Consider the following 72,089-nt stretch of genomic DNA (forward strand, 5'->3'; position numbering starts at 1 on the left):
TCAAAGCAGCTACAAGAGCTCTTGGAAAAGGGCTTCATTCGTCCAAGCTCTTCGCCATGGGGAGCTCCAGTGTTATTTGTGAAAAAGAAAGACGGTACCTTCAGGATGTGTATAGACTACAGGGAACTCAACAAGGTGACGGTGAAGAACCGTTATCCTCTTCCACGCATAGATGATCTATTCGACCAGTTGCAAGGGTCGTGCTACTACTCCAAGATAGACTTGAGGTCTGGTTACCATCAGCTGAGAGTCCGGGATGAGGACGTCTCCAAAACAACATTCAGAACTCGTTACGGCCACTACGAGTTTCTTGTCATGCCGTTCGGGTTAACGAACGCACCTGCCGTATTTATGGACCTTATGAACAGGGTGTGCAAACCCTATCTTGACAAGTTCGTCATTGTCTTCATCGACGACATCCTGATCTACTCCAAGAGTCAGGAGGAGCACGAACAGCACCTACGCCTTATTTTGGAACTCCTACGAAAGGAACAGCTGTACGCTAAGTTTTCGAAATGCGACTTCTGGCTTTGTGAAGTCCACTTTCTAGGCCACGTAGTGAACAAGGATGGGATACATGTCGATCCATCCAAGGTAGATTCGATCAGAAACTGGCCTGCACCACGTACACCAACGGAAATACGCCAATTCTTGGGTTTGGCGGGGTACTACAGACGGTTTATTAAAGACTTTTCAAAGATTGCTCAGCCGCTTACACTACTGACACAGAAGGGTGTCACCTATCGCTGGGGAGAGCCCCAGGAGACTGCTTTTCAGCACTTAAAGGATAGACTTTGCAGTGCACCTATCCTCTCTTTGCCAGAGGGCACAGACGACTTCGTGGTTTACTGTGATGCATCCATTCAGGGTCTTGGATGTGTGTTAATGCAGCGCGACAAGGTTATTGCTTATGCCTCGCGCCAACTTAAGATTCACGAACGGAACTACACGACGCACGATTTAGAGCTGGGAGCTGTTGTTTTCGCACTTAAGATATGGCGACACTACCTGTACGGTACCAAGTGCACAATTTACACCGATCACAGGAGTCTCGAGCATATTCTTAAGCAGAAGGATTTGAATATGCGTCAACGGCGATGGGTTGAGTTACTGAACGATTACGAATGCGCCATCAAGTACCATCCAGGCAAAGCCAATGTTGTGGCTGACGCCCTCAGTCGGAAAGACACTTTACCTCGGCGCGTGCGAGCGCTGCAGCTTACGATTCAGTCTAGCCTTCCTACACAGATACGAGATGCTCAGGCAGAAGCATTGAAACCAGAAAACGTAAGGGCAGAAGCCCTACGCGGCTCAAGGCAACGATTAGAACAGAAGGCAGACGGCGCCTACTATGTAACGGGGCGTATTTGGGTTCCACTTTACGGCGGTCTACGCGAACTAGTAATGGATGAAGCTCACAAGTCTCGCTACTCGGTACACCCAGGGTCGGATAAAATGTACCACGACATCAAAACTACTTATTGGTGGCCTAGCATGAAGGCCCACATCGCTACGTACGTTGGAAAATGCTTGACCTGTGCGAGAGTCAAGGTTGAATATCAGAAACCAGCTGGCCTACTTCAGCAGCCCAAGATACCTCAATGGAAATGGGAAGAAATTTCCATGGATTTCGTTACAGGCCTACCTAGATCCCAACGGGGGAATGATACCATATGGGTGATCGTGGATCGACTCACCAAGTCTGCACACTTCCTGGCTATAAAGGAAATGGATAAGTTCTCCACTCTCGCAGACGTCTATCTTAAAGAAGTTGTTTCGAGGCACGGGGTGCCCACCTCCATCATTTCGGATCGCGATGCACGATTCACGTCAGAATTATGGCAAGCGATGCATAAATCTTTCGGCTCACGGTTAGACATGAGCACAGCATATCATCCTCAGACGGATGGGCAGACTGAGCGAACGATCCAAACTCTTGAAGACATGCTTCGGGCATGCGTTATTGATTTCGGCAACGGCTGGGAAAAGCACCTCCCTTTGGTGGAGTTCTCGTATAATAATAGTTATCACACCAGCATTCAAGCCGCTCCATTCGAGGCATTGTACGGGCGTAAATGCCGGTCACCTCTCTGTTGGGCAGAGGTGGGGGATAGTCAGATTACGGGTCCAGAGATTGTAGTGGACGCCACAGAAAAGATAGCACAGATACGACAACGCATGGCGGCAGCACGCGACCGTCAGAAAGCCTACGCGGATAAGCGCCGTTGGAATTTCAGGTCGGGGACCGGGTTTTACTTAAAGTCTCACCCTGGAAGGGTGTGGTACGTTTTGGCAAACGGGGCAAACTGAATCCGCGATACGTCGGACCATTCGAAATCATAGAAAAGATTGGCAAGGTAGCCTACAGATTGAACCTACCAGCTGAACTCGGGGTAGTTCACAATGTCTTTCATGTGTCGAACCTAAAGAAGTGCCTATCAGACGAAACCCTCATCATTCCTTTTAAGGAACTCACTATCGACGAGCGGTTGCAGTTCGTCGAGGAACCAGTTGAAATCACGGACCGGGATGTGAAGGTCCTCAAAAACAAGAGAATCCCTCTTGTTCAAGTTCGTTGGAACTCCAAACGTGGTCCAGAGTACACCTGGGAACGCAAAGACAGGATGACAGAAAAGTACCCCCAGTTATTCGGAACCAATGCAACCACTGCTGAGGCTGAAGCTACTACTTCGGAATTTCGGGACAAAATTCCAGATCAACGGGGGGAGGATGTGACACCCCAGGAAAACCAGTGAACGATTGAACTTACCTAGCTTCCTCAGTGAGTGCGTACCAAATTTCGGGACGAAATTTCTTTTTAGTTGGGGATAATGTGACAACTCGAACTTTAGACTTATCTTGTAACGTTACGTGCTTATGTGAAAGTTTACTATTTAATGATTTTATGAAATGTTATGTGCTTTATGTGTTACGTGTATGTATGTTAAGCACGCAATCCGAACCGCAAAACATGTATCACTCGCACAAGCCCATTCGGGCCTTATGCTTCGCACACGGAACATTGGGCAGCCCAAGAGAGGGTTCGGCCCACTCTTTTCTTTGGATCGCATAACACATAGTGAGGATGTTTTACTCCTCATTTGTTACCAAAACCTTCACACACACAAGTTCACAAAAACCCTAGTTTCCTCTCTCTCTCCCTCACGAACTCGCGGCAGCCGGATCTTGTATCCCGAAGACTTTCTCGTTCGTTGGTTGGAGCACCAAATTCTAATCGGTTAGTGTTTTATAGTGATGTTGTGTTGAATGATGCTATATGTGCTTATGATTGATTGATTATGTATGTGTTGAATCGGATAGTATGAAAATAATCATGAGCCTAATAGATGTTAATCGGCCACCATGTTCTATATTGGGATTGTTTTGAATTGATGTTAACCGAATGTTTTGTTAACCGGCTATAGATTTACATGAATCGGATGATATGGTAGATATAAAACCGAGTAGATGCTAACCCGGATATCATGTTCTATTGGATGGATTGTTGTGTGATAATTAAATCTTAGATGCTTATGATCGAGAATTTCGGGTTGTTATTCATATGATTCTTAGTGAGTTAGGGTTCATACGATTTGGATGGTAGAATTCCCTGTTTGATCGATTTGGTGTTAACTGATTGTTGGAATTGTGTTAATTGATAAGATGTAATTATGGAAATTACTAAATGCTTGTAACCGAATAGCTTGATTCTTGGAATGATTGAACTAATCACACAAGGGGGCTTAATCGCACAACGAGCCCATTCGCACAAGCTGACCCGATCACACAAGACATCCGGCCGCACAAGATGTCTTGATCACTCAAGGTTATTGGGTTAGTTTAACTGTTGGGCCGATGGACATGTTGGGTTGGGCTGGTCTGATCGCACAACCCACATAAATCGCACAAGTTGAGCTGTTATGCTGTTTGGGCCGGACAAGCCCAAAGGCTAGTCGCACAACCCAGTCCACTCGCACAAAAGGTCCCCAGTCGCACAAGGACCTCTGAATCGCACAAGGGGTTATTCGTTTATAGCTTTTGGGCCGGACAGCCCAAGGCCCACTCGCACAAGACTTAGCAGTCGCACAAGCCGTTTGATGTCTATTTGTTTTGGGCCGAGTATGTTAGTGGATTGCTTATGTGTATGGGCCGGGGTATTGGATCGCACAACATGTTGTGGATCGCACAACATGTTGGGCCAAATATCATTGGGTTTCTTGATATTACTTGACTGCTAAGATGTTGCCATGATCAATACGTGTTAGTAACGTGTTAACTTGTATGTTTTATACGTGCATTACGTGAGGTCAAAACCTGACTTGTGTGGTAACCCTGTTAGGACGTGGTTGACCACTGTTAGTTCAAGAACCCTCTCTTTATTGTGTATCTGCCGAGCAAACCAAGGTGAGTTCACACAGCCAAGGCATGGGATTCCCGGGTTGGGAATTGGGTTGGAATGTTTGATATGGAATGATTACTCGTACTTACGCAATCACTAGACTATAGACCATCGTCCTCAGGATAGTCAGGACACTTACGTAAAACCTACGTAAACTAGTATCTACCATTGTCTCCCGGGTCGGGAGGACACTTACGTAAATCCTACGTAAACTAATACCTACTACTGTCTTCCGGGTCGGAAGGACACTTACGTAAATCCTGCGTAAACCCCACGCGTACCACTGTCCTCGGGGAAGGGCACTCACGTAAATCCCGCGTGACCTAGTACGTATTCCTGTTCTCGGATTAAGAAGAACACATGGTTGCAAATAGTCTAGTAGGTACCATAATGGGAATCCCCCATTATAGAGAATAAATGTGAGAATCCCTCACCAGTAGTATATACTTGCATGGGAAGCCCCCCCCCCCCCACTAGATGAACTTACGCATTACTGTTATGAACTTACCTTCTGTGAACTCGCTCAACTAGTTGTTGACTATCTGTTGCATGCCTTGCAGGACCTTAGGTACTTAAGGAGCTTGCACAAGGAGGAGCGGGTCGTTGTGGACAAGGATTCGTGAATGCTTACTAAACACCTATGATATTTCATACGTTAACACTTATGTTTGGGTTTTTCTTTAATGCTTCCGCTACTCTTAATTACATTGGTTTGATAAACACCTTTCGTATTGATGGATTATTATTACTATTTATTACATGTTCTATATGATTGGTGGCTTGGTCCTGGTCATGTCACGCTCCCAAGCGGTGGTACTCCGCACGTGGATTTTGGGGGTGTGACATGACATATTTTTGATGATTATATAAATTTAGTTCGATGTTCTTTTGTTTTACATGACCCGACCCGATACGAACCGATTTTTTACTTATATACCTTGGGGCCTAAAATTTTTAAAAATGATCCGCACCCCCTATGGAAAAATTCATGGTCCGCCACTGACTATTATAGTCTTGTTTGGTTGAAGGAGCTTTAAGCTTTTAGGTTAGGAGCTTGAAGCTTTTGGTTGAACGCTACTACTAGTAGCGTTTAGAAGGAGCTACAAGCTTTTAGGGAAAAATGACTATTTTAACCTCTCAAAATAAGAAACTTTTTAATGCACCAACTTTCTAAATTTTTAGTTATGTCTATTTTGGTAATTTTATACATTTTATTAAAAGCTTCAACTACTCTACCAAACACCAAATATATCTAAAAAGCTACAGCTACTAGCTACCAGATACAGCTACCAGCTTCCAGCCACCAGCTACCAGCTTCCAGCTTTCAGCTACCAGCTACCAGCTACTTTTGCCAAACATACCCTATGTATATACAAGGGATATATGCCTAATTCCGTTGCAGGAAAAAAAAATCATGACATATCTCATACAATGTATTGAATAGGCTAATAATTGTCCACAGAAATGGAGAAGACGGAACGTAAGCCCTAACTTGGTTACCATAAAATGTCATTCGCTCTGCACCTCTCTTTCCCAATTTTCAAATCTGATAGCCTCCCCCCCAAACTTACCAGGGTTCCATTTCTATGCAACTCGTCTTCCAATTCCAACCAATCTTATCCTTCCAAACAAGAATCCCAAGATGATTCTCAAAGGTATTCACTGCACTTTTATCTCTTTCATTCTCATTCATTATGATGCCATTTAGCTGTCCTCTTGTGTTACTACTGTAGCTTAAATATCTTCTATATACTCATTTTGTTGGTCTAAAAAAGTTTCATACATTTGTCACTGATTCAAATTAAAAGAAATCAACATCTTGTCCAAATTAAATAATAAATATTCCATTAACATGATGAAGTGAACTTCAAATTGTGTATTTGGTCACTAAGTTAGAGTTGAAGCCAGGGTTGTAAGAATCGCTAGGCGCTAGTCGGCGGTGGGGTACTGATTAGCGATTAATCGGGATTAACATGGATTAATCAGAAATCGGATTGAGATTTTTATATGTAATTTTTAGTCACACATATACACACACTTTTATATGTAGTTTTTTTTTAAGTAGACATGTTTTAACCGCTCATTGACCAATTTTTTAAAGTATTTGGAAGGAATTTATAAGGTTTGGTCGAAATTTGGCCGGCGTTTGGCCAAAATTTGGCTATAATAGGACCGCCATTGACCGCCTAACGATTAATCGGCCACTAATCGGTGAACCTCCGATTAGCGATTAATCGGCGTCTAATCGGAGACTAGTCGGGATTTTTACAACCATGGTTGAAGCTGTTTCATTAGTGTGGCAAAATTAAGAATGGTGTTGCTTTTGATTTGATAGTTGATGCTTCCATCTTTGTGGGCCAGTTCCAAATCCTATATGTATTTGTGTTCTCTTCATATGTATTGAATTTTTGTTGTTTTTGGCTCTAGCCAGCATCATCAAGTTCTTTTGGTGGAAAGATACATGAACGGAACTGCAAAGAGGTACACTTTCATTCGCACTTCGTGTCGTAAAAGTTGTATGCCCACCAGCTCTTTTGTTGGGTTGTCCTAAATTAAAGGCAAAACTTCCCATATTTTGTACATTTTAAAGCCAAATTACCTTTTACTCTTTAACTATAACCATGGAAATACAAAATTGACATCATTTGTTGTGGTTGTTAAGATTCCCTTATTTTTTCATTTTGAGGGATCATTTTAGATGCTTGACTAGATTGGCAAATATTTTTACATTTAGGTTAAATCGCACACTGCTTTTGCCCTATAATGGTGGTGGGTTGGATGTAGAAGGGATTCATACATAAACATTAATATGTGTAGTGAATCATAGTTATTAAAGGCGTTAGGCGCACTCAAGGCGCGTAGGCCTTGCCTGGGGCCCAGGCGGAAAGCACAAAAAAGCGAGGGCTTGAGAAAAAAAAGCGCACCATGATAAAAAATAAAATATATATTATGTATTACAAAAATAATGCTATTCTTTAAATAATATAAAACAAAAGCTATTATAAAGCATTTAATTTCATCTATTTAGTACCAAAAATTCTAAAATATTAGCGTATTAGTGTATAAAAGTAGTTTTCCTTCGATAAAATTAGAAATATGGGTGGAAATTTGACCGGAAACTCTCCGGAATCTAGGAATCTCGCCGGAATGTGTGCATGGACCATCACTTGGAGAATTAAAGCGCAATTGCCTTGACTTAAAGCGCAATTGCCTCGCCTCGCCTAGAAAATGGGCCTAGGCGCAAGAGGCGATGGCTTTTAACGACTATGGTAGTGATTTATTTTTTTCTTCCCATGTAATGTTTTGCATATGAACCTGAGCCTTTGTGTTTAGGATTGAATTAGGATATTATTAGTTACGATGTTGGTAAAAGTTCTTCAAAATTTCCTGAAAATTATATTGCTGTAAGTCAGGTATATACTGGATGATGAATTTCAACTAACAACCTTTCTTGAGGATGAATCCAAATCTAATGGATTTTCTTCAAAGGAACTGCCATGGCTTCCTGATTTAGTCAAAGATTTTGTTCTGCCTGCTGGTTACCCAGGTAACAACCGTTCTTTCTTAACACTTCCTCTACTTTTTAAATTATTTTTCATTTGTAATTTTTGTGTGTTTTTTTTTTTGTTTTTGTTATATCTACTGAAACAGAATGGTTTCAAGTTCTTCCAATAATTGACTTTATTCCTTTGCATTTGCACCTCTTTCCCCAGTTTTGCACTTCATCGTCTCACACTATTGATCAGCCAGTTCTCCGCTGGACCTAAATTTGATGTTTTTTCATAAACGTTGAGCATGGCATCTAAGCAATTGCTCATCGTTCGATGACCAACCAAATAATGCTTTAATAAGCTTTATATGGCTCAAATGTGGTTGACATATATATATATATATATATATATATATAGGGAAAGGATAATAAGAAAACCTTATTGAGTTGAGAAAACTTTGAAAACTCAATCTCCACCATTCATCAAAAAAACCTATGGTTGAGATTCAATGTTACATAAAGTAACTTTTCTGGACATGTAACAGACTGACCAAAAGTACACGTAACAGCTTTTGCTTTTTCAGATTCTAACTGACACACTGACATGTAACAGGTTTGTCTGTTACACTAAGGTGCTGTTTGTTTTTTGGCCAGAAGTACTTCTGGCCACTTATGTCTGCGCGACGCAGACGCGCGCAGACGTTTGATGTCTGCAGCTTGTTTGTTTTCTCGCAGACCTTTCATTAAAAAAGGTCTGCAAGACCTCTTCTTGGAGCAGACATGGATCCAAGTCTTCTCCTCGCAGACGTTTACCTCTTCTTGGCACCACCTCCACCTCCGACACCACTGCTCCGCCACCACCTCCACTCCGCCACCAACTCCACCTCTGACACCCCTGCTCCGACACCATCATCATCATCTGTTATCATCATCATCAAAACCCCCAAATCGAACCCCTGCTCCGACCCCAAATCGAACCCCCAAATCATCAATTCGAACCCCAAATCATCATCATCAAAACCCCCAAATCATCATCATCAAAACCCCCAAATCGAACCCCTGCTCCGACCCTAAATCGAACCAAAACCCTAAATCGAACAAATCCCCAAATCGATGAGAGAGAGAGATACCGTAGAGACTAGAGAGAGAGAGAGAGGGGGGAGCAGCAGGAGACCATCATCATCATCATCGGAGAACGGTGGTGACGGTGGTGATGAAGGCAGAGAGAGAGATCGAGGGAGGAGAGTGTGACGGGGGTGGGTGGTTGCGACGGGGGAGGTTTGTGGTGACGGTGGTGGCGGTGGTGGCGGTGGTGACGGTGGTGCTTGGTGGTGGTGATGAAGGCAGAGAGGAGAGAGATCGAGGGAGGTGTGTGTGTGTGAAAGTGTGTTTGTGTGTGTTTGAGAAGAGAAGATGTTTTTATAAAATAAAAAAAACAAACCCTCTTTTCCTTGCAGACTGCAGACATTTGGTCCACCTCTTCTCCTGCAGATGCCTGCAGATGTGGTCCGCAGACTGCAGACCTTTTCCCACAGAAAAAACAAACAACACCTAATTTTACATGTAACATGGTGTAAAATGTGATGTTACATCTACATAAACGGGCGAAAGAGTTGTAACATATCAACTTTCTCTCTCCTGACAATGCTGTTACATGTCAGAATCTGAAAAAGTGATGTAACACGTGACAACTTGTGGTCCATTTATTGAGTTTTCTCAACTCAAAGGGGTTTTTCCTCTATACTTCCCCTATATAGGGAGGGATATTTAGGGATATATATATAGGATCAAGATCAAGGGAAAACCCTTCCGAGTTGTGTGAACTTAGAGAACTCGGTCTTCTCGTGCGAGTTTTGCCCCCAATTTTTTCACACCCCTAGATTAAAATGTTAGAAAAGACTGCCGTAATAAAATAATTTTTTTTTTCGAAGTTGTGTTTTTCGGCCCCTTACAGCAGCTGTAAAAAGCTGATGACATAAGCATGAAATCACTTTTTACAGCGTTTACGGCTGCCATAAATGAAAAAAAAATTAGTTTTTTTTTTGAAAAAGATGATTTTTTAGGATTTTTGGTAAAATTTTTTTAGAAAAAACCTTTCGTAAGGCCGAGTTCTCTAATTCTCACTACTCGTATAAGTTTTCATTTTACCCTAACCCTATATATATATATATATATATATATATATAGAGAGAGAGAGAGAGAGAGAGAGAGAGAAAGTGTACTGTACAATGTCCCTTAACGTACGATGCGTACGATATGAGAATGTTGCACGTTATAAACATTCAAAACGAAATACCGCATGTTGTGAAAACTAAGTCGCATGATATGGTTTTGATAATTCGCATGTTATGGGTTTGGAAACCGCATGTTATTAGTTTTGACTGTGAAAACTAAGTCGCATGTTATGGGTTTGGAAAACCGCATGACCCAAATCCACATGTTGTAACTGCATCTCCTACACATCGTACGTTAAGGCAAATTGTACGTTAACCAACCCCTATATATACATATAAAAGAAACTTGTGTGACTTTATGTGGCTATCCTTGAAAGCTGCAAGGTGTGACTTTTTGTACAATTATTTGTTGTGCAATAAAACAAGACTAAGTACAACATGTGCTAGTTTTACCAGAAATTATAAGTTTTTTCTATCTCTATCTCTAATTCTTTTTCATTTGAATTGCAGGGTCTGTTTCAGATGATTACCTGGAATATATGCTGTTTCAGTTTCCAACCAATGTCACTGGATGGATCTGTCACACTTTGGTCACTTCAAGCCTTCTAAAGGCAGGTCAGTTTCTTATTTGTCATTTTGTTAATATCATGATATGTTTTTGCTATAATTTTACTACTTACAGTTGCAGCTAGGTTTTTTTTTTTTTTTTTTTAATATATATGGATATAGATTATACAATATACAGAGAGAAAACAAAGCTGAATATGATAAAGTTATTTGGCCATGGGTCGTAATGTTTTCCATTTTACACCTTTTATAAACCTATGAATCAATGTACAGGCTGTTGGTTTAGACTATTCTTCTGCAACTACCGCCGCCGCTTCTGCTGCTGCCATCAGGTGATTTTCTTTCAACTCCCTCCCTCCATACTAACATAATTGCAACAATTTACTTATAAAATTGTGCCAAAATATTTGTGACATTTTCTCTGTTTGGCATTAATCCAAATTTGACATTACCTGTCAGTAATCATTACCGTTACAGTTGCTTTTGGTTCACAAGATTACTCTTTTTGTGTTTCTTTTCTTGGTGAATTTTAGATAATTAACTTATTTTGATGGGTTTGACATATTTACAAAAACACGCAGATGGGTGTCGAAAGATGGAATTGGTGCCGTTGGGCGTTTTTTCATTGGTACATTTCATCAAATTCTCACAAATGATGACACTTTAGCACCAGATCTTTGCATGAATTAATTGTGATCGCCTTCATCAGGTGGGCGATTTGGAAATCTTTTTGATGATGATCCAAAACAATGGCGAATGTATGCCGACTTCATAGGAAGTGCTGGAAGGTGACCAATAATACATTATAAGCATTTCATGGCTGCAATATAATTCTGTTTACCACTTGAAACCATTACATTTTCTTTCCACTTTACTTGTTTGTTTTTTTTTTTTTTTTTTTGCTTTGAATGTGATGTAGCATCTTCGATCTCTGTACACCTCTCTACCCTGCATATTTCCTTCCACTAGCATCTCTAGGGAATCTTACTAAGGTATTCACGGATTCTGTGGTGATTAATATAAGTATATGCTCGATCATACATTAATACCTTACTAAATGCTTATTTCATATTTGTACATCTTAAAAGTTGGTGTGATTGACTACTTGATCAGGCTGTAGCAAGAGGGCTAAAGGATCCATCATTTCGGGTGATTCAAAGTCATTTTGCTGTTTCTGGAAATCTTGGAGATGTGGCAGCAAAGGTATGCTATTACCTTTTGATATGTGTTACCGGTAGCTCTTTTTTTTTTTTTTAATATATAGGCAAAAGATCAAATACAAATAATCTTAACATACTAAACATACAAATTGAAGGAAAACTCAAAAAGACAAGGTGGCATTTTTGTAATTACCACCAACTATCAAAGTTACTATACAAATGTGAACTCAACCAAAAATACCTAAAAACACAATTTTTTTTAATATTTTTTATAAAAAAAATCGCTACATTTTGTTAGCAAAAAAAAAAAATTTTTTTTTTGCTGCTACTAAAAGTAGCGGTTTTTTAATAAAAAATGTTAAAAAAATAAAATAAAATAATTTTGTGTGTTTTTTTTTTTTTTTTTTTTTTTTTAGATTTTTTTAGGTTTTTTGGGGGTTTAGTTTTTAGCATTTTAGCTTGGGTGGGGGGGTTTAGGTTTTTTTTTGGGGGGGGGGGGTTAGGTTTTTTTTTAGGTTTTTTAGGTATATTTGTAGAGTAACTTTGATAGTTATTGATAATTACAAAAATGCCACCTTGTCTTTTTGAGTTTTCCTTCAATTTGTATGTTTAGTATGTTAAGATTATTTGTACAAGAACTTTCCCCTTAATATATAACCTGTCAAATGGAACCAAAACCATGTCTGATCAAACACACATCTTAAAGCACTGGTCATCTGCAAACAGTAAACATATCTATGAATGAAACCATCTCAGGATAAACACAACCTTAAATGAGAATCAGAGTTAATTTAAACAGACTGAAACACTCAAAACACCAATTCGGTTCAAGCACTAACTCACACGGGAACAGCGCAAACAGGCACATGCATAAATCAATTCACAAGCTATGATGCAGTGGGGCGGGTACGGGAACGGGGTACGGGGACGGGAATGGGAAACGGCAAAACTAAAAAATTCAAGAAGCGGGGACGGGAGGGGTACGGGAATAAAAACGTATAAAAAATAAATATATATTAAAGATAATGTAACACAAAACCCCGAAATAGTTATATATTGATGTAAAGTTCAAAAATCACATATCTTCATAATTAAAATTAAACTAAATATACAAAAAATACTATGTTTCAAGTAATGTGGCGTTCAAAATAACCCATCATCCTAGGCCCAATTCTCTTTTTAAGTTATTAATGGCCCATAATAACAAGTTACCCTACTAAAAACAAAACAGCCGCCTCCCTTTCATCTTCGTTTTGGAGATCAGAAATTCAGAAGTGAACATGTTAACAATCCTCTTATCATTTCTACCTACTCCCCTAATTAGTTTTTTCTCTCATTTAACGATCTAAATTGAAGCTGTTGGTGTTGCCCCTTGCAAATCGATGTTTGGATTTTGATTAACGGTTCATTGATGGGTGTTCAGATGTATTCAAAGTCTGGATGTGAGTTTCGCCGGTCCGGCTATGAAAACACTGTTAAAAACCAAAAAAAATAAACGGAAACTTGACAGAAACGTTTCTTGCACGTCCCCAAACCCCGTCCCCTTCTGCAGCCCGTTTCCAGGCCGTACCCAACATGCCGGGGACGTTTCCCGGCCGTACCCAACATGCCGGGGACGTTTCCCGGCCGTCCCCGTGCCGGGGACGTTTCCCGGCCGTCCCCGTGCCGTTTCCGTCCCTAGCAGTCCCCGGGACGGGAGACGGCACCTCAGTGGCGTTTCCGTGCTTCCGAGTTCACAAGCATATTGGAAACAAATTGGGAAAACACAAACAAGCATTTGATACCTATAACAGACACAAATCATATATGGCAGAAGTAGAGATCTATGGGGTCGAAGATGGTGGTTTCACAAATGGATGATGAAAGTGGTGATTGAGGTTTTGTTTTGGGTTTTAATTTGTTATAAATGCATATAGGGGAAATAGTTTAATTGTTTATATTAACTTTCTTAAGTCTTTAAAATAAAATAAAAAACTAAATAAAACCAAAAAATGATCTATAATTAAAAAACATTCACGTCATTGACCCCCGGCGTCACCTTCGGAAATTAATTAATCGGTTAGTAACATTAAATGTAGGATTAAGAAAGTTTGATACATAAAAAAGATAAGTTTTAAAATACATATGATGGGTAAGGATAGTGTAAAAAGGGCCTAAAGTGTGAGAATTGTGAGAAGTGTATTATAACACTATATATAACACCCTATAAACACCGTATAACAATATGTAACACCATATAATACCATATAACACTATGTAACACTATATATCATTATATAACAAATATAACACTATACATCTATCATAGGCATGCTATCAGACAACCTATAGTGTTATATAATGATATATAGTGTTACAAAATGTTATATGGTATTATATGGTGTTACATATTGTTATACTGTGTTTATAGGGTGTTATATAGTATTATATATAGTGTTATAATACACTTCTCACACTTTGAGCACTTTTTACAGGATCCTCTACCTACATATGATAACAGTAAATTGTAAAGTTGGATTCATTTTGGTGCACTTTTCCCTTAAGAACTCCATAAAGAACAAACAAGATATGTGAGTGAATCTGGAATACCTATTCGCTATAAGAGGAAGCCAACATCATATTAATATCAAGTTGTTAAGCGCATATGTCAATTTTGACAGAATTCATTTTTCAGGAGGAAGTTTGGGACGTATCTGCACAGCTCATTGGCCTTGGTCTGGGCATATTGGTCCTGGTATAACATGCTGCTTATTCAACCCATTTAGTTATGAATGGGTCAATTTAGATTGTGCTGACCGGGACGATGACTAGGACAGTGACTAGGACGATGACTAGGACGGTGACTAGGACGGTGACTAGGACGGTGACTAGGACGGTGACTAGGACGATGACTGGGACGATGACTAGGACGATGACTGGGACGATAACTAGGACGGTGACAAGGACTAGGACGGTGACGAGGACGATGACTAGGACGGTGACGAGGACGAAGGCGGTGACTGGGACGATGACGAGGACGGTGACTAGGACGATGACTGGGACGAGGACGAGGACGATGACGAGGACAGTGATGAGGACGAGAACGATGACGGGGACAATGAGTGGGACGATGACTGGGACGGTGACGAGGCGGTGACGGTGACGAGGACGATGACGAGGACAATGACGAGGACGATGACGAGGACGGTGACGAAGATGATGATGAGGACGATGACTAGGACAGTGACTAGGATGATGATTAGGACGGTGACTAGGACGATACCGTCCTCGTCACAGTCCTTGTCACCGTCCTCTTCATCGTCCCAGTCATCGTTCCAGTCATTGTCCCAGTCACCGTCCCAGTCATCATTCCAGTCATTGTCCCAGTCACCGTCCTCGTCATCGTCCCAGTCACTGTCTGAGTCACCGTCCTTGTCCTCGTCACCGTCCTCGTCATTGTCCCCGTCATCGTTCTCGTCACCGTCCTAGTCATCGTCCTAGTCATCGTCACCGTCCTCGTCACTGTCCTCGTCATCGTCCTCGTCACCGTCCTCGTCACCGTCCTTGTCATCGTCCTAGTCACCGTCACCGTCCTCATCACTGTCCTAGTCATCGTCCTTTTTTTTAGCTAAAAAGACAACGGGCCAAATGAGCACATTACATATTAATAAAAGAAATTAAAAAATGGACAAGTGTTATTGACGTCACTTGACCCATACTAAAATTGACCGGTTACCGAATTCGCCCATTTTGCAACATCTCTTGCTTATCAGCATCATTCTTTAAAAGTAATGTAGTTAAATAACCTAATCTTATTGCAGTCAACACCTGGTCTTGTTAATTCATATCCAGTTTTAGCATCGACATGGATGACCATGCGGCTTCTGCACCTTTGGCTACGTTATCAATCTCTTTCAGTTCTTCAGTTCAATACGGTGAGATAATGATGCATATTAAATTCTTTTTGTAACTCCTAGTTTAGGAGGATTTGTTTATCAAAATTTATTCATGATCATAAGTTTAGTTTGGACTTAGGGTTCATTCTTTACACAACAAATTTAACTTTATAAACCCTCACTTTCCAAGCCTTCTGTTTTTCAGGTAAATCTAAAGCGGGCCCGGATTTTGGTGAACATGCATGTCTCAAGCTCAACAGTTTTGGGTAAGCTTTGTGCCTTTTAATCTGTATAAATTACCATAATTAAGCACATACTTTATAGATTCCTAATTCATTTTTTTTATAAATTTAGGATGTGAGGAATGCAATAAAATGGAAAATATATTATCATGGGAGATATTTTCGGTACCTCGAATAGTTTTTGGTGTGTCTCTGTCTGACATGCTTGATGGTGACACATCAGGCCTCAAGGTAACGCCTTTATGAATTTTTTACTGAAGATATTTTCTGTTTCATTTTCACGCATAAATTTGTTATGTAAACATGGTTTATGTTTCACAACAATACTGAAACACGTTTGATAAGAATTTTCATTTTTCTAAAAGATAAGTTGAAGGTTTAAAAGATAAGAATTTGATACAAATTATGTTTTAATGAATTTGAAAGCTCAGTCTTATTATAATCAAATCGTCGATGTGTGTTTTGTTTTTAGTTTTTTTTTTTTTTTTGTGAAAGTTGTGTTAATTTAAAAATTAAAATTTAGCAAAAATTGTTTTTGTTTATAGAGGTAGTCGTTTGTTTTTTATTGAAGGGTACCATAGTCATTTGATTGACAGTATTCTTATAACAGATTCTTAATGTTGTTGATTTTTGATAGGTGAAGAAGCTTCTAGAACTTTATTCTAAGGAGAAATATATCCTTGTCCTCAACCAGCAGCCTTTCAAAGATTTTGAAGTCCTTGTCTCCTTTAAGGCATGCATCTTACACTATACTTTCTCTTTTGTTCTTCCATATAATTTTTGGCTAATAAATATATCAATGAAACCGCTTTTTCTACTCCATATATCTCTATATCCAGACCATTTTCAGCCGGTTTTGACGAAAGTTCTGGGCTGAACCACTACGATTTCGTGTAACAAACCAAATCAGCTGGGTTGGGTGGTTTGGCAGGAACCGCTGGTTTGAACCAATTTTGAAATTGTTTCTCAAAATCATTAGTTTGTATACAAAGTTTTAATATGATAAACGTGGTTCATGATATAACCACATATTTTAACAACGAAAAAAATGTAACTGTTAAATCAAACTATGAACCGAATTGTTTAGATCTCAAACCAGAAGACTTGCCTCGGTTTTGGCGGTTCAGTCAGTTTCATCGGTTTTTGAACAACCCTAGGGGGTTACCACATGTATTTCATTAGGAGCGAGTTCAAGTGAGAACCATTGAATTGGCCTTTGATTATGGAGTGGACAAAAGGGCGAAAGGTGAGCATCATCAATTGGAATATGACCCACGACTAAAAAGTAAAAAATGGTCATTTGTTTCCTGTTTATTTTAATTGTTGTCGTTTTCTTCTATTTGTTCTCCAAACCTGACACATTTTCTTCTCGTATACCCAAAAATCCATAGGATGGAGCTACAAGCCTCTCGATGCTGCGAAGTGTTTGGCAGACGTATTGGCTCTATAAGAATCAAAGCAGACAAGAAAACATGTTTGATCAACTTCAAGAAAGCCTGAAAGAACTTGATCATCAATTTGACATGTTTTTGCAGCAGCTAAGAGACGTCGGATGGGACATCGATAGCATAAATTTGAAAGTTCGTAAAGACGTTTTTATCCAAGATTTTTCCATGTATTGATGTTATATTATAGTTGCATTTTTATACATTGATCATTAACATGATGTTTTAATAATATTTTTGTCATATGAGATTTTTTTGTTTTGTTTTTGTAATAATGAGGGTTCTTTTTTTTGGTATATGGATATAACAAAATGTAACTTGTAAGCTATACTAGAGTTTTGACTTGTGCCGCGCGTTGCAACGGCAAAGTCGCGTTTGTAACTTTGTTGCACGCATAACGATGATGAGATTAACATGTGGTGAACGCACATGGCATTACGGGTTTTTTTTTACTTTGTTACACACGTTACGTTCGTGAAATTAACGTCATAAGACATAGATAAAAAATAGTATGTCTGAGACGTTGCGGTGTAAAGTTGTAGAGGTAATTTAGACAATAGTGTAACATCGTAAAAGTAATTTAGACATAAACGTGGTCAGACATAGATAAAGAAAGTATAATAATGTGTTGCACGTTACGGTGTAAAGTCGTAATTGTTATTTAAACAAAAGGTGTCAAGTTATTAGGTGGAAAAGGTTGGGGGGTCAAAGTTGTCAATTACCAGAAGTTATAAGTGAAGCGGGTCGTAAAAGTAATTTAAACAAAAGAAAGTGTTAAGTTATTAAATAGAAAAGGTAGGAGAGCCAAAATTGACAATTACTAAAAGTTAAAAGTAAATGTGTAATTTACTTAGTTAATGTCGTTTCATGTCAGAAATTTAAGAATTAATTTACTTAATAGTGAAGCGGGTGTCCGGAGTGGGCTCGGCAAAGGGTTCGGTAAACCCCATTGCCGCGCGGCAAACACCTTTGCAAACCCTTTGCCGAAGCGGTTTGTTTGGTCACGCGGAGAGGGCTCGCCGATTCGGGGAAGAGTGTATGCGAGAGAGAGGGTAGTGTGGGTGGGGTCCATTCCAATCTCAAACAATCACACATTTTTCTTTTTTTTTTTTTTAAATAGTTTACCACTTCACCAAGTGTTTAAACCATTGCCAATACTTTTGAGCATAGTTTACCACTTTGACATGAGACACTCTCATTGATTGATTTTTTTTACCATTCTCAAGTGTTTAACCACTCTTTACACCCTAAAAATTTTAAGGTTAAGAGAGAAAAGTAATAACCTACGTTTCATGTAAAAAATTACTTTTGTTTCAATTACACAATTATTGTTCTCGCTCTGTCTACACTCCTAATTGGGAATGTTTATGTCAAATACAAAATCGAAAAAGGCCCACAAAAGAATGTTATTCTTTTTAATGTATTGTATAATATAATTGGTCAAAGTAACCATTCTCTAGGCATTTTTTTTTTCGTTTTTGGGTATAGGGTGTAGTTGAGAGAGTTGCTTGAGCACTTTTGTTCCACCGACAAACCTTCAGTTTCTTCAAGTATATCATAAGCACACATCAGACTCATGCTTCAAGCCCGCTTCGTTGACAAATTATAGTAACACTCTTGGTACCGTCTAACGCCCTTTGGATAGGATAGGTAAACGTATTCTATGGCTTCGTTTGTTTTTATGATAAATTACCACCTGCTTCTCGCCCGTTTGTTGCCATCATTGAAGGATCATGCAGTATAAAAGGCATATATTTAGCTCAACGGAAATATTGTTTGGATGAGTTAAGACATTCCGGGATTATTGAAGCAAAGAGTTGGGTGATGCTCTGATGTTTCGTAGAAAGCAAATGAAGAAGACTTGTTGAAGATCCAGAGAAGTCAAGAAGAATCGTTGGAAGGCTAAACTATCTCACCATTACTCGCTCTGGTATGACTCTTTTGATAAGTGTAGTATGTCATCCCAAAAACCTGACATTGAGATGCCATTTGTCACATTCTTTGATATATCAAGGGTAATCCATGTGATGACATCCTATATCAAATCAATGGCTACCACATCATACAAGGATTTACACATAGTGATTATGATGAAAACCCCACAAGCAAGCAATCCACTACCAGGTATTGTGTTCTCGTTGGTGTGTAATCTTGTGTCATGGAAGAGCAAGAAACAAAGTGTTGCATCTTTTTCGAGTTCAGAATCGTAGTACTTGTTTAGCTTCAAAACCTACTTGCCGAAATTAGGGTTGGACAAACTAAACCGAAGAGTTTATGGTGAGATAACGATTCACATTTCAAATAACTCCTATTTAGTGCAAGAACTAGAGACAGAAACTCTTACAAACCTTGAAGATGTGACGACTAAACCACCCTGTAAAAAAAAAGGGTAATGCACGATACCCCTGACCGCGGAGGGGATAACCCCTCCCAGGCCGCCAACCGACAAGCCCTGTACTAAAACTAGAAACCAACGTTTTTATTAAAGCCTTGCCTAGAAGCCGAGTTTGCCATACCTGTAACATCTTCTATATATACTATCGTATATACATGTGAAATACACATAAAATATATATTTTGATTTGTTTTCTGATTTCACTAACAAAGTACACTTTACAATTTTTTTTGTAGGACCTTCACAAAGTTTTAGAGCTAACCTATGAATAAACCAATTCGATTCGATTCATGATTCAAGTCCAAAATCTGAACATCTACTATAGCAAATCAACTCCGTTTAAATCTTGATCTCACCAATAATCTCCACACGAGCATTTCCCATCTTTGAAATAGTGAAATCTTCTAACATCCCTTACAATTATCTCCCTCTCAACAACCTTGGAAATGAACTTGGTTGCAGAATGGCAGTCATTGCACACTCTAAGATTCTTCGCTACACGAATTGGAACGCCAGGTGGCAGGTTGAGCAACCCGAAAGCAATCGCCAGACGCTCACTGTGCCCACATAGCAAAGTCTCTTTTTCCTCCTCGTTTACATTGTGTAGAACACATGACGTATCGGGAACATAACCTTCCTGTTTCAGTCTTTCTGATAATGTTTCAAGAAACCTGTGAAGTTGCTCGCTTTGCGGGTGCGAAAAATCCCCAGAAACGAATTTGTGAACTTCATCATCAAACTCAATCCAACTGCAACCCGGTTCTTTCTTTACGCCGTTTCTGATCATAGTTTTTCTAACTTCTGTTGCTTTCTCCCATAATCCAGCAGATGAGTAGATGTTTGAAAGAAGAACATAGTGGCTAGCAACGTTCGGCTCTAATTCGAGCAACCGACGAGCCGCAATCTCACCGAGTTCAACGTTTTGGTGAATCCAGCAAGCTCCAAGTAAGCTACTCCAAGCACCTACTTTATCGAACGGCGAAGGCATGCTATCGATAAGCTCATGGGCTTCGGCTAATTGACCCGCTCTACCGAGCAAGTCAACCACACAGCCATAGTGATCTTCTGTTGGGTCAACGCCAAATTCATCTTTCATTCTACAGAACAGGTTCTGTCCTTCAGTTACCATTCCCGAATGACTGCACGCTGCAAAAAGTGAAATGAATGTGACCTCATTCGGCTTGACTTCAGCCACCATGTTTTCGAAAAGTGATAACGCGATATCTCCTCTCCCGTGCATACCGTAAGCCATGAACATGACATTCCATGTGATCACGTTTCTTATAGGCATCTTGTCGAACACGTTTCGGGCTAACGTTAAACAGCCACATTTAGCATACATGTCAGCCAGTGCGCTTCCTACGGCAACATCCGATGCCAACAGATTTCTAATAGCGTAAGCATGGATTTCTTTCCCCTTTGCTAGAGCTGATAACGCTGCACATCCTGGAAGAACCGTCATTAATGTTATTACATTCGGTTTACGCTCGTTTTTAACGTTTGGTTCATCTCTTTGTGTCATCTTATGAAGTAGATCCAACGCGTGTTCATGACATCCGCAAACCACATATCCAGTGATCATCGTATTCCAAGAAACCGTATCTTTAACCTCCATGCTATCAAATATGTTTCTTGAAACATCAACCTTTCCAATTCTAGAGTACAAATCCATCAGCGCGTTTTGCACATACCCGTCTTCCGAAAACCCCATTTTCGCGACATAACCATGCACGCCTTCTTTATCACGAAAACGTTCACAGTGCGTAGAAGCTGGCAATACACTCGCCATCGTTGTGGGATTAGGAACAAGCCCTGAAAACTCGATCATTTCAAGAAAAACAATCAATGCTTCATCGTAAAACCCGTTCTGCGTATAACCAGCAAGCATAGCATTCCAATTAGCAAGACTTCTGTGCACAAGGCCATCAAAAACCCTAAAACCATTTGTAACCTCTCTGCAATTGCAATACATATCAACTAACGCGCTACACACGTATGAATTCTCTATCAAATTAGTGTGCCTTAACGCGTAAGCATGAATCTCCTTCCCATGTTCTAGCAACTCCAAATGCGAGCAAGCAGGAAGAACACTCGAAAGTGTAACTCCATCGGGCTTCACCCCTTCTAGAATCATAACCCGAAACACCGCCATCGCATCCTCAAAATTATCTTTCTGCGACAACGAGCTTATCATCGTGTTCCAAGAAACCATGTTTTTACTAGCAAAAAGCTCAAATATCGAAACCGAATCATTAATCCTTCCAAGTTTCGCATACATAGACATCAAAGAATTGTATACAAAACTCATACTTTCCCCAATTCTTAACGCGTAAGCATGAACTTGCTTCCCAAGCATGACACCCCGTCGAGTTTCTAAATTCGAACAAGCAACCGACATGCTCACCAAAGTAAACGAATTCGGCTCAACCTGTTCAAACTGCATTCGCCGAAACATATCCAACGCAAGCTCCCACTCCTCCAGCCTACACAAGGAACCAATCAACGTATTCCATGACACTTTATCTCTCTCAGTAATTTTATCAAACACCTTGAGTACATCATCTAACCCCCCACATTTCCCATAGAAATTCAGCACCGTATTTGCAACCGTTACCGAAGACGCATCATACCCATGTTTAATAACAGCTCCATGAATCTGTTCACCCAAATTGAAGTCTTGAATTTCAGTAACTGCTTTTAAAAGTGCAGGAAAAGCAAAGTTATCCGGATGGTGACCGGCTGTCGTCATGTCGATGTAGACCGAAATAGCTTCGTGGAAGTTGTTTGAACGAGTGTGAGAACGAAGCTGCTCGATCCATGAGGAGTATGAGGTGGGTTTTTGATTTGATGAAGGGGGTTTTGAGGAAAAGCCTAAATTGTGGGGTTTGTGTTGGTGGTGGTGAATTTGTAAAGGGGGAGTGATTCTTAGTGTGGACATTGGTTGGTGAATTCAAAGGTTGTTGTTTTCACAGGATGAATTGAAGAAGATGGAGGGAAATTTGATCTCATCCACGACCAAACTCGTAATGGCCTCACACCCACACTCGTGATGGATATGGATTGGAAATGATTTGCATTTGGGAAATTAACAAAGGTTACTAAGCAATCATATGTACTATCTCATATATATCTTATTCCTCTACTTTTGAAATTATTTTTTTGAAAACCCGGATCGTTATTCTTCAAAATGGTAAAACCTATAGTCCGTAAAACTCAATTCAAAATGGTAAAACCCATATTGTAAAACACAATTTGAAAACCCAGGTCATAAAACGCAATTCTCAATGGTAAACCCCGTAAAACTCAATTCAAAATGATAAAACCCATATTGTAAAACACAATTTGAAATCCTAGGTCATAAAACGCAATTCCCAATGGTATACCCATATCGTAAAACGCAATTCAAAATGGTATAACCCAGAACGTAAAACGCAATTCACAATGATAAAACTCAGATCGTAAAACGCAAAGGTAAAAACCCAGGTCGTAAAACACAATTCATAATGGTAAAATCCAGATCGTAAAACACAATTCGAAAACCTAGGTCGTAAAACGCAATTCGAAAACCCAGGTCGTAAAGCGTATTTCGAAAACCCATGTCGTAAAACACAATTAAAAAACCCAGATCGTAAAACATAATGATTGATGAAATTCTTCAGATTTCTTACACAGACTGAAGTCGAATTCTTCAACGATTAACGAAAATTGAATGTTAGAAACATTAACGAACGAATCGATTGATTCGCTTAAAAAACGAGAAAATTGTGTATAATTAAACTGGGTTTCTTCAAAAAAAGTTGAAGAACACATTTATTGAGTGTTTGAATCATTGATTGATTAAGAAAATCACAATATAATGTAGTGATTATAGAGAGAGAAAGTGAAGAAAATGTTGAGGTTGATGGGTTTTGAAGTTGCAGTGAAAAATAAAGTAAGAAGATGAGATGGGATTAACTAAAATAGATTGATTAAAATGTCATTCCCATTTGTTGAGGTTGATGGGTTTTGAAGCTCCATGAGTAACTAACGTCCTGCAAGGCATGTAACAAAGAGTCAACAACAAGGTTGTCACACCCCTATTTTCCACGTATCACCGGTGGGGCCGGTGGGGAGTATCGTGACGTAGTTGATATCATCATAGTCAAACAACACAAATTTAAAATGCACAGCGAAAGCAAAAAGATAGATTTATTTCAACCGAATAAATATTGTAATATTTAAGTATCACAATGTAGATGAAACAGATCCACAGGCGGATCAAAATAAAGAGGAAACATAGTTCAACATAATATGGCATCCAAGCTTGCGAGACTCTAAGTGATGTTAAGGAGAGGCCAGCCTATTACGCGTAGTACCTGCACTTAATCTTATTGGAAAAATACGTCAGTTTACACTGGTAAATACAATTTAACTTACTCATTTTGAAAAGGTTTAAAATTTGATTTAAATGCACATGGCATAAAAAGATTTTTATAACTTGGGATAATTATTTGAATATAAACTTGTAAAAGATTTACATGTTTCTTATGCGTCCAGTAGCCTGGGTCTACACCGGGTTAAAGATCAATAGACACACCACATGGTATAGTCTCGCAGCAGTTTCCCCCGAAACTGGCGGTTATACCTTAATATTTATGCACAACGGGTGTACGCCTACACCCGTATGCTTAGGTCGTAGCCATTTCGTAAAATGATGCCAAGGATATCCGGGATATGGTCATTAACCCCCCCAAAGGCTTTAAGCAAACAAAACAATTTTAAGGGGTCATTTCAATGATTTAACCTACATTTGATTAAAGATTCAATGCCCGACCAAGCGGTATTTTATATACCGTACCCCAAGCCCGTATAGGGAAAATAAGTTAAAAGTATTTACCTGAGCAAGTATTGTCACAATTAGCAAGTGCAAATATCTTTTACTGGATATCCTATTCTGGAACGAAGGTTTATAATAACCTATTAGAATCCTAACGGGTCTTTAATTTAGCCTAAGCTTAGACCGGTTAGTTTTAAAGAAAGAATACGGTTCAATCGCATGGAAGGCGAAGACCGGTTTAGAATGTGGTTTTGACCCGACAAGCTTGCATGCTTGTTTAATATGGGTAATATAATCACATTCTGGATTTTGAGACAATAAGGATATGGTTTGACCCGTTTCGGCTAAAATGTGTAAACTAGTTACATAAGCCGATCGGAACGCGAAGATGCGTAACAAGTAACCATATGAATCATATACAAGTTCCCTGAGTTAATATGCACTAAATATGTTGTGATATCAGTAAGATATCTTCTATTATGCCCAAAATGATTTTAATTGCAAACCATGCCTCATAAGGGCATTTTGGTCAATTTAAAGGGTATAAAAGAGTTTAATTAGTAACCTGAGTTACAGGTCTGATTTATTTAGTAAATATATTTAATTTAATAAGTTATAACAGTAGGGTATCATGTATATGTGAAATTTATTAATTATAACCATATTATGCACCGAAGGGGCATTTTGGTAATTTCACATAAGCCTAAAAGGTTAAAACTGGAAATCTGAGTTTAAAACCTTTGTTTACTGTTATTATATAAAAATTTACTAAATACATCAGTAGGTATCAAACCTTATATATATAAACTAGTTTTGATACATACTATGTCGTAAAAATGCTTAAAAAGGCGATTTGGAGCCATTTCCGGGTTTTGTATAAAAAGCTGATATTTTTAATATTCCAGAAGGCTCAAAATAATTATTTAACATAACCAATCAGTAGAAAAAGGTTTGAGGTCAAAAGGATTTATAAAACTCATTTTATAGCCCGAAAGGGCAAAACCGGCAATAACCGAAATAAGCTTAAAACTCTAAGTTATGCTCAGCCTAAAAATAAATAAAAATCTCCAAAAATCCCAAAATATTATTTTATATCAGTGGGTAGAAAGTTTGATATTAAAATTTGGGTTTAGATAGGCTATCGGCTAATTACGCCAATTAATTACTAAGAGTGCTTCTAATTACGCTAATGAGCATAACTCTAAATCTAGACCTCCAACTGATATCAAATTTTGGGTACAAGTTTATAAATCAGTAACTAAGGTGTCAACTCTTTTATATTTTCAAAAATTATAGTTTAAGGTCCTTTGGGCATAATGGTCAACATATAAGCGATTAACGGAAACATGCATAAGAATTAGATGTCTAATGAACCAAGTTGTATAATCACCGAGGGTTATACTAACATGAAAGTAGGTCCAAAAGAAGCTCTAAGGCAATCCTAAACTTGGCTTAAATGGGTCAGAACTGAAAGTCAAAGCATAAGTCAAACTATGCGACTTTCGGTTCCAAATCGAGCCTAAACTGAAAATTGTCGAGTTGAACATGTTTAGGCATGTTCTTATATTAATTACCAAGTTATATTAAGGATAAAATAGGTTGCATGAATCCTACATTGCTAATTATGCATTAATTTGACAATAAGCATTCTGTTGACTTTTTAAAGTAAGCTTTGACCCGACAATTGACATAGTTAGAGTGGGAATCTGAGAATACCCTTTTAAGGGTTTATTACCCACATAATTACCTACTTATAGGTATTTTTAATTCGAGATTTGACCGAATAATTATAGCTTAATTTCGAAGTCAAACCTTAATTACGACGGTTTGACTTTTAGCTAATTAACTAAGTTAAACTTAATTAAGAATGATTAGGAACACTTACAATGGTCCTAATTATGATTAGGGACTTAAGAGATGCTTGATTGCTGTCCAGAGAAGCTCCAGAGATGCTTGAAGTTGAGTTTGAATAAGCAAGTCTCAAAGTTCACAACTTCTTCTTCTTATATAGTGCACCAAATGTCACAAGATCTTGCCAAGTAACTCTACCAATGTTGTGAGATGATCCTAGGTGCCCCTATGTGGCTAAATACCACCTATCCAGCCCCTGATTTCGAAAACCATACAAATAAGGCGGTGGAACTGGCTGAACAGGCAGCTGTTAAAAACCTGCTGCCAGCGACAGGCTTACGGACCGTAAGCAAAATCCCTTGCGCTCCGTATCCATCGCTTACAGACCGTAAGCTTAGGTGGTTGCAGTCCGTAACCGACCCTGGTCTGATGCGCCCAGACATGATTCTTACGGACCGTATGCTTAACTGGTTGCGGTCCGTAACCGATCCTTGCGGACCGTAAGCTTTATGCCATACGGTCCGTAACCGATGGTCTGAGGACAAAAACTTTGTAAACTTTAAGCTTTGACCATGCACTTCTCTCCAATCCGAATCTCATGCAATGCTTTTCAGTTGTGGGACCAAATACTCAGACCTTGCATACTTTGCATGCACTTACACCCCTTTGGCACCTTGTGGCAAGTCTTGTAGTGACGGAAATCTCTAGAATATTTGTTTGGACATGCATCAATTTAAATTCAATTCTCTTAACCAAGAATCTAATTTCCTGATTGTAGTAGTGACATTTTAAGAATCCAATTTCCATATAAAAATGGAAATTTTATTTATTTAGAAACAACCGGCTAAGTATATGTTTGATGTTTATCATAATGATTTAAGGTCTTGGGATTTATCACTTGGGTCACTCAGAGGTATTTTAATAACATGTCGCCCTTGGGTCGTTCAGAGGTATTTTAAATAACATGACGCCCTTTTTAAATCCTACCATACATCCTTATTTGATCCGGGTTCCTGACACGTTTACCTTACATGACATGTGTCTTTATTTTATTGGATATGATTTTACGAGGTGTTACATCCTCACCCCCTTAAAAGAAATCTCGACCTCGAGATTTACAAAAACAATTGAGGGTATTTTTCTTTCATCATGGACTCTAACTCCCACGTATATTTGGGACCTCTACGGGCATCCCATTTCACCTTGACAATAGGCACATGCTTCCTTCGAAGCTTCTTTACCTGTCGATCCTCAATCGACAAAGGTTTTTCCACAAATTTCAAGCTCTCATCTATGTGCACATCTGTGTGCGGTATGACTAGCGATTCATCAGCTAGACATTTTTTTAGATTGCAGACGTGGAACACGTTGTGAATACCACTGAGCTCTTCAGGTAAGTTTAACTTATAAGCCACTGTTCCTACATATTCGATGATTTCAAAGGGTCCTATATATCTCGGGCTTAACTTACCTTTCTTACCAAATCGCATCACCCCTTTCCAGGGTGATACCTTAAGCAGAACTTTATCACCAACCTCGAACTTCAGAGGTTTTCGCCTTTTATCCGCATAGCTTTTCTGCCTATCCCTGGCAGCTTTCAGGCGGTCACGAATCTGGACAATCTTGTCCGTCGTTTCAAAGACTAGGTCAGGACCTGACAACTGAGCTTCTCCTACTTCTGCCCAACAAATAGGCGTTCTGCATTTTCTACCATATAATGCCTCAAAAGGCGCATCCTGAATGCTGGTATGGTAGCTATTATTATAGGAGAACTCAACCAAGGGTAGATGCTTATCCCAACTACCACCTAAATCAATTACACATGCACGAAGCATGTCTTCCAGGGTTTGAATGGTACGCTCGCTCTGCCCATCCGTCTGAGGATGGTAAGCCGTACTGAAATTTAAGCGCGTGCCCAAAGACTGTTGGAAACTTTTCCAAAAGTGTGACGTGTATCTGGTATCTCTATCAGAGATAATGGTCACAGGTACTCCATGCAGAGATACAATCTTATCAACATACAATTGGGCCAACATGTCAGAACTGTAAGTTTCCTTAATGGGTAGGAAATGGGCTGACTTAGTCAGTCTATCTACTATCACCCATATAGTATCATTTCCCTTCTTTGTCTTTGGCAGCTTGGTGATGAAATCCATCGTCACCATTTCCCATTTCCAAGTGGGAATTTCAGGCTGTTGTAGCAAGCCTGATGGCTTTTGATGTTCAGCTTTGACTTGCGCACACCTCAAACATTTAGCTACATAGGCAGCTATAGACTTCTTCAAGCCTATCCACCAATAGTTTGCTTTCAAATCCTAGTACATCTTATCAGCTCCAGGATGAATGGAATATTTGGAACTGTGGGCTTCCTGAAGGATGACATCCCGAAGTCCCCCATAAACAGGAACCCATATTCTTCCATTTAATCTTAGGATTCCATCCTTGCCATAGGATAACTGTTCTTCAGTTACTCCTAGCTTTTCATCAGGATAGTTAGCTTCCAACACAGCTTCCTTTTGTGCAGCTAACAATCTTTCATTCAAACTGTTCTTTATCTCAATGCTCTTGGCATTAATTCTTATTGGCTTCACTCTTTCTTTTCTACTCAAGGCATCTGCGACTACATTGGCCTTGCCTGGACGATATCTTATTTCACAGTCATAATCGTTCAAGGTTTCCATCCAACGTCCCTGCCTCATATTTAAATCCTTCTGATTGAACAGATGCTGAAGGCTTTTGTGATCAGAATAGATCACACACTTAGTTCCATACAGATAATGCCTCCACAGTTTTAGTGCAAATACAACGGCACCCAACTCCAAGTCATGGGTGGTGTAATTCTTCTCATGCACCTTTAACTGGCGTGAAGCATAGGCAATGACCTTGCCTTTTTGCATAAGCACACACCCCATCCCGGTGTGTGATGCATCACAATACACAACAAATTCTTCAATCCCTTCAGGCAATGTCAGCACTGGAGCGTTGCTCAGCTTCTGCTTCAAAATATCAAAGGATTCTTGCTGCTTAGGCCCCCAATTGAACTTGCTATTCTTGTGAGTGAGAAGAGTCAGGGGTGCTGCAATTCTTGAGAAGTTTTCAATAAAGCGTCTGCAGTATCCTGCCAATCCTAGGAAACTGCGAATCTCCGTAGGCGTCTTTGGCTCTTGCCAGTTCATGATAGCTTCAATCTTAGCGGGATCTACTTGGATACCATGCTCACTAACAACATGTCCAAGGAATTGGACTTCACGAAGCCAGAATTCACACTTAGAAAATTTGGCATAGAGTTTTTCTTGATGAAGCAGTTTCAGAATGCAACGGAGATGCTTCTCGTGGTCAGCTTGGTTCTTCGAGTAGATGAGAATGTCATCGATGAAGACAATGACGAATTTATCCAAATAAGGCTTGTAGACGCGAGTCATGAGATCCATGAATGCGGCAGGTGCATTAGTGAGCCCAAAAAGCATCACTAGGAACTTGTAATGACCGTATCGAGTTCTAAATGCAGTCTTGTGCACATCTTCATCTTTGGCCTTCAATTGGTGATAGCCTGACCTCAGATCAATCTTGGAAAAGTAGCTTGCTCCTTGTAACTGATCAAACAGATCGTCGATCCTGGGCAAAGGATACCTATTCTTGATAGTGACCTTATTAAGCTCACGGTAATCGATACATAAACGCATCGACCCATCTTTCTTTTTGACAAACAAGATTGCTGCTCCCCATGGAGACGAGCTAGGTCTAATGAAAACTTTGGCTAGTATATCATCTAACTGCGTCCTTAATTCCTTCATCTCTGTTGGTGCCAACCTATAAGGTGCTCTTGCAATTGGCGCTGTTCCTGGGATGATGTCGATTCTGAACTCCACTTGCCTATCTGGTGGCAAACCAGGTAGTTCTTCCGGGAAAACTTCGGGGTATTCAGAGATGACTGGAATATCTTCAATCTTGGGTTTCTGCTCGTCAACAGTCACTTGTGCTATATAAATGACACAACCCTTCTTCAGACATTTAGATGCTTTGAGCATAGACACCTGCTCGGGTAACCCGTACTGGGTGTCTCCTTGGATGGTAAGTGGCTCACCAGACGGAGTCTTGATCACCACTTGCTTCTTGTTGCATACAATTTGGGCTTGGTTGAGCGATAACCAATCCATGCCTATCACTATATCGAAACCGGCTAGCTTAAACGGAAGCAAGGACAAAGGAAAAGAGTGGTTCCTAATGGATATGAAACATCCATCTAAAACGGTTGATGCGGTTTCTATGGTTCCATCAACTAATTCCACTTCATATTTCACACTTAAGGCTTTAACAGGCATTTTCAACAACTCACAAAACTTATTATCTACAAATGATTTATCTGCTCCAGAATCAAACAATACTCTTGCGTAGATATCATTAATAAGAAAAGTACCTGTTATGACATTATCATTCTGGATCGCCTCCTGAGCGTTCATTTGGAAGACCCTGGCATTGGTCTTCTTCCCTTCATCAGCTTTCTTCGCGGCCTTTGGGCAATTTGTCTTGATATGCCCTTTTTCATTGCAACTGTATCAAGTTGCATCCTTCAGTTTCTTGCATTCTAGGGTCTTATGCTCAGAAGATTTGCAAATCCCACATGGCCTCGGCTGAGACTGGGATTTTGAGTCGTATCTGCACTTTCCAAAGTGGTGCTTCTTGCAAACCTTACACTTGGGCTTATCTCCAGACTGATGCCCATCCTTCTTAGATTCAGACCCCTTCTTGTGGTCACTGTTTCCCTTGTGCTTTTTGTTTGACCGACGTAAACTGTCATCATCACGCTTTCTTTTCTCTGTATCCGTGTTCCTCAGCGATCTCTGCCGGACTGCGTCCAATGTGAGGGACAAGGATATATCCGCTACAGACCTGAATGTAGTGGGCCGAGAAGCCTTCACACTTGCCTTTATTTCTGGGGCTAAACCCCCAATGAATCGAGCTATTCTTTTGGGTTCCGGGGTCACAAGATAAGGAACCAACCTTGACATAGTATTAAAGCTCGTGAGGTAGGTTTGGCAATCCAGGTTTTTCATCATTAATGACAGAAAATCAGATTCAATCTTTTCAACCTCATGCTGAGGGCAGTAATTCTCCTTGATTAGTGCCACAAACTGTTCCCAAGACATATTGTATAATGGGATTTTCCCTGTAGCTTGGATCAAGGACCTCCATCAAGCTTATGCCTCACCTTTAAAAGACTGAGATACAAACTTCACAATATCTCTTTCAGCACATCCACTAATATATACCACAGGGTCCATCTCATCCAACCAGGTCATGCAATCCACAACCCCTTTCTCCCCAGTGAAATCCCGGGGCTTGCATGAGACAAAGTACTTGTAGGTGCAACCTTTAGCACAAGGCTTATCATCACATACAATCTTTTTGGATGGAATGCTGTTTTGGTTTGAAGAATGTCGATCATCATCCTTATTTGATTCCTCTTTCTTAGGCTTAGGCTGGATAGAGGGTGGCTTGCTGTGAGCTTCAGAATGGGTCTTAGGCTTGGAATGCGGTGTAGATAAAGTCCTACTTTGAGTCCCACTAGACTCACTATTCTGACGACCCAAAGCCCTTGTAACAGCATTATCAACTAGTGCTTGCAGCTCTGCACCAGTTAGCTGTATCCTAGCATTCTCGTGGTTAACCACCGGATGACTATTTACTTCATCCGACCCAGCCATGTAGCTTCAATTGCTACATATTGAAAATAATGGGCAAGGTTTTATTTAGAAGCTTCTACAATATTTTATGATTTATTAACCATGGTTTTAATAGCCATTTTAGGTTAATTTGTTAATTATTTATATGTTCAGGACCTTTATTATAATCCTATATTTTAATTTAATAATAGCACAAAAGGGCATAGTCATAGAGACGAATTTAATATATAAACCAAGACTTTGACGGAGTCAAGGTATTAAGGCTTGAATCAAAGTCCATTACCTTATTCTAGATAGGGAGCTATAAGCTACTACTGTCTTTAGTCCAAAAGGACATTAATTTTAGCCCGTAGGCACTTCATCCTTAAGGGATGGTTATATCATTAAGGGAATTTAAATAACCCAATTAAAAGATGATCTATGTGATTTTATCGCCTCACAGTTTGTCATGAATGTTAGCAGGCTTTCAGATGTTAACAAGAATTTGAATCTTTTGTGTAGGTTCTACCATCTTGGCCAGGTCTGCAATGACACATAGGCTAGGTTTTACCTTTAAGATTCTTTTAATAATTAACGCAGAACAGACCTAAATCGAGATGTTAATATGGATCTGAATCTAATTATGGAACTATCATCTTGGCCCTGTCTTATGATGACACATGGCTAGGTTTTGTCCTTTTTAGATTTTGCCATTTTAATATAATGGTAGATCTTTTAATAATAAAATTATTTTCATTTATTTTATGTTTCATGCACATAATAAATAACAAACAAAATGAAATTTAAAACATCTCATTAATAATTTAATCAAGTACATTTTTGCCCTAAACGGGACTTCTACAAAAATAACATGCCCACGCAGGGGCGAAACAAACAACAAACCACGCATGGGTTAACAAAAGACATGCCCACGCAGGGGCAGAGTACAAAAAGACAAGCCCACGCAGGGGCTGAGTACTGAAACAAAAAGTCCACACAGGGACTTGATTACAACTAAATAAATTAAACAAACAAAGGTCTTAAATGACCCCTTCTTTTGGACTTCCCCTTAAGTAGGTCTGACAGACCCTTGAAGAAGCCTTGACGTTCCCTACGGTCTTCTCGAACTTCTTGCTCAACTTGGTTCAACCTATCGAGAACCTCTTGTTGGCGTTCTGGCGGGATCAGTTGCGGCTGCGGCGGCTGATACAAAGGTTGAGGAGGTGGCGGACGCTGGTACCCATAAGTTGGGTAACCAATGGTCCAAAGACCACCATAGGGTCCCTCTGGGTGACGAGCATTGTAGTCCCATGCCTCCTGGTATGGGTCTACATTGGCATAGTCGTAATGGGTATGAGCTGGCTGCTCAAAAGGGTTATATGCCCCAGAACCGGCATATGCAGGGATTGGGTTATCAAAACCCAATGGTGGCACCGCAGGTGCAGAGTTTGCTTCTGATATGGGGTTTGATGGTCCCCCCATCTGCGGGTCTTCTTCTTCTCGAAGTGGCGGATAATGGCTGCCACTCGAGGGCTGCGGAGTGCTGATGCGGACTCCTCCTCGCACGGACATCCATGCGTTTGACCTTCTCCGCCTCGGTGGCTCCGGAGGCGGTTGCTGTTCCACCAGTGGTGGTGGTGGCGGAGTGACTGCCACAAATCAGGAATCCTCGGAAGGATCCTGTTGCTGTTGCTGCTGCTGCTGGTACGGAGACGAGTGTTTGGATGGGGTAAAATACCAGTCCCATTGGTTGAACCTCGCCTGCTAGCTGTCAGGACCATGGTAAGGTGATCCATGAAAAGATGACCCATCGGAGATTTCAATGGGGTGGTTCGGGGTCCCGGTTGCAGGCTCCACGGGATCCGTATCTTCATCCATGTCGTTATCACCCGAAAAATGATCTTCGGGTCCTAGTGGGTTAAAACCCACGGGTTCTTGAATGAAATTAGCTGGGTTAAACCGGCTCTGAAAAGTAGGGGTAGGGTCACCAAAAGAATGGTGCGAGTTTGACCACTGCAAAGGTATGAAGGAAGGCAGAGGGTTGTCAGGCTCGTTTTCAGATTGGGGCCCAAAAGAATGCAAATAGGACGGTGAGGAACTTAGGGAGACTGATCGCCTCCCGGGTTCAACGTAAACCCTCCATGGCTCCCGAGGGCTAGTGCTCATTGTGATCGATGGTGTACGCCGGTGAGAAGGCCCGGCTTCATGGTCATTGCCCGTTACTGGGCCCTTGCCTCTTCCTCTCCAAAACCTTGGTGGCATTCTTAAACCTGCAAACATGATTAAGATAACAACCAGGATATATAAAATAAAAGACAAAATAAAACAAAAACAGAATTTGTCCTATGTTCTTTGTCTAGACTCGGAACTCGAGGAATGTGCAATTTGTGCACTGAGATTAAACACAAAAGGCTAGTGTTTAATTCACTCAGTGTTGGCTCTGATACCAACCTGTCACACCCCTATTTTCCACGTATCACCGGTGGGCCCGATGGGGAGTATCGTGACGTAGTTGATATCATCATAGTCAAACAACACAAATTTAAAATGCACAGCGGAAGCAAAAAGATAGATTTATTTCAACCGAATAAATATTGTAATATTTAAGTATCACAATGTAGTTGAAACAGATCCACAGGCGGATCAAAATAAAGAGGAAACATAGTTCAACAGAATTTGGCATCCAAGCTTGCGAGACTCTAAGTGATGCTAAGGAGAGGCCAGCCTATTACGCGTAGTACATGCACTTAATCTTTTTTGGGAAAATATGTCAGTTTACACTGGTAAATACAATTTAACTGACTCATTTTGAAAAGGTTTAAAATTGATTTAAATGCACATGGCATAAAAAGATTTTTATAACTTGGGATAATTATTTGAATATAAACTTGTAAAAGATTTACATGTTTCTTATGCGTCCAGTAGCCCGGGTCTACACCGGGTTAAAGATCAATAGACACACCACACGGTATAGTCCCGCAGCAGTTTCCCCCGAAACTGGCGGTTATACCTTAATATTTATGCACAACGGGTGTACGCCTACACCCGTATGCTTAGGTCGTGGCCACTTCGTAAAATGATGCCAAGGATATCCGGGACATGGTCATTAACCCCCCAAAGGCTTTAAGCAAACAAAACAATTTTAACGGGTCATTTCAATGATTTAACCTACATTTGATTAAAGATTCAATGCCCGACCAAGCGGTATTTTATATACCGTACCCCAAGCCCGTATAGAGAAAATAAGTTAAAAGTATTTACCTGAGCAAGTATTGTCACAATTAGCAAGTGCAAATATCTTTTACCGGATCTCCTATTCTGGAACGAAGGTTTATAATAATCTATTAGAATCTTAACGGGTCTTTAATTTAGCCTAAGCTTAGACCGGTTAGTTTTAAAGAAAGAATACGGTTCAATCGCATGGAAGGCGAAGACCGGTTTAGAATGTGGTTTTGACCCAACAAGCTTGCATGCTTGTTTAATATGGGTAACATAATCACATTCTGGATTTTGAGACAATAAGGATACGGTTTGACCCGTTTCGGCTAAAATATGTAAACTAGTTACATAAGCCGATCTGAACGCGAAAGTGCGTAACAGGTAACCATATGAATCATATACAAGTTCCCTGAGTTAATATGCACTAAATATGTTGTGATATCAGTAAGATATCTTCTATTATGCCCAAAATGATTTTAATTGCAAACCATGCCTCATAAGGGCATTTTGGTCAATTTAAAGGGTATAAAAGAGTTTAATTAGTAACCTGAGTTACAGGTCTGATTTATTTAGTAAATATACTTAATTTAATAAGTTATAACAGTAGGGTATCGTGTATATGTGAAATTTATTAATTATAACCATATTATGTACCGAAGGGGCATTTTGGTAATTTCACATAAGCGTAAAAGGTTAAAACTGGAAATCTGAGTTTAAAACCTTTGTTTACTGTTATTATATAAAAATTTACTAAATACATCAGTAGGTATCAAACCTTATATATATAAACTAGTTTTGATACATACTATGTCGTAAAAATGCTTAAAAAGGCGATTTGGAGCCATTTCCGGGTTTTGTATAAAAAACTGATATTTTTAATATTCCAGAAGGCTCAAAATAATTTATTTAACATAACCAATCAGTAGAAAAATGTTTGAGGTCAAAAGGATTTATAAAACTCATTTTATAGCCCGAAAGGGCAAAACCGACAATAACCGAAACAATCATGCAAGGGTTAAATACTAACCGCGGACAATAGTACGTAGCTAGTACGTAGATTTAGCGCTGGTGTCCTTCCCTATCCGAGGACAATAGTACGTAGGTTCTAACACTGGTGTCCTTCCCAAACCGAGGACAATAGTACGTAGGTTTTACGTAGTTTTTAGCACTGGCGTCCTTCCCAAACCGAGGACGGTGATAAGTAGTCTAGTAGTGATGAAAGTACGGGTAGTCCTTCAATCCCATTCCCAAACCCACCGGGAATCCCATGCCTTGGAAAGAGTGTGAACTCACCTTGGTTTGCTCGGTTTGGTTAACTACTTGGTTCCAATTAATCAGTCAAGGCCTATGGTATGCATGTGTACATAATCAGTTTATATCCACGAAGTTCACGTATAAGTACAATCACAGTGGGCATTGAATCAGTGATCACCGAATAACACAAAGCACATGTACAATCTCATGCAATTCATGCTTATCATTTAACAACAGTTAACTAACCCCGTTAACCCCTAACAGAATTAAACTTAGTTACTGTGCAGATTAACAACTCGACGAAACACCCTTGTTTCATCGTGAATCCCCTTCGACGAAAAGCCCTTTTGTTTCGTCGTGACTGGCCTTGGCGAAACACCCTCTTGTTTCGTCGTGGCTGTTGTTTCGTCATATCTCATGCGTTACGTCGTGAGAACAGTTACACACAGAAAACCCTAATCCGCCAATCATTATCAAACAATCAACAATCATACAAAATTACCGATACCATTTATCATACCAGTCGTAACAGAATCATGTGTTAACCTAAAACAATCTAACATACAATACCCATATCGCATCACAGATTCATCATTCAACAACATGATTTACGTCCTCATACTGATCATGATTAGTGGCATAGACAATTGAAATCATAAACATTAATTCTAATCTGAACGATTTATAACAGGACATCAACCCTATCTGTTTACTGGTTCATCAACAAGTCATCCAAACTCGACACACGAACTGTAACCGATAAACTAGATCATGTTATAGCTAATTGATCATCTAAACATGAACCTAAGCATTACTTAGCATAAATCCCTAATGATTTCAATTAAACAATTAACGATGATATCAACCAAACAATCATGCAAGGGTTAAATACTAACCGCGATGAACAGAAAGAATGACTTGATCGATTACAGAGAGATTCGAGGACACACAGTTGCTGTCAACAGGGAGAGAGCTCTAGGGTTTCTTATTGGTTCAAAGTGTGACGAATGAAACAGTGGGACACATTAAATATCCGCGTAACGTACTGGGCCCTTAATGGGCTTCGGCGAATCATTGGGCCGGCGAAACGACTTGTTTCGTCGGGGTGCTTGTGACGAAAAACTATCTGTTTCGTCGCTATGGGTTATGGCGAAACACTTGTGTTTCGTCCGTCACGTTCAAGTTTAACAGTGTCACACCCCAACCGATGGCGGAATCATCGGGGCGCGGCACTAGGCGAATCAGATTGCTCAAGAGAATCCATAACAACTATATTGCGATAATATTTATTACATTTGTCATCCCATACTAACAAACATTTCAATCACGTAAGTTATCACGGATTTCTTGTCCTCTCGAACAATTCAAATCCGACAACCTAGATTTTAGATGCGTTTCTAGACTTCCTAGCTTGATTTGATGTAAACTTCGGCTAAACCTGCAACATACGTTAAAACTTTGTCAATACAAAAGTATTGGCGAGTATACAGGTTTGATATGTGATAGTGTGATAGATTAAAAGTGCTGCGAATTTCCACATGCATAAACGTAATACACAACATATATACTCACAAAACTGATACTACCAGCTAAGTCCTCGATGCTCGACTCTTGATGGCATAACTAGACCCCGTCGGGCGAAATAGTACTATACTAGTCTTGGTGGGACGTCACGAGTATAAGTCCTAGCATACATGTACTAGCATCACGTATATCTATGCAAACAGTTATTCGCAAGTGATAAATAGTCCAATTAAATCGTTCGTTTGATAAGTTTGGTTTTTATGGAACGTATGTTACACCCAAAATTCGATAAAAGGGGTCAAGTATACTCACAGCGCGTATTCGGTTAGGTTTGCGGAATCGGTGCCGGAGAATGTCCTGATTTCAGACAATTTATGTGAGTGATAGATTACTATGCGTTAAACGGTATCGATTTGCGTGAAATCGGGCGAAATTGGATTAAAATCGGACAAAATAGTGAAATTGGGCTGGCCCAGTCGAACAGGCCACTCGATCGAGTGGGCCTGGTCGATCGGTTGGACTTGGTCCTGATCGATCGGACAGCCTGATCGATCGAATGGCTGTTCGATCGACTAGCTGTTCGATCGACCAGCTGTTCGATCGACTAGCTGTTCGATCGACCAGTTGTTCGATCGACTAGCTGTTCGATCGACCAGCTGTTCGATCGACCAGCTGTTCGATCGACTAGCTGTTCGATCGACCAGCTGTTCGATCGACCAGCTGTTCGATCGACTAGCTGTTCGATCGACCAGCTGTTCGATCGACCAGCTGTTCGATCGACCAGCTGTTCGATCGACTAGCTGTTCGATCGACTAGCTGTTCGATCGACTAGCTGCTCGATTGGCCATCCTGTTCGGCTGTTTTCGATGATTTTTCGAGCGTTTTTCGGCGTTTTGGGTCGAGACGTTACGATGAGGTGTTAAGCAACTGAAATCCCGTCAATTCCAACCTGTTTCACCGGCCGGGAATCACCCCGTTCGTCGGAACTGGTCGTTTTTGTCGGTTTTTCAGTGTTTAACTCGAAATCGATCATTTTATCACTAGAAATGTGTAGGAGATTGGTCTAAGTTCTGGTTTTACCATTTTTATGTATAGATCTGATGTAAAAACCTTGATTTTACTTAGGAAATGCCCTGGATCTGAGTTGTTCTTGATGATATGAGGTCAACACTTGAAGTTCATAAGAACTTTGTGATGAAATCTATCCGAACATCCCAAATCCGTGGCCTTTTGACTAGAAAAACATTGATTTGGTTGAGATTCATGAAGAATCGTATGTAAATCATCCGAATCTGAGTTGTTCTTCATGGGATGACATCACCTTTGAAGAACTTTATGGTGACATCACCTTAGAACACCCCAAATCCGTTGATTTCACGGTTAAAAATTGAGATTTGAAAGGTAGAAAGATGAAGGATTGCATTTGGATCAAGAAAGTACAAGATTCGGGTTGAAAACTTACAAGAATCGGAAGAAATCGAGAGATTTGAGGGCTGGAACGTCTTGGTCGGTTAGGAGCAGCAACACAAGTGTTTGGGAGTGAATGGAGGGGTATTTATAGGCAAGGAAGGGGAAAGGAAGGCAAAACAGCGACTGGATCGGCTGGCCCAGTCGATCGGCTGGCCCAGTCGATCGGCTGGCCCAGTCGATCGGCTGGCCCAGTCGATCGGTTGGCCCAGTCGATCGGCTGGCCCAGTCGATCGGCTGGCCCAGTCGATCGGCTGGCCCAGTCGATCGGCTGGTCCATTCGATCGGACTGGTCCATCCGATCGGCTGGTCCATCCGATCGGACTGGCCTATCTGATTGGGCCGGTCTGACCAATTGGACTAGTCTGATCGAATTGATCCGTTCGGAAGCCTTTTGATCCCGTTTTTGGTGCGATTTCGACGGTTTAAGCCATATTTTTATATTTTTATATAATTATTAATTTATTTATTATAATTAATCACAAAAGGGCCGTATATACGTATTTATGTATCCAATTCTCAGTGCGGTGATCGAGTTACGCGTGCCTTCGAGTGCGTTCTTCGATGTGATGTGCCACAATGATTATCGGGGCACCACTTACTCATATTGCCATCATCGTCATGACGGTTAGAGTCATAGTACTCACCCGATAACCCTCGTTAGCGTTGATTACTCACATTTTGACACCTCACGCTCATCGTGAAGGGTAGTTTAGGCCCATATTCGACATCATCGTGAGTGTTATGCAAAATAGGTTTGTAATAGCGATAGAATATGCGTAATTATTCGATTATACTTCGATTTAGCGATATAACTGGTATGATTTCATTATGATCCGAATCTCCGGTGCTAGGCGTAACGAGTGTGTCGAGTAGTAACAACGCACGAAGGTGCGGGTTGTTACAGTATCCCCTCCTTTAGGAAATTTCGTCCCGAAATTAATCCAATAGTAGGGTCGTAAGGGTTGATGCGATTGAGAGTAGAGATTATTAGCGTCTAGATAACGAGCGATCGATTACGATTTGGCGAGTGAAAATAGAGAGAGCATACGATTCGATTACGTAGAAGTGATAACACATACAAAAAGCAATTTTTTTATAACGTTTTAAACTTACCAATACTCGATTAATTTCCGAAGTTAATTAAGAAAAATCTCCTCATGGCGCGGTGTCGACCGTTTTGATGTCCACACCAGCGCTATGTGGAGGGTTTTGTTATTTGATAACAGGTTTTGAGTTTTACATTTTAAAAGAATCAGGTGGCAAAATAAGTTTTAAGAAAACTTTCCTACAACGTGGGTTCGAGCGGAACTCGACTGCCGAACCCTCGTTCTCGGGAAGATTCCTGTCGGTCATTGCAAAGGTTTTTAAGAAAAGAATTGGACTTATGAAATTTTCATTGGGCACGGAGCCAAACTGATTCAATGTCTTCTCCATGTTGTAAGGAATTCATTTGTCCAACGGTTTTTAGTAAAAATTTTTATAAAATTAGGTTTTCCTTAATACTATGGAAAAATAACTTACATCGGGCCCCACGTGGCACCTTCCCACAAAAGTTCGTTAATATGGTTAAAACACTTATATATAGGAAGTACCAGCGGCGTATCCACCATGCTTTACCCATATTAACTCTGTTTCATGAGGCAGTGTCATGCGTGCCGATAAGACACAGATAGAATTTCGATTCCCTTGATCCTAGCGATGAGGTGCTAGACCGAGTTTTGAATAGAAATAAGTTGGATGCAAACCAAGCGTAGGCAGCGGGTGCGAGTAGTCCGGTCGCACAACGCTGATATGGTATGCTTGGTTGGGCAACGAATGACATGATTTTGATTCGGGTAAACGAGATTTCGATTTGATTCCACACGAAGTTCGCATGGCACGTTTCCACAAGACTTGCTAATATGACAAACACCATGTTTCCATATTAGTTTTATCTTGTGAAGCAATGTCATGCACCCTAACATTACACCACCTGCGATGACTTCCAAGTAATATTCGAACATCGATAGACAATAGATTTCAACAGATTGATAAGCGACGATTGTTGCGTTGCGAGTGATAGACGATTGATTGAACTGATTACATCACAATTAGTACTAAGGCTAGCCCACACGGCCTTTTTCCACAAAAGTCAGCTAATATGGTCAAAACATCACCATGTTTCAACCTTATTAATTTTATCTCGTGAAGCGAGGTCGTGTGCGCTAACATGACACGTAGAATGCGTGCATTGATAAGTAATAGCGAACCATGATAAGAGTATCGAGTTGGTGGATTAGGTGCGAGGCGCGTTAAGAGTGGAAGGCGGCGAGTGATTCTCGATACTCGTCTAGCGAATCCACAATAGACGATCCACACCAGCTGATAGGAGTTCACACAATTGACAACAACTAGCGTTAGAGATTTCTAGACAACACGTGATGCGATTGCGATTTCGAGCCACATATCGAATGATTTGATTGCGAGATTGATCCGGCAAAACTGCGATTAAGTTGCGTTCTAGACTTTACGACCAGTCTCGCGTTGCTCCAATTGCTCTTCGGGGTGAACTTACCTAAGTTCATCGATGTGGCAATTTGTGTACGCGGACTTACGAGAAGCCTCGCAGTGATGCGGTTTAGTTTTGTTACGCCTTGTGATTGATGGTAGAGTGTCAAATTAACCATAATAGTATAATAGGTCTAATAACGTCCAACTCCACATGGCACTTTCTTCACGAAGTTTCGGTAGTATGGTAAAGCGTACCCCCGCGTCACCCCTACTACTTATGCCCCGTGCTTTGGTGTCACACTTTGTTGACACGGCCTTGACCGTGCTTTTAAACGTTATGGCACCATTAGAACTTCACTACGATCTCCGTGCACTGACCAAGATAATCCCGTGTGCACCCGTGATTAGTTGTCCCTTGCACGTATACCGTACCTCGTTCTAAGAGTGTTATAGGGATAAAATACATAATATAGTACATAGTGCTAGCATCTAGATAGTGCTCGATTGTAAGAGAAATAGAATCCACACACGATGATATATGAAATAAGTTCCAGAAATGATAGCGATAAGTCGCATTATTACAACAACATTAGGATCAAAATAACGTTGTTGTGGATACTTGCGGAGACGGCGGTTGCTGATGACTTCCTTCCGGGTCACGGTCCTGTACGGCACTGCGACGTATAATGCCCATACCAGTTGCAATTTGCGCAATAGCGACATTTTGCTTCTAGTGGGTGATGATACGTGCATGTGAAACACAGAGGATGTGATCCATTGTAAGCTCGCTTTGACTGAACTGGGACTGATCGGAGAGGTTCGGGTTGCGGCAGTCCAGTTGTTGAAGAGTCTGGGCTCACGGTCTTTCGTTTGCGGCTCGGTTGGGCTTCCTGAGTTGATGCGGCGTCGTCTTCGGATTCGCCTGACGATTTAGCGGAGGCATTGTCGGAGTAATTCTTAGAAGAATCCTCCGAGGAGCTGTCAGATGATCCATCGACCGATTCTCCAGAGGAATCGTCGGATGAGTTGATGAAGATTGCTTGATGAGCTCGTGTGACAGGCTTCTTGGAGAAGAATCCGTCCACGACTCGTTTGCTGTTGAGCTCTGCGGCTAGACGGTAGGCTTCTTCGATGGTAGTAGGTTTTGCAGCTTCGACAAAATCACCCACACACTCTGGTAAGCCACGAATATACTTCGCGATAGCTTTCTTCGGAGTGTCGACTTGACTTGGGCAGATTATGCTGAGCTGTTTGAACCTTGCTGTATAGCTCGCATTGTCACCTTCGGTTTGCTTGATTTCCCAAAATTCGTTCTCTAGCTTCTGGACTTCGTGAGGGGGACAATATTCTTCCTTCATGAGTTCCTTCAGCTCACCCCATGAGAGGGCGTAAGCTGCGGAGATCCCACGTTTGTTGCGTTCGGCGGTCCACCAATCGAGTGCTCGGGATTGGAATACTCCGGTGGCGCAAGTAGTTTGGAGGTCCTCGGGGCACCCACTCTGACGAAGGGTAACCTCGATGGCATCGAACCACTGGAGTAATTGAGAAACATCTCCTTCACCCGCGAAAGGCATCGGATCACAGGCTTTGAAGTGTTTGTAGAGGAATGCAGATTCCGTCTTGACGTCTTCCGGGGCTCGAGAGTGGCTTTGAGAGTGCACTTGCGCGACAATTTGAGGAATGAGCTTGACCACTTCCTTGGTCACAATTGAGGCAATCCTCTTATCGGCGCGTCGTTGGGCTCTTCTCCTAGCTACTTGTCTCGAGATCGAGTTGTTGGAAGGCATCTAGACAGAAGGATTCGGAATGAGATTCGATCATAATGATTTCTGAACTTTTGATGCGATTTGATTCGATCAAAACTCGGTATAGAATTTAACTAAACACATAGGAGCCACATAGGAAAATTCTAGGTTCCTAAACTCTCACATAATTGATTCGTTTTGTATATAGTACGTATAGGTATAGCTGTAGGTTACACATAGATATTGATTCAGAATTCGCGAGGACGCGGTAAGGGGAATAGCGTAAGCGAATTCGAGTACTTAGGCGTTTGTTTCGTTGCGATCATTCGGTCTTTGTTTTAGATTGTGATGGCTGTGCAAGTTGTGCGCTTTGTAAATCGAGGTTCGTAAATTCGATAAATCGAGAAATCGGTAAATCGTAAAGCTTAAATTTGAAAACTCATAGACGTAAACCATACACGTAAAATTTAGATGGAATGCCTTGGGTGTTTAGGCGTTGACTACCCAAGTAACCCGACTATAACCAACAGGTTCGGGCATACGCGTTGACCTAGAGGACTCACGCTTCCACTGGGATGCAGCTCCTAACATTCGTCTCTCTAGTCTTCGCGCAGCCTGAGTCGTTGTTATGGTCGTGTTCTTGGTGAGAGCTTTTGTAAACCATTTTATAGAGTGGAACAGTTGATTAAGGTATGGGTTTCACCCCTGGCTTAACAACTTCGTTCCCATTTGTGGTTGTGCTCATCGAATAAATCCGAGAGTTCCACCAGAATTTCGAAATGGAGACCTTTTGTCGAGATGTAGATGTCACTCCTAGCCCAACAAAGAGTTCTCGTGCTAGAAAAATACGCTGAGTGAGTGATCCTATCGAGAGTTATTGGTTTTCACACCTGGTCTCGACTAGATCACTCGGTTTTGTTGTACGAGTAGTTTTGAAAACATGTGTATTGTGTCAGCCTTAGGAAAGGCTAAGTAACCTTCTAGCCTTAGGAAAGGCCCTTTGTGTGAAGCCGTAGTATGCGGTGTTCACACAATAGTTGTAACTTTCAACAAATTCGATCGAGAGTAGCAAGTTGGCCCAAACAAACCCTAACGAGTTCGTAAGAGTCGGCCTGTAGGTACTTAGACTATAGACTAGGTCAATTTTTCTAAGACATCGACCCGGACTAGGTCGAGTCTCAAACTTTGCCTAATTCCCTATAGTTATGGCTCTGATACCAATCTGTCACACCCCAACCGATGGCGGAATCATCGGGGCGCGGCACTAGGCGAATCAGATTGCTCAAGAGAATCTATAACAACTATATTGCGATAATATTTATTACATTTGTCATCCCATACTAACAAACATTTCAATCACGTAAGTTATCACGGATTTCTTGTCCTCTCGAACAATTCAAATCCGACAACCTAGATTTTAGATGCGTTTCTAGACTTCCTAGCTTGATTTGATGTAAACTTCGGCTAAACCTGCAACATACGTTAAAACTTTGTCAATACAAAAGTATTGGCGAGTATACAGGTTTGATATGTGATAGTGTGATAGATTAAAAGTGCTGCGAATTTCCACATGCATAAACGTAATACACAACATATATACTCACAAAACTGATACTACCAGCTAAGTCCTCGATGCTCGACTCTTGATGGCATAACTAGACCCCGTCGGGCGAAATAGTACTATACTAGTCTTGGTGGGACGTCACGAGTATAAGTCCTAGCATACATGTACTAGCATCACGTATATCTATGCAAACAGTTATTCGCAAGTGATAAATAGTCCAATTAAATCGTTCGTTTGATAAGTTTGGTTTTTATGGAACGTATGTTACACCCAAAATTCGATAAAAGGGGTCAAGTATACTCACAGCGCGTATTCGGTTAGGTTTGCGGAATCGGTGCCGGAGAATGTCCTGATTTCAGACAATTTATGTGAGTGATAGATTACTATGCGTTAAACGGTATCGATTTGCGTGAAATCGGGCGAAATTGGATTAAAATCGGACAAAATAGTGAAATTGGGCTGGCCCAGTCGAACAGGCCACTCGATCGAGTGGGCCTGGTCGATCGGTTGGACTTGGTCCTGATCGATCGGACAGCCTGATCGATCGAATGGCTGTTCGATCGACTAGCTGTTCGATCGACCAGCTGTTCGATCGACTAGCTGTTCGATCGACCAGTTGTTCGATCGACTAGCTGTTCGATCGACCAGCTGTTCGATCGACCAGCTGTTCGATCGACTAGCTGTTCGATCGACCAGCTGTTCGATCGACCAGCTGTTCGATCGACTAGCTGTTCGATCGACCAGCTGTTCGATCGACCAGCTGTTCGATCGACCAGCTGTTCGATCGACTAGCTGTTCGATCGACTAGCTGTTCGATCGACTAGCTGCTCGATTGGCCATCCTGTTCGGCTGTTTTCGATGATTTTTCGAGCGTTTTTCGGCGTTTTGGGTCGAGACGTTACGATGAGGTGTTAAGCAACTGAAATCCCGTCAATTCCAACCTGTTTCACCGGCCGGGAATCACCCCGTTCGTCGGAACTGGTCGTTTTTGTCGGTTTTTCAGTGTTTAACTCGAAATCGATCATTTTATCACTAGAAATGTGTAGGAGATTGGTCTAAGTTCTGGTTTTACCATTTTTATGTATAGATCTGATGTAAAAACCTTGATTTTACTTAGGAAATGCCCTGGATCTGAGTTGTTCTTGATGATATGAGGTCAACACTTGAAGTTCATAAGAACTTTGTGATGAAATCTATCCGAACATCCCAAATCCGTGGCCTTTTGACTAGAAAAACATTGATTTGGTTGAGATTCATGAAGAATCGTATGTAAATCATCCGAATCTGAGTTGTTCTTCATGGGATGACATCACCTTTGAAGAACTTTATGGTGACATCACCTTAGAACACCCCAAATCCGTTGATTTCACGGTTAAAAATTGAGATTTGAAAGGTAGAAAGATGAAGGATTGCATTTGGATCAAGAAAGTACAAGATTCGGGTTGAAAACTTACAAGAATCGGAAGAAATCGAGAGATTTGAGGGCTGGAACGTCTTGGTCGGTTAGGAGCAGCAACACAAGTGTTTGGGAGTGAATGGAGGGGTATTTATAGGCAAGGAAGGGGAAAGGAAGGCAAAACAGCGACTGGATCGGCTGGCCCAGTCGATCGGCTGGCCCAGTCGATCGGCTGGCCCAGTCGATCGGCTGGCCCAGTCGATCGGTTGGCCCAGTCGATCGGCTGGCCCAGTCGATCGGCTGGCCCAGTCGATCGGCTGGTCCATTCGATCGGACTGGTCCATCCGATCGGCTGGTCCATCCGATCGGACTGGCCTATCTGATTGGGCCGGTCTGACCAATTGGACTAGTCTGATCGAATTGATCCGTTCGGAAGCCTTTTGATCCCGTTTTTGGTGCGATTTCGACGGTTTAAGCCATATTTTTATATTTTTATATAATTATTAATTTATTTATTATAATTAATCACAAAAGGGCCGTATATACGTATTTATGTATCCAATTCTCAGTGCGGTGATCGAGTTACGCGTGCCTTCGAGTGCGTTCTTCGATGTGATGTGCCACAATGATTATCGGGGCACCACTTACTCATATTGCCATCATCGTCATGACGGTTAGAGTCATAGTACTCACCCGATAACCCTCGTTAGCGTTGATTACTCACATTTTGACACCTCACGCTCATCGTGAAGGGTAGTTTAGGCCCATATTCGACATCATCGTGAGTGTTATGCAAAATAGGTTTGTAATAGCGATAGAATATGCGTAATTATTCGATTATACTTCGATTTAGCGATATAACTGGTATGATTTCATTATGATCCGAATCTCCGGTGCTAGGCGTAACGAGTGTGTCGAGTAGTAACAACGCACGAAGGTGCGGGTTGTTACAAACAGTTTAAGTTTTTCAAACATTATACATGATAAACACCTTAATCACATTACATGGATAACATATCAAATCAACATCTCAACATATAATCCAACGTGTACAATTACAAGGCAAACAAGTCGTGCAAACAAACAACTTAAACAATTAACGTGCAATTAATGCGAAGATGGAAATCTTGGAAACTCGAGTTGTCACATTATCCCCAACTTAAAAGAAATTTCGTCCCTAAATTTAGCATGCGGTTACCGAGGAAGCTAGTTGTGTTGTTTAGTTTACCGGTTTTCCTGGGGTGTCACATCATCCCCCCGTTGATTTGGAATTTCGTCCCGAAATTCTGTAGTAGCTTCAGCCTCAGTAGTAGTTGCATTGTTCTCGAACAACTGGGGATACTTGAGTTTCATTTGATCTTCTCGTTCCCAGGTGAACTCTGGGCCACGACGGGAGTTCCAACGAACTCGAACAAGAAGTATTCTGGTGTGCTTGAGGACTTTAACATCTCGGTCTATGATTTCAACTGGTTCCTCGACGAATCGCAACTGATCGTCGATAGTGAGCTCCTTCAAAGAAACTATGAGGGTCTCATCTGACAGACATTTCTTCAGATTTGACACGTGAAATACGTTGTGAACTCCACCGAGTTCTGCTGGTAGGTTCAGTTTGTAGGCCACCTTGCCTATTTTCTCGATGATTTCGAACGGTCCAACGTAACGTGGGTTAAGTTTACCTCGTTTACCAAAACGAACTACACCTTTCCATGGTGAGACTTTGATTAGCACTCGATCCCTAACCTGGAACTCGAGTGGTTTCCTGCGCTTATCAACGTAGCTTTTCTGACGGTCATGAGCTGCCGCCATTCGTTGTCGTATCTGTGCAATTCTTTCCGTTGCGTCCACCACCAGTTCTGGATCCGTGATCTGACTATCACCTACCTCTGCCCAACAAAGAGGTGATTGGCATTTTCGCCCGTATAATGCCTCAAATGGAGCGGCTTGAATGCTGGTGTGGTAACTGTTGTTATACGAAAACTCCACTAACGGGAGATGTTTTTCCTAGCCGTTGCCAAAATCAATCACACATGCCCTAAGCATGTCTTCAAGGGTTTGAATAGTGCGCTCAGACTACCCATCTGTCTGAGGGTGATAAGCTGTGCTCATGTCTAATCGTGAGCCAAAAGATTTGTGCATTGCTTGCCATAGTTCAGAAGTAAAACGTGCATCACAATCAGACTTAATGGAGGTTGGCACCCCGTGCCTCGAAACAACTTCCTTAAGATAGACGTCTGCTAGAGTGGAGAACTTATCCGTGTCCTTGATAGCCAAGAAGTGTGCAGACTTTGTGAGTCGATCCACGATAACCCAAATAGTATCATTCCCACGTTGAGATCTAGGCAGACCAGTAACAAAATCCATGGAAATTTCCTCCCATTTCCATTGTGGTATCTTTGGTTGCTGGAGTAGGCCCGATGGTTTCTGATATTCCGTCTTGACTCTTGCACAAGTCAAACACTTGCTAACGTAAGTTGCTATGTGAGCTTTCATGCTAGGCCACCAATACGTAGTTTTGAGATCGTGGTACATCTTATCCGAACCAGGTTGTACTGAGTAGCGAGACTTATGTGCTTCATCCATCACCAGCTCGCGTAAGTTTCCATAATGTGGGACCCAAATGCGTCCTGTTACATAGTAGGCGCCATCTTACTTTTGTTCTAACCGTTGCCTTGAGCCGCGTAAGGCTTCAGCCCTGACGTTTTCTGGTTTCAATGCTTCTACCTGAGCATCTCGTATCTGTGCAGGAAGACTAGATTGAATTGTGAGTTGTAACGCTCGTATACGCCTAGGTGTAGTATCCTTTCGACTGAGGGCGTCGACCACCACATTGGCTTTGCCCGGATGGTACTTTATAGCACATTTGTAATCGTTTAAAAGCTCGACCCATTGACGTTGACGCATGTTTAATTCCTTCTGTTTGAAGATATGCTCGAGACTCCTGTGATCGGTGTAGATAGTGCACTTGGTACCGTACAGGTAATGTCTCCATATCTTAAGTGCAAAGACAACAGCTCCCAGCTCCAAATCATGTGTCGTGTAGTTCCTTTCATGAATTTTAAGTTGGCGTGACGCATAAGCAATAACCTTGTCACGTTGCATCAACACACACCCAAGACCCTGAATGGATGCGTCACAATAAACTACAAAATTGTCTGTGCCTTCAGGCAATGAGAGAATAGGTGCTCTACAAAGTCTATCCTTTAGGTGCTGAAATGCAGATTCTTGTGGCTCACCCCAATGGTAGGTGACTCCTTTCTGAGTTAGTAAGGTGAGAGGTTGCGCAATCTTGGAAAAATCCTTGATGAACCTTCTGTAGTAGCCCGCCAAACCCAAGAATTGGCGAATTTCTGTTGGTGTAGGGGTGCAGGCCAGTTCTTGATCGAGTCTACCTTGGATGGATCAACATGAATCCCATCCTTGTTTACCACGTGGCCTAGAAAGTGGACTTCACGAAGCCAGAAGTCGCATTTTGAAAACTTGGCGTACAACTGTTCTGTTCGAAGGAGTTCCAAAACGAGTCGTAAATGCTGCTCGTGTTCCTCCTGACTCTTAGAATAGATCAGGATGTCGTCGATGAATACAATAACAAACTTATCCAAGTAAGGCTTGCACATTCTGTTCATAAGATCCATGAAAACTGCAAGTGCGTTTGTTAATCCAAATGGCATGACCAGAAACTCGTAGTGGCCGTAGCGTGTTCTGAATGCTGTTTTGGAGACGTCCTCGTCTCGGACTCTCAGTTGATGGTAACCTGACCTCAGATCAATCTTTGAATAGAAGCTTGACCCTTGCACCTGGTCGAATAAGTCGTCAATGCGTGGAAGAGGATAGCGATTCTTCACGGTCACCTTGTTGAGTTCGCGGTAATCTATGCACATACGGAAGGTACCGTCTTTCTTCTTTACAAAAACACTGGAGCTCCCCAAGGCAAAGAGCTAGGACGAATAAAACCTTTATCCAACAGTTCTTGTAGTTGCATGGATAGTTCTTCCAGTTCTGATGGAGATAAGTGATAAGGTGCTCGAGCTATGGGCGCTGCTCCAGGAGCTAGCTCGATTTGGAATTTGACCTGGCGATGAGGCGGTAGCCCAGGTAAATCTTCAAGAAACACTTGAGGAAAATCGCGTACTACTGGTATATCTTCTAATCTCTTCTCTTTCGTTGATGCGTTAGTAACAAGTGCTAAAATAGCAGTGTGGCCCTTTCGCAAACACTTCTGGGCCTTAAGAAAGGAGATGATGCCCACCACGGCACCACTCTTGTCGCCTTGAACTTCGAGAGGTTCTTTACTAGAACGGGGAATACGAACAATCTTTTCCTTGCATAAGATCTCTGCTTGCTATTGGGATAACCAATCCATCCCGATGACGATGTCGAAACTAACCAGAACTATAGGAAGGAGATCGATAGAGAAGGTTTGACCAGCGAGGACAAGATTACAACCCTGAACTATGTGTGTGGCCTCAAGACTTCTACCATTTGCTAACTTTACTACATGTTTGGTGTTCAATAGTGTTGGTGTGCGCTTGAGCATTTGACTAACTTTTAGAGACACGTAACTGGTATCGGCACCCGAATCAAGTAAAACAGTAACATAAAAGTCATCGAGAAGGAACTTACCCATCACTACATTAGGATCATTCCTTGCTTCACCCTGACCCAGCACGAACACACGACCCCTAGCACCGTTGTTATCATTGTTTCCCCCATTGTTGTTTCCATTTCCTTGGTTGTTGTTCTGATTCTGATTCTGGTTTAACTGTGGGCAGTGTCTCTTGAAGTGACCTTCAGTGCCACACTGAAAACATCCTTTGTTGCCCTGTTGCCGTTGTTGATTCTGCGGTGCTTGCTGTTGCTGCTGACGATTCTGATTTGCAGGTCGTGAGCTCCGGCAATCTTTGGCCTCATGACCCGTCTTGGGACACCTCTGACAACGTCCCCTGTTGCACTGACAACTGTGGTGTCTGTTGCATCTATTGCACTTTGGGTGATTTCCTCGATATCCACCCTGCCCCTGACTACCAGAAGATTGCTGACCAGGACTCTGGTAGTCATCAGTCTTTCGCTGCTGCGCCTGGGACTGAACTGTAGTCGAACCCTTGCTGGAATCCCCATCCCATTTTCGCTTGTTGTCATTGGGAACAACAGAAGTAGTAGTGGTAGCAGCACCGATACGTTTAGGCAGCTTGTTCTGCTCCACTACCTGGTCTGTGAGACGATGATCAAGACGAGTAACATCCTGGATAGTAGCAAGATTAGCAGAGGTCACATGGCTTTGAATCTCTGGTACTAAGCCTTTAAGGTATAACTTAATGTGCTTGATAGGAGGGTCCACCATAGTTGGACACAAGATGGCCAGCTCGTTTGACCTTTTCGTATACGCCTCTATCTCTGACCCTGTCATCTTCAGGTTAAAGAACTCCACTTCCAACTTGTGGATGCCATCACGAGTGCAGTATTCCCGCTTGATCAGTTCCTTGAAGTCGTTCCATGGGGGGGCATTAGCAGCCGCCAACCTCAGCATCTGAACTTGCGCATTCCACCAAGTCAGCGCAATGCCTTCGAGAGTACCCGTGGCATACTTCACCCTACGAGCCTCAGGGTATTCACACATCTCAAAGACCGATTCGAGCTTCTCGAACCAGTGGAGGAGTCCAACGGCTCCTTCAGTGCCACTGAAAGTGCTAGGACGACAGTCCATAAAAGTCTTGAATGTGCACACAGGTGGCTGAGCATTCTGACCTGTTGTGCATAAGAACAGGACATGGTTAAACACAAGAGTTGGCTTAGGAGTGTAGGATCTTGAGACCCTAGAGTGAGTTGCGACTGCAGGGTATTCCTCCTGCTTGAGCGGCTGCAAGTGCCGCAACAACTTGTTCGTTGATCAAAGCCGTCAACTGGGCTTGAGTCATATTGACACATCCACTCATGATCTTCATAACAAAAGGGAAACATGAGTGAGAGAGGTTCGTAAAAATGCGATGACAGAAGAGACTAAGCACACATGTGTTTCAAACGATAGTTGCTACGTTTATCTAAGCATACCATGAGCAAAGTTCTATGTAACTAACAAGTAGGCAATAAAACATAAACCATATCACCTAGAGTGTTGAGTCTTGCACGTGGAGCGAAGCGTCGTTGTGGATCGTTGAGCACTGCTCTGGTTATAATCTGGTTTTAACAAAAACTTTTTCCCCTTATTAAAACCAAGTTCACTATAACCAATGGCTCTAATACCAATCTGTCACACCCCCAAAATCCACACGCGGAGTATCACCGCTTGGAGGCGTGACTGACTAGGATCAAGCCACCAATCATATTGAACATAGCATATAATTAAAAGTAGTTTATGAAATCCAACACAATACAATTGGTGTCCAAACAAAACATGGTTTAAGTAGCAGAAGCATAATATGAAAACCCAACATAAGTATTAAGTTCTAAAATGTAATAATGTTTTAACATGGCATCCACGGTCCATGTCCCACAACGACTGCGCCTCCCAGTGCAAGCTCCATGAGTACCTAACGTCCTGCAAGGCATGTAACAAAGAGTCAACAACAAAGTTGAGCGAGTTCACAGTTGGTTGTTTAGTTAATGAGTTTGTTTCAGTAATCGTAAGTTCGTTTCATGATCATGCGTTACCCAGTACCGTTGTTTCCCAAACCTTTACAATAGTAAGTGGGGGCTTCCCATGTTGTATGTACTAGACTAGTCGTATCTATAGGTTCCTTCCCAATCCGAGGACAGTGATAAGTTGATTTTACGTAGGTTTTACGTAAGTGCCCTTCCCTAACCGAGGACAGTAGTACATAGTGAGTACGTAGATTTAGCGCTGGTGTCCTTCCCAATCCTAGGACAATAGTACGTAGGTTCTAACACTGGTGTCCTTCCCAAACCGAGGACAATAGTACGTAGGTTTTACGTAGTTTTTAGCACTGGCGTCCTTCCCAAACCGAGGACGGTGATAAGTAGTCTAGTAGTGATGAAAGTACGGGTAGTCCTTCAATCCCATTCCCAAACCCACCGGGAATCCCATGCCTTGGAAAGAGAGTGAACTCACCTTGGTTTGCTCGGTTTGGTTAACTACTTGGTTCCAATTAATCAGTCAAGGCCTATGGTATGCACGTGTACATAATCAGTTTATATCCACGAAGTTCACGTATAAGTACAATCACAATGGGCACTGAATCAGCGATCACCGAATAACACAAAGCACATGTACAATCTCATGCAATTCATGCTTATCATTTAACAACAGTTAACTAACCCCGTTAACCCCTAACAGAATAAAACTTAGTTACTGTGCAGATTAACAACTCGACGAAACACCCTTGTTTCATCATGAAACCCCTTCGACGAAACGCCCTTTTGTTTCGTCGTGACTGGCCTCGGCGAAACACCCTCTTGTTTCGTCATGGCTATCGTTTCATCATATCTCATGCGTTACGTGGTGATAACAGTTAACAGAAAACCCTAATCCGCCGATCATTATCAAACAATCAACAATCATACAGTAATTATCGATACCATTTATCATACCAGTCGTAACAGAATCATGTGTTAACCTAAAACAATCTAACATACAATACCCATATAGCATCACAGATTCATCATTCAACAACATGATTTACATCCTCATACTGATCATGATTAGTGGCATAGACAATTGAAATCATAAACATTAATTCTAATCTGAACGATTTATAACAGGACATCAACCCTATCTATTTACTGGTTCATCAACAAGTCATCCAAACTCGACACACGAACTGTAACCGATAAACTAGATCATGTTATAGCCAATTCATCATCTAAACATGAACCTAAGCATTACTTAGCATAAATCCCTAATGATTTCAATTAAACAATTAACGATGATATCAACCAAACAATCATGCAAGGGTTAAATACTAACCGCGATGAACAGAAAGAATGACTTGATCGATTACAGAGAGATTCGAGGACACATAGTTGCCGTCAACAGGGAGAGAGCTCTAGGGTTTCTTATTGGTTCAAAGTGTGACGAATGAAACAGTGGGACACAATAAATATCCGCGTAACGTACTGGGCCCTTAATGGGCTTCGGCGAATCCTTGGGCCGGCGAAACGACTTGTTTCGTCGGGGTGCTTGTGACGAAAAACTATCTGTTTCATCGCTATGGGTTATGGCGAAACACTTGTGTTTCGTCGGTCACGTTCAAGTTTAATAGTTTAAGTTTTTCAAACAGTATACATGATAAACACCTTAATCACATTACATGGATAACATATCAAATCAACATCTCAACATATAATCCAACGTGTACAATTACAAAGCAAACAAGTCATGCAAACAAACAACTTAAACAATTAACGTGCAATTAATGCGAAGATGGAAATCTTGGAAACTCGAGTTGTCACATGGCAGTTGTCATAGTATAATTACATGTGACATTTACACATTTCAATCCTTGTACAATTTCGAACTCTAAAAAAGCTTTTCTGGAAGTTATACGTAAACTGTTACGCAAACGTAATCAGTTTAACGCGACGTACACTATGGAACAATAAGATAAGCTAAACATACCATAAATACCCTTTACATAACTTAGAAATAAGTTTTGAAGGGTTCAGTATGGCAAAAACGTGCTTATTCGAGCTCAGGGACTATTTGCGACAAACTACGAAAGTCTGTCGATTCTCGTATTGTCAAATACGAACCGTATTCACACATCCAAAAATTTTGCAATCATTAAAATCTTGTATTTTATTGATAAGAATTCAAAAATATTGCTCGTTGCGAAATTTTGGTCGTTTTCGTGTTTGTTATAGCGTTTGTTGTAATTAAGCGAAAAACACAAACGTACAACCGAACGAACCGACATCCACGATATTTTTGGGCATAATTCAAGTTATATATGCCTTAACACCCTTATTGAGCCTAAAAATTAGGTTAATGAGTGTTAGAAGTGACAAAACGCGACGAAACAAGTCCAGGGGCCAAAGTTGCCAAGTTTCAAAAGTTTCTGAGGCTCTGGCAGGGCGCGAGAGGATAGGCTTAAATCTCTCACGGGGAGCGAGAGGTGCCTAGTAATAGAATTCCAAGGCAGCCAATGGTTTTCTTTGTTTGGAGCCCAAGCATCTGAATTTTCTTGGTTTTAATCTGCAATTGACAAGTGTTTAAGCTACCCTTGAGGCTTGCCACCTCCAAGGACACTTGGCATGATCAAAACACCTTCAATTGCTATAAATAGCAAGCTTTTCAACCAAATTCAATTGCTCATTTCATTCTTCTTCTTCTTCTTCTTCTTCTTCTAATCTACTCTAATTGGAGTTTGCTACCCTTTAGAGGCCTCCTACTGGGTATTCTTGCCTTCCTAGAACACAAGTAAGTGTTCTTCCTTAGTCTTGTTCATTATTTTAGCTTATTTTGAGCTAAAAGTCAAACAATTGACTTTCTGTTTGACTTTCAGTTCTGACCTTAATTGGTCAAGTCAAAGTTCAATTGAACTTTGCAACGTGATCGTAATCACGAAGGTTATAATCCCTTGCGATTGCACCTTCTGATTACCACATTTACTAGTTGAAGTGACGAGTCAAAGTTTCGGTCAAAGATGCATATAATGTACATTTTACGATGGAACTATTTCCGGGTATCAAAACATCAAGTTTTGATACCAAATCAGTTTTGCAACTTACTTAGACATGTTTTGACATGTCTAACTCGTCACTTCTAGTTTAGTGCTTATTTAGGGTCGTAAGTCGAGCGGTCTTGACCACCGCTTTGACTTTCGAATCCGACCTGTTTGGTCGATCTTAGGATCCTACCAAACACATATTTGTGACCATAGTTGTATAGGGAATAACCTCCTGAGGTTATATCTTATGGTCACGTTGTTTGGTTACTGTTATGATAAGTTACTACTATGTTGTTTAAAAATGACCAAAATACCATTTTTGCGCATAAATCCATTTTAAGCATATGTAACCAAAATTTTGACTTGTAAACTGATGTTGCAACATTATTAAACATGTTTTGGCATGTAAGACTTATCATAAGACTTGTTTGACCATCCGATCATACTTTTACGCAAATGACACGTTAAAGTAGCGTAAACTACCTTAACAAGTCATAACGGGTCAAAAGCACTTAGGATCACTTTCAAATTAGAATGTTGAATTTATTAAACCATATCATATGAATTCCAACACTCATTTGGTTTATAAGACTTCATTCTACCCGAATCCTCCGATTTAGTCTCGACACGCTAATATAGTTATCCGACACATTAGGGCGCACTTGAGCTTTGTTTTTTCTATTGATCAAGGACACTTTGCAATCCTAAGTGAGTACATAGTTCCCCTATTTTATGCTTTCTAAATGTTTTGGAGTGACTCATATGTGCAAAACCGTTTTCAAGTTTTCAAAACAAAGTCTATGGTTTATATTAAACAATACGATTTCAATTATGTGACAAACTTGTTGGCGCGTTATCCATAACACGAATAACATTCATCAGCTTTGGCTGAGCCGACCATGTGACAACCCTCACTAAACCAGGTATCCGTACGATTTAATTAATAATTAATTGCTGCTTAATTACTGTGCTTACTTGAAATTACTGGTGAACTGCTACTTGACTGTTGATACTTGAACATATCTGCATCATACTTTGATTGCTGTCACTCCATTGTTTACATACAGAACTTTGGTGACAACCTTGATGCACAAAAGCACAGTAGCACAATGAACGGATAAGCTATTTAACATGCTGATATAGCCAGCACCAGGCAGACACTGCCTCTAAGGCCTGTATGAGCCCGAAATAGTTTGCTACACTAGCAGAGAGTGTAGGGATAAGAGGGTTGTAGAACTGCGTCACTAGGCAATAGTTATAGTGACCGGATGTGCCAAAATATGATTTAAAAACAAAATTCTGCACTTTAACCCAAAAATTCAGCATTTTAGCTAACTAGTAAAGTGCAAAAACGCGGAAAAATAATACTAGACACTTTCCAAAGTGTCGGGAACTCTTTGTGTCACTAAAAATAATAATAATAACGACACTTTAAACGCTTATTAAGCACTTTAACGGATCAGTATCCAACCAAACAACCGGACTTAACCCGGGACATAAAAATATTGACATCTACATTGTTTTTCTTTTTCTGAGCCAGTTAGGGTCCCCGAATACCCTAACACCCGTTATATTTTACTACACACAAATAACTAAACATAAATTCTAACTAACTAACTAACTAACTAGTGTGTAACTAGCTAGTTATGTTCTAATCACAAACACCCCTTTAGAACCGTTCGGTTCCCTCCTAGGGAACCACCATCCTTACAAGTTTAATTAATTAATTCTTATGCTTCATATCATGTTAGCATATTATCTAAAGGATAATGGTTGTGATTGGTTTATAAATGGACATAGTGGATCACATCCACTTTCATTCATCACTTAAAAAAAAAAAAGATCACTCTCATCCATCCTCCTCTTGACTTACGGCCGAACACCAAGCCCCACTCACCACCATTTTTAGATTTCATTCAAGCCATTCCAACCATATACAAGTGTGAAGGGTCGCGTACAAGGAAGCTTGGTGCTTAGGGATCGTCAAGGACCTCACCTCAACGCTTTTAATCACCCGTTTTTCGACTAGTTTCTTCCCTAGCCTTGAGCTAGTAGTAAGTGGTTCTAATCACCTTCTTGATCTATTCTAAAGTGGTTAATATGAATTTTGTCGGTTGAAAATCACTAACATACAAGATCAAAATTAAAAGTCTACTAAAGGTGATAAACTTGGTGGTTAATAGGTCAATAATAGTGTAAAACTTATAAATCTAGTTTTAATATGATTATTTATTGTTGTTGATTGCTAGTATGGGGATGGATCGTCATCGAACCACGCTAGAGCATGTTCACAAAACATGAACTAGCCTTATGTTTAGTTGTAAAGTTTCTAGATGACGAACCCTTTCCAACATAAACATGAACTTGTGTAAAAACAATTTTTCTTATGAAATAGAGTTGTAAACTAGTAGATCTACAGATCTACAAGTGGTATTTTCAAAGGACCAAGTGCCAAAAGAAATCGTATTTTTAAAGCCGGATCTTTCCTAAACAAAGGTGATTTTTGTAAACACACAAGTGTGTAGACACTTGTGTGACAATGAGTTTTTAACAAAGAATTGTTTTTGTAAATTTTGACAAGAAGATGTGGAAATGTATCTTCTTTAAAAACTAGACTCTCAAGAAACCGAGTTGATTTATACAAAGATCCACAAAATATAATGGGATTTACACTATAGTTTCGGAAAAACTACAAGTTCATGTAATTATGCGATTTACATACTTGTCGACTAGTTTGTTGTGTCGGAAATTGTTTGATTGACTAAAGAAGTTGTTGAAATTGATTTTGTAAAAGAAAATGATACGCTTGAGAGGGTGGCCACCTCCAGTTACAGGGGAAACTCTGGCGAAATTTTCCTAAAAACCTAACACTTAGAGTTATTTTCACTATAAGTGTTAGAAATATCTTTTGACATGATTTCAAATATATAAATTTCGCCATGACTTTATTTACTAAATATTCGGAGGTGGGATTTTCACAAAATTAAACGCGATAAATGTATATTTGGTAAATATATATTTTCACAACATTGTTTATGATTATTTTGTGAAAAATACATAAATATTATTTTTAGAGTAAAAATAATATTTACGAACGTTAACAGATCCAAAATAATACGAACGCGTATTTTATCAACGTATTATTTTTGGGGAATATTATGTGAAAAAAAAATATATTATTTTTGAGAAAAATATTTATATTTTGGAATTAGAAATAAGTATATATTAAGTGAGACTTAATGATATAACTCGAACGCACATGTATTAAATCCCCCATCCTTGGGAAGGAGATTAACTACCAAGTATATACGAAAAGTAAACACGGAATAGTTGTCTAACTATTTCCCAAAAACTTAAACTATAAAGCTAAGGCACGGCCGTCCGTCTAATAGATTTAGCACATGTAGGTCGTTGCACAGCTGCCTGATTTGGAGTACTTGGTAGAGACGCACCGACTGTGAGTTCATGTCCCCCTTTTCTCTTAACTGTTTTCAGTTTTCTAAACTGCGGGGGTGAAATACATGTTACTATGATTACGAATATTTCTTACATGGTATGGTCAGCTAAGGAAGGAACTGTTAGATTATGTGATTTGGGTAGGTGAAACCTTAAGAACATTAGTCCTCGTAGTACGATCGAGGGATACAAGTGATAGGCCTATTTGAGCATAACAAACCCCACCCATGCGCCCTAAGGTTGGACCATGTGGTGACCTTGTCTTAACACCACCCATGCGCCCGCAGGTTGGACCATGTGGTGACCTTGTCGTAACACCACCCATGCGCCCGCAGGTTGGACCATGTGGTGACCTTGTCGTAACACCACCCATGCGCCCACAGGTTGGACCATGTGGTGACCTTGTCCTATCCCCCCCCATGCGCCCACAGGTTGGACCATGTGGTTACACATTAACTGATATGTTTCCTTATTTGCTTTCATACCAGAGTTTACAAAATATTCACACTTACAATGGTTATAAAGGTTTATTCGCGCGCGCATACTAAACACATGAACTCGCTCAACATTATTGTTGATTTTTCAACTTATATGTATTTCAGGGAATTAAAGGATCTGGCACGGTATGGCACGTTTTCCCGCTGCACTATTTTCCTAGGTCATCCGGGGTTTCGGGAATGTGACTCTTTCCTGGACAAGTCACAGTCCTTAAACTGTGTTTATGTTTTGTTTGTTTGTTGAACAAGATTATGGTTGTTAGGGTGTATTCCCGTTAAAACAATGGTATTGTATTTGGTTTTCAAAACTTAATGGATGATCTTGCATGTTTTTAATTCATATAGCTTTGTTATGATTAAGCTATGGTATTGAGAAGTCACACCAAATTAACCACGCTTCCGCAAAGCCAGGGTGTGACAGCTTGGTATCAGAGCTCTGATCATAACGAACTAGGATTCTTTCTCGAGTCTAGACTATGATCACTAGGGCTCTCACGAAAACATTTTTACTGCATACCACTTAAGTCCAGATCCAAAACGTTTTTACAAACACATGTTGAGCACATTTTATTATTTTAGGCTCAGTCTTGGAGGCTGAGGCTCGGTCTTGGAGGCCGAGGCTCGATCTTAGAGATCGAGGTAGATGGCTAGTGAGACTAGGAAGAGTAGGCTCAGTCATGAAGGCTGAGGCTCGGTCATGGAGGCCGAGGCTCGATCTAGGAGGTCGAGGTAGATGATAGAGCAGCCTTGGAGGCTGGGAGGAATTTGGCTAGTGGGACTAGGAATATCAGTCTGGGAGGCTGGGAGGCTAGTGGGACTAGGAGAATTATTTGATTGCTTATTACTGACTAACATGTTTATATGTTGATGTGATTGATTGTTATACGTATATGTGTTTTTGTTACAAACGTCATGCTTTCATCATGTACAAGAAAGATGGACACTACGAATCCCATGGCCATAGCATCAGACGACATAGTTCATTGAAGCACGAGGTGCACATTTCCGATACTACCGGCACAGACAATGACGACATTCAGCCCTTTGCGCTGCCTGAAGTCGTAGCAGAGCCTACTGATGGTCATCTTGTTGGGAATTTGCCACTCGCGGTGATCCCTGCTCCTGTGCCCCTTTCCGTTTATCCCATTGTTGATATGCCCCCGACATGGCCTCTGTCAACGATAACGATCTACTAGAGGAGGACCCATTCGAGGGCGAGGCCCTATTGCTGCTGGTATTAGCCTATTGCTTGCGGACGCTCCTGCGGGGGAAACTCATGCCCATTCCCCTGTCCCAGACTCATTGAGTTTCCGACATCCGCATTTTCGCATATACAGGGAGTGCAGCACCATTCACACGACGCCGACCCTGATACGGCATCATTAGCTGCACCGTTTCCCGCACACAGCTTTGAGTTGATCAAAGTATTGAGGGTGATCCTGTTCTTCAATATGGTTTTGATCCAGACCATGACCTTGAGTTCATACACTTAGACCAGCCCTTGGAGGATCCTGCAACCCCCCTGTGATGGTTGATCCAGCTGATTTTTGAGATGGAGTTTGTTGATCCGGAGCCAGCCGTGGCCCTGAGCCAGGCGTTGCTCTTGACCCCGCATTGGAGCATGACCCTGTTCATGCCAATGCACCTGCTATTGCTCCTTGGTTGATCATCTGCTTGGACGAGAGAAAATGTGGGGTAACTGTGCAAGATAATTTATTATTACGGGGGCCCACGTAATAACGACTTGTAGTGCACAGAAATCCCGGTGGACTCTGCGAGTCAAGCTAATGAAAACCAATGTAGCAGGAAATAACTAATGACCAAGGCGATGTAGCCTCGAGTTCATTCTAGTACAAGCATCAAGCCAAATTGGCAAGCCTATGTGAAGGCTCAGAAATTTATTTTTCCCCACCCATACATTGAGTATATTTACGTGTAAAATTGGGTGAGTACATGATGGCTTATGGGCTATGTATCTCATAGACAATTGGGAAGTTGTCTAACCCACTTCATGCCATTTCGGCAGAAGAGAATGTCACCCAGGCGTGACGCAAACACCAGTATGTTGCCAAGGATAGAAGCCGAGCTGCAAAAACGCATCTCACAGGCAAATGCATGACATGAAGCACTCCGCACTAAGCGTAGCGATGGCACTACTGGGAGTAACCCCCCCCCCCCAAACTGACCGCACCTATAAGCAGTTCCTGAACTGCAAGCCTTTGAACTTCGTCGAAACAGGAAGCGCCATTGCATTTGTCGTTGGTCCGAAAAGATTGACTCCATTCTAAGAATGACTAACTGTTCACCCCAACAGAGTGTTACCTTTACCTCGGGGTCATTTCTAGATGGCACACTTTCATGATAGGATCTTCAGATTCAGACCCTTGGTACAGATGCTGCTTATGCACTGAGCTGGGACGAGCTCAAGGAAATGATTAAGGAGAAATATGGTTCTAAGATTGGAATAACAGTAGTTTGAGATGAAGTCCTGGAATTTGAAAATGGACGAACCAGAGATTCCTGAACCTGTCCAGCGATCGCACGACTTTCCTAGGGTCGTCACCTACTAAGTCATTGATGTTGTATGATATAGTTGGGTACATGTAAACCTTACATTCTGGTCTCGATTCGTGGCAATGCAATCGCAGTAATCTATTGTTTATGTTCTATAACATGAGATGTTATGTGATTGATTTGTTTATAACATGGGATGTTATGTGTTGATATTGTTGTATACTTACGTACACTTTACTTACTATGACCTGACCCATACGATCATCATTTAGAAGATGCCTCCAAGACGGGATGTACGCATACCCACCAACGAGGCGGAACTTCAGGGAATCATTGCTGCAGTCATCGCACAATACGAGGCCCATCACTCCGAGCGCAACGGAGGTACCTCAGGAAATAACCCACCCAACGGCTGCACCTACAAGCAGTTCTTAGGCTGCCAGCCCTTACATTTCGACGACACTGGGGGTGCCGTAGCCTTCGTACGCTGGATTGAGAAGATGGACACTGTTTTGCGTGCGAGCAAATGCGCCCCAAGAGATCAGGTCACGTACATTTCCGGCCTGTTCCGAGATGGGGCTCTGTCATGGTGGAAACTTCAGGTTCAGACAATGGGCGAGGCTGCTGCGTATGCTCTATCATGGGACGAGCTGAAAGAGCTAATGCATAAAAAGTACTGTTCGAGAACAGAAAGCTAGAAGGTAGAAACTGAGTTCTGGAACTTGAAGATGGAAGGTCCAAAAATAGCTGAGTATGTGGAGAAGTTCCAAGTTCTACCGCGTATCGTTCCTTACATGGTAGATCCGGAGTTTAAGAGGATTGTGCGTTTCATTTGGGGATTGACACCCCAAATCATGAGTATGGTAACGGCATCAAAGCCTGCAACAATCTCTGAGGCCATCAATCTAAGTGTAGCCCTGACGGAAGAGGCAATCAGGATGAACAAATTTTCAGCCTCTGAGGAGAAGAAGGAGACTCATGTAGGGTCATCTGGGGACAACAAGAGGAAGTTGGCGAATTTCAAACAGGGTACCCAGTCGAGTAGCGACGACAAGGCCAAAAAGAGAAAAGAGTACACGGGTATCCTACCAAAGTGCGACAACTGTCGACGTCACCATAACGGGCGGTGTAGATATGGAAAATGTGGTAACTGTGGCAAGGTGGGACATGTCAAGGAAACATGTCGGCAAGGTACTAAACATGGAAATAGAGGTCAAGATGGTAACGGAAATCGCGGAGGAAATAACAACGACGACAACTATCAAGGCAGGGATGGTGACGATCAAGGCTGTGGCCAAGAATGTTTTAATTGCGGTGATGTGGGGCATTTCAGGAAATATTGCCCTAAGAATACTCAGGCACGTGGATGAAAGCTCAACAGCGGGGATAGAATCCAAGCGTGGATATCGGTACGTCTCATAATAGTCAATGTTACGCTCTATTTGACAGTATTGTCAAATTTTAGCTCCAGAAAATATAGTTGTTTTAGTAGTAAGTAACCTAGATACCCAGTTTTCGATAGAACAAGCCTAACGGAAGCTTCGATGTGATAATTGGGATGGACTGGTTGTCGAATAACCCAGCGGAGATTGTCATCCGCACCCCGACGACGAACGGAGAAATGATTATGATTCATGGAGCAGGATACGCTCCTACGGATCATCAGGCAAAGAAGACACAAAAATTTTCGCACAAAGGATGTGTTGCATTCTTGGCTCATGTCGTGGAAAAAGAAGCCGAAGAACCAAAACCCGAAGATATCCCTGTGATTGGAGAATACCCCGAAGTCTTCCACGAAGACTTGCCGGAATCGTCTCCTCAACGATTAGTCGAATCCCGCGTCAATTTAATTCCAGGCACTGCACCCGTAGTCAATGCATCGTAGCGGCTTACATTTTCGGAGATGCAAAGATTGACAGAGAAGTTTTAGCAATGGATAGAGAAGGAAGATAACAGACCAAAATTCCCTTTTGGGGGTAACCCCATTACTACTCGTCAAAAAGAAGGATGATGATTTTCAAATAAACATCATCCACCGGGAGCTGAACAAGCTAACGATCAAAGAATAGATACCCTCTGCCAAGAATTGATGATCTGTTTGATCAACTGCAAGGTTCAAGCTTTTACTCAAAGATCGACTTGCGACCTGGATACCATCAGTTAAGGATACAAGAGGAGAGTATCCCAGCTTTCAGAACTCGTTATGGGCACTACGAGTTTCTAGTTATGCCGTTTAGGTTGACAAACGCACCTGCAGTGTTCATGGATTTGATGAATCGAGTTTGTAAGCCGTACTTGGATAAGTTCGTGATTGTATTCATCGATGATATTTTGATTTATTCAAAGACGAAGGCTGAGCACGAGCAGCACTTAAGAGCCATTCTAGAGCTGCTAAAGAAAGAACAGTTGTATGCCAAGTTCTCTAAGTGCGAGTTTTGGTTACGAGAAGTGCAATTCCTTGGACACGTGGTGAATGGAGATGGAATCCACGTGGATCCCACCAAGATCGAGGCGATCAAGGATTGGGAAACGCCAAAGACGCCAACCGAGATTCGGCAATTCTTGGGTTTGGCTGGCTATTACTGAAGATTCATTGAGAATTTTTCAAAGATCGCTCGACCATTGACGCTCCTCACGCAGAAAGACAAGAAGTTTGATTGGGGAATCAAACAGGAAGAAGCATTTCAGATATTGAAAGATAAGCTTTGCAACGCGCCAATCTTAGCCCTACCGGAAGGTACAGATGATTTTGTGGTATACTGCGACGCTTCGCGTCAAGGATTGGGTTGTGTGTTGATGCAACGCCAAAAGGTGATTGCCTACGCATCGCGTCAGTTGAAAGTGCATGAAAAGAACTATACCACTCACGATTTGGAGCTTGGCGCAGTGGTTTTTGCTTTAAAGATCTGGAGGCACTACCTTTATGGTACGAAGTGTACAATCTTCACAGATCACAAGAGCCTACAACATATATTCAACCAGAAGGAGTTGAATATGAGGCAAAGATGATGGGTTGAACTGTTGAATGATTACGACTGCGAGATAAAGTATCATCCAGGGAAGGCGAATGTGGTCGCCGATGCCCTAAGTCGAAAAGAGAGAATCAAGCCAATAAGGGTTAGGGATTTGGAGATGATTATTCAGACCGATCTTTCCATGCGCATTCGTGTCGCGCAGAAAGAAGCTCTCAAGGAGAAAAACTTTGAAGAGGAATATCTCCGTGGGATGGAGAAGTTATTGGTACCGAACAAGGAAGGAACGCTGTGTTTTGAGAAAAGGATTTGGGTTCCTTTGTTTGGAGGTCTAAGGAAGGTTATTTTCGATGAAGCTCACAAGTCGCGGTACTCTATCCACCCTGGAGCGGATAAGATGTACCAGGATCTGAAAGATTATTATTGGTGGCCTAAGATGAAAGGCGATGTGGCAGTTTATGTGAGCAAATGTTTAACTTGCGCTAAGGTTAAAGCGGAATACCAGAAGCCTTCAGGACTTCTGCAACAACCGAAAATTCCCAAGTGGAAGTGGGAACAAATCTCCATGGATTTTGTTACGAAGTTGCCAAGAACGCCAAAAGGCCATGACACTATTTGGGCAATAGTGGATCGATTAACGAAGTCAGCACACTTCTTACCTATCCGAGAAAAGGATAATACGAGCAAATTGGCCGAAATTTACATGAGAGAAATTGTTACATGCCATGGAGTACCTCTCTCGATCATCTCCGATAGGGACGGAAGGTTCGTATCAAGGATATGGTAATCCTTCCAAGAAGCTTTTGGCTCGAAGTTGAATATGAGCACCGCGTTTCACCCGCAGACCGACGGTCAAAGCGAGCGGACGATTCAGACGTTGGAGGACATGCTGAGAGCGTGTGTTATGGATTTGGGCGGTAGCTGGGATAAGCATTTGCCTCTGGTTGAGTTTTCATACAACAACAGCTACCACACCAGTATTGGTACCGCGCCATTCGAAGCTTTATATGGGCGCAAGTGCAGATCACCGCTCTGTTGGTCTGACACCGGTGATAGACAGTTGGTTGGTCCTGAAGTAGTCCAGGAAACCACCGACAAGATTGCACAGATCCGAGATCGCATCAGTGCGGCTCGTGACCGGCAGAAAGCCTACGCGGATCGAAGCAGGAAACCTCTAGAGTTTGAGGTAGGCGATATGGTTTTGCTAAAGGTATCACCCTGGAAGGGTGTGGCACGCTTTGGGAAGCGTGGGAAGTTAAATCCGCAATATATTGGACCGTTCAGGATTCTGGAAAGAATCGGGTCCGTAGCATACAAGCTGGACTTACCTGCTGAACTCCATTTGGTTCACGATACATTTCATGTATCCAATCTGAAGAAGAGTCCAACATAAGATACCGTTGTCATTCCTACCGACGAGATTCATGTCGACGAGACGCTCCACTTCGTTGAAGAACCTGTTGAGGTCACGGATTGGAAAGTGAACAAGACCCGCCGGAGCAGTGTCAAGCTCGTCAAAGTTCGTTGGAATGCCCGCCATGGTCCTGAATACACCTGGGAGCGTGAAGACCGAATGAAAGAGAAATACCCCCATCTATTTCCCAAGAACCCTGCTTCTACAAGCAGAACTTAAATTACGGGACGAAATTTTTCTAACGGGGGGAGAATGTGACAACCCTCACTAAACCAGGTATCCGTACGATTTAATTAATAATTAATTGCTGCTTAATTACTGTGCTTACTTGAAATTACTGGTGAACTGCTACTTGACTGTTGATACTTGAACATATCTGCATCATACTTTGATTGCTGTCACTCCATTATTTACATACAGAACTTTGGTGACAACCTTGATGCACAAAAGCACAGTAGCACAATGAACGGATAACCTATTTAACATGCTGATATAGCCAGCACCAGGCAGACACTGCCTCTAAGGCCTGTATGAGCCCGAGATAGTTTGCTACACTAGCAGAGAGTGTAGGGATAAGAGGGTTGTAGAACTGCGTCACTAGGCAATAGTTATAGTGACCGGATGTGCCAAAATATGATTTAAAAACAAAATTCTGCACTTTATCCCAAAAATTCAGCATTTTAGCTAACTAGTAAAGTGCAAAAACGCGGAAAAATAATACTAGACACTTTCCAAAGTGTCGGGAACTCTTTGTGTCACTAAAAATAATAATAACGACACTTTAAACGCTTATTAAGCACTTTAACGGATCAGTATCCAACCAAACAACCGGACTTAACCCGGGACATAAAAATATTGACATCAACATTGTTTTTCTTTTTCTGAGCCAGTTAGGGTCCCCGAATACCCTAACACCCGTTATATTTTACTACACACAAATAACTAAACATAAATTCTAACTAACTAACTAACTAACTAACTAGTGTGTAACTAGCTAGTTAAGTTCTAATCACAAACACCCTTTTAGAACCGTTCGGTTCCCTCCTAGGGAACCACCATCCTTACAAGTTTAATTAATTAATTCTTATGCTTCATATCATGTTAGCATATTATCTAAAGGATAATGGTTGTGATTGGTTTATAAATGGACATAGTGGATCACATCCACTTTCATTCATCACTTAAAAAAAAAAAAGATCACTCTCATCCATCCTCCTCTTGACTTACGGCCGAACACCAAGCCCCACTCACCACCATTTTTAGATTTCATTCAAGCCATTCCAACCATATACAAGTGTGAAGGGTCGCGTACAAGGAAGCTTGGTGCTTACGGATCGTCAAGGACCTCACCTCAACGCTTTTAACCACCCGTTTTTCGACTAGTTTCTTCCCTAGCCTTGAGCTAGTAGTAAGTGGTTCTAATCACCTTCTTGATCTATTCTAAAGTGGTTAATATGAATTTTGTCGGTTGAAAATCACTAACATACAAGATCAAAATTAAAAGTCTACTAAAGGTGATAAACTTGGTGGTTAATAGGTCAATAATAGTGTAAAACTTATAAATCTAGTTTTAATATGATTATTTATTGTTGTTGATTGCTAGTATGGGGATGGATCGTCATTGAACCACGCTAGAGCATGTTCACAAAACATGAACTAGCCTTATGTTTAGTTGTAAAGTTTCTAGATGACGAACCCTTTCCAACATAAACATGAACTTGTGTAAAAACAATTTTTCTTATGAAATAGAGTTGTAAACTAGTAGATCTACAGATCTACAAGTGGTATTTTCAAAGGACCAAGTGCCAAAAGAAATCGTATTTTTAAAGTCGGATCTTTCCTAAACAAAGGTGATTTTTGTAAACACACAAGTGTGTAGACACTTGTGTGACAATGAGTTTTTAACAAAGAATTGTTTTTGTAAATTTTGACAAGAAGATGTGGAAATGTATCTTCTTTAAAAACTAGACTCTCAAGAAACCGAGTTGATTTATACAAAGATCCACAAAATATAATGGGATTTACACTATAGTTTCGGAAAAACTACAAGTTCATGTAATTATGCGATTTACATACTTGTCGACTAGTTTGTTGTGTCGGAAATTGTTTGATTGACTAAAGAAGTTGTTGAAATTGATTTTGTAAAAGAAAATGATACGCTTGAGAGGGTGGCCACCTCCAGTTACAGGGGAAACTCTGGCGAAATTTTCCTAAAAACCTAACACTTAGAGTTATTTTCACTATAAGTGTTAGAAATATCTTTTGACATGATTTCAAATATATAAATTTCGCCATGACTCTATTTACTAAATATTCGGAGGTGGGATTTTCACAAAATTAAACGCGATAAATGTATATTTGGTAAATATATATTTTCACAACATTGTTTATGATTATTTTGTGAAAAATACATAAATATTATTTTTAGAGTAAAAATAATATTTACGAACGTTAACAGATCCAAAATAATACGAACGCGTATTTTATCAACGTATTATTTTTGGGGAATATTATGTGAAAAGAAAATATAATATTTTTGAGAAAAATATTTATATTTTGGAATTAGAAATAAGTATATATTAAGTGAGACTTAATGATATAACTCGAATGCACATGTATTAAATCCCCCATCCTTGGGAAGGAGATTAACTACCAAGTATATACGAAAAGTAAACACGGAATAGTTGTCTAACTATTTCCCAAAAACTTAAACTATAAAGCTAAGGCACGGCCGTCCGTCTAATAGATTTAGCACATGTAGGTCGTTGCACAGCTGCCTGATTTGGTGTACTTGGTAGAGACGCACCGACTGTGAGTTCATGTCCCCCTTTTCTCTTAACTGTTTTCAGTTTTCTAAACTGCGGGGGTGAAATACATGTTACTATGATTACGAATATTTCTTACATGGTATGGTCAGCTAAGGAAGGAACTGTTAGATTATGTGATTTGGGTAGGTGAAACCTTAAGAACATTAGTCCTCGTAGTACGATCGAGGGATACAAGTGATAGGCCTATTTGAGCATAACAAACCCCACCCATGCGCCCTAAGGTTGGACCATGTGGTGACCTTGTCTTAACACCACCCATGCGCCCGCAGGTTGGACCATGTGGTGACCTTGTCGTAACACCACCCATGCGCCCGCAGGTTGGACCATGTGGTGACCTTGTCGTAACACCACCCATGCGCCCGCAGGTTGGACCATGTGGTGACCTTGTCCTATCCCCCCCCCATGCGCCCGCAGGTTGGACCATGTGGTTACACATTAACTGATATGTTTCCTTATTTGCTTTCATACCAGAGTTTACAAAATATTCACACTTACAATGGTTATAAAGGTTTATTCGCGCGCGCATACTAAACACATGAACTCGCTCAACATTATTGTTGATTTTTCAACTTACATGTATTTCAGGGAATTAAAGGATCTGGCACGGTATGGCACGTTTTCCCGCTGCACTAGTTTCCGAGGTCATCCGGGGTTTAGGGAATGTGACTCTTTCCTGGACAAGTCACAGTCCTTAAACTGTGTTTATGTTTTGTTTGTTTGTTGAACAAGATTATGGTTGTTAGGGTGTATTCCCGTTAAAACAATGGTATTGTATTTGGTTTTCAAAACTTAATGGATGATCTTGCATGTTTTTAATTCATATAGCTTTGTTATGATTAAGCTATGGTATTGAGAAGTCACACCAAATTAACCACGCTTCCGCAAAGCCAGGGTGTGACAGACCAGTAGTATGTTATGGTACCATAGGACTGACAATCCCGTTATCGGACTGTCCACTGGATTTGGTGGATAGTTTGGGTAACGACAGAAACAAATCACGTGTTGATTTGTTAGTCTAATTAAAGAGTCCTTTCGAGGTCTATTAAAGATACCCCATGGGTGGTATAAACGAGTCACACAGGTTTGAATGTATTCATTAAAGAACGACCAAAAGTTTTCACAATTAAAACACGGACGATTTATTTATGACACAGACGATTGATTGATGACACGCACAATGGTTTATAACACATACAATGGTTTATGACACGTACAATGGACGATTGGTTTATAACAAGGACAAATGGTTTTGAATAATGTCACGCAATGATTTTCACTTAAAGATATGAACCGTATAATGTTTTCCTTTAAGTCGACTTATTACTCGGTTTTACAAAACAAATGTTTTCGGTCAAGATTCATGGTTACAAGATTTTTTTTTACTTATATCAACTTGTAAAGTTGGTGAAATATATTGCAATATCAAACACTGTTTGATTTCAAGGTTCATACTCATTAACTCTCAAAGTCGAACGAGGTATTGCAATATGAATTCAAAGCCATGAATTTGACACACAAAACCTATGTACTCGCCAACTTTCTTTGCTGACTGTTTTTCACATATGTTTCAAGAACTATTGTTTGATGACATGAATAGATACTCAACATAGGATGGATGCAGGCCTTAGTGACTTTAAAACATGAAAGACAATTTACTTGTATTGTGTTCTCTGTTTATCCCAAGACAATGTAAACAATTATCTAAATAATACAAAACTTTAAATACCATGTGTTGTGAAACAATTCCTGTAACGTGACTCGCCGATGTTTCTGCCGCGGTTTGTTATTTTACGCGATCGGGGTGTTACAGAAATAAGGTTGATGCACTCGGTCCCTCTTCCGAGTGGGCCTTAAAGTTGTCTATCTGGAATGTAAAGACATTGGATTTGAATGCTTTACCTGATGAGTCTTCGGATATTGACAGTGATGGTGATGATGATAGAAGACCTGTTGCTGTTCTGATCATTCAATTAAAGCATGTCACGACTTACAAGCGAAGAAGACTGGGTGATGGTTCAAGTTCTTCTCCAAGACCTACTGAAGCAGAAG

General features: G+C 41.0%; 2 protein-coding genes across 11 annotated transcripts; one reads left to right on the forward strand and one right to left on the reverse strand.

The window, feature by feature from the left end:
- Positions 1 to 5,797: 5,797 nt before the first annotated feature.
- On the forward strand, positions 5,798 to 17,624 carry LOC110889875 (protein root UVB sensitive 5). 10 transcript variants are annotated; one of them, XR_004884410.1, is made up of 16 exons: positions 5,798 to 6,054; positions 6,827 to 6,880; positions 7,813 to 7,946; positions 10,574 to 10,674; positions 10,904 to 10,962; positions 11,212 to 11,258; positions 11,340 to 11,418; positions 11,550 to 11,622; positions 11,744 to 11,833; positions 14,465 to 14,524; positions 15,591 to 15,704; positions 15,871 to 15,931; positions 16,020 to 16,138; positions 16,545 to 16,640; positions 16,995 to 17,192; positions 17,299 to 17,614. XR_004884410.1 is itself a non-coding variant. In XM_022137451.2 (16 exons), the coding sequence occupies exons 1-16, from the start codon at positions 5,906 to 5,908 to the stop codon at positions 17,355 to 17,357; spliced, it is 1,398 nt and encodes a 465-aa protein (XP_021993143.1). In that variant the 5' UTR covers positions 5,798 to 5,905; the 3' UTR covers positions 17,358 to 17,624. The 10 variants fall into 10 exon arrangements, 8 of the variants coding, with proteins under 8 accessions (XP_021993143.1, XP_021993144.1, XP_021993141.1 ...); XR_004884411.1 differs by having other exon boundaries at positions 16,995 to 17,153; positions 17,299 to 17,600; XM_022137451.2 differs by having other exon boundaries at positions 17,090 to 17,192; positions 17,299 to 17,624.
- Positions 17,625 to 19,910: 2,286 nt separating this feature from the next.
- Positions 19,911 to 22,827, reverse strand: LOC110889876 (pentatricopeptide repeat-containing protein At3g57430, chloroplastic). The gene has a single exon (XM_022137454.2). The coding sequence runs from the start codon at positions 22,683 to 22,685 to the stop codon at positions 20,100 to 20,102; it is 2,586 nt and encodes an 861-aa protein (XP_021993146.1). The 5' UTR covers positions 22,686 to 22,827; the 3' UTR covers positions 19,911 to 20,099.
- Between the last annotated feature and the right edge of the window lie 49,262 nt (positions 22,828 to 72,089).

The sequence above is a fragment of the Helianthus annuus genome, chromosome 16 (assembly GCF_002127325.2).
Source record: "Helianthus annuus cultivar XRQ/B chromosome 16, HanXRQr2.0-SUNRISE, whole genome shotgun sequence".
Classification (NCBI taxonomy): Eukaryota; Viridiplantae; Streptophyta; class Magnoliopsida; order Asterales; family Asteraceae; genus Helianthus; species Helianthus annuus.

What these genes read in the sequence shown, in the direction of transcription:
- LOC110889875 (XM_022137449.2), top strand. Translation starts at nt 5,906, where the DNA reads ATGTCATTCGCTCTGCACCTCTCTTTCCCAATTTTCAAATCTGATAGC. An exon ending in TTGGAGATGTGGCAGCAAAG is followed by an intron (nt 11,834 to 14,464) that starts GTATGCTATTAC and finishes TTCATTTTTCAG; the next exon opens with GAGGAAGTTTGGGACGTATC. An exon ending in CAGTTCTTCAGTTCAATACG is followed by an intron (nt 15,705 to 15,870) that starts GTGAGATAATGA and finishes TCTGTTTTTCAG; the next exon opens with GTAAATCTAAAGCGGGCCCG.
- LOC110889876 (XM_022137454.2), bottom strand. Translation starts at nt 22,685, where the DNA reads ATGTCCACACTAAGAATCACTCCCCCTTTACAAATTCACCACCACCAA.